The 70447-nt window shown below is 46.1% G+C and overlaps 3 protein-coding genes and 2 non-coding genes across 7 annotated transcripts; 4 read left to right on the forward strand and 1 right to left on the reverse strand.

Moving 5' to 3' along the window:
- The first annotated feature begins 5870 nt into the window (after positions 1 to 5870).
- LOC147360130 (eppin-like) lies at positions 5871 to 13040 on the forward strand. Its single transcript, XM_086330850.1, has 4 exons — positions 5871 to 6043; positions 7536 to 7663; positions 12039 to 12206; positions 12727 to 13040. The coding sequence occupies exons 1-4, from the start codon at positions 5949 to 5951 to the stop codon at positions 12738 to 12740; spliced, it is 405 nt and encodes a 134-aa protein (XP_086186976.1). The 5' UTR covers positions 5871 to 5948; the 3' UTR covers positions 12741 to 13040.
- Positions 13041 to 18932: 5892 nt separating this feature from the next.
- LOC147360131 (WAP four-disulfide core domain protein 6A-like) lies at positions 18933 to 22433 on the forward strand. The gene is made up of 3 exons (XM_086330851.1): positions 18933 to 19023; positions 20255 to 20386; positions 21709 to 22433. The coding sequence occupies exons 1-3, from the start codon at positions 18933 to 18935 to the stop codon at positions 21897 to 21899; spliced, it is 414 nt and encodes a 137-aa protein (XP_086186977.1). The 3' UTR covers positions 21900 to 22433.
- A 778-nt stretch (positions 22434 to 23211) lies between these two features.
- LOC147360132 (small Cajal body-specific RNA 17) lies at positions 23212 to 23354 on the forward strand. Its single transcript, XR_015140080.1, has one exon.
- Positions 23355 to 23421: 67 nt separating this feature from the next.
- LOC147360133 (small Cajal body-specific RNA 18) lies at positions 23422 to 23504 on the forward strand. The gene has a single exon (XR_015140069.1).
- A 27466-nt stretch (positions 23505 to 50970) lies between these two features.
- On the reverse strand, positions 50971 to 58089 carry WFDC2 (WAP four-disulfide core domain 2). Of its 3 annotated transcripts, XR_015138625.1 has the most exons (5): positions 57992 to 58089; positions 57240 to 57383; positions 54360 to 54639; positions 54127 to 54235; positions 50971 to 51121 (listed from the first exon to the last, which is right to left on the reverse strand). XR_015138625.1 is itself a non-coding variant. In XM_086330853.1 (4 exons), exons 1-3 carry the CDS (start codon positions 58065 to 58067, stop codon positions 54128 to 54130), a joined length of 372 nt encoding a protein of 123 aa, XP_086186979.1. In that variant the 5' UTR covers positions 58068 to 58089; the 3' UTR covers positions 50971 to 51121; position 54127. The 3 variants fall into 3 exon arrangements, 1 of the variants encoding a protein (XP_086186979.1); XR_015138624.1 differs by lacking the exon at positions 54360 to 54639; XM_086330853.1 differs by lacking the exon at positions 54360 to 54639 and having other exon boundaries at positions 54127 to 54279.
- Between the last annotated feature and the right edge of the window lie 12358 nt (positions 58090 to 70447).

Here is a 70447-nt window from a genome sequence, read left to right on the forward strand (position 1 = left end):
ATTGATTCACAATTTTAGTTTCAGTGATTCAGTTATATGTACATACACATGTAAATATCATAATGGTATATTTTTACTTATTTTTTGATACTTCATCTTAGGGTTTGTATAGGCTTTCTACTTCATCTGTAAATTTTGGCCTATTTTGCTAAAATTGATAAATTTTCTCCCTATTTATAAATGTATGACTTTATAGTAATATAAATTATTCTGTATACAGTCCCTTTCTTTTCTTCAACTTTAGTTAATATTTTCATTCATGTTTCCACCCCCACCTACCTATCCATCAACCATTCAGTCCATTTATTCACCCATCCATCCACTCACTTTGCCCTCCGTTGACACACGTTTCGACTAATTTATCTTTGCACCCATTCTTTCACCCATACATCCATCCAACTTACCCTTCTCACTCATCTTCCTTCTGCCTGTTCAGCTGCCCAATTTATATCCAATCTTTCATCCATCTACCTAGTTATCTACCTACTTATCTTTCACACTCACACACTTCTCTCATATCCATCAATGTACTTCTCCATCATTTCTACATCCGTCTTTCTTCCTTACACCCACCAATAACTCATATGCTTTCCATTCAAACAGCTTTCATCAATAGACCCATTCATTGCATCACTAACCTATCCATACTTTTATCCAAAGCAATTTACTTCTTGGCCCAGCCATTCATCCACCCATCCATATCCATGCATTCATGCACTTAAATATTCATGCTACCCTCACTCTTTCTTCTTCCTACTAATCCAACCACCTTCCCACTTATCACACCTTGGTCCATCTATCCATCCACATGTCCACTTACCAATCCTGCACCTCCATAGCTCATTCAACAGAATGTACTGAATATTTATTCTGGGCTTATTCATGTTCTAAATTTGAGGTTCTACAACAAGGACATACTGAATAGCACAGAGAACTCTACTCAATACACTCTAATGACCTAAATGGGAAAAAAATGTGAAAAAGAATAGATACATGCATATGTACTAGGAATCACTTTGCTATACACCTGAAATTGATACAACATTGTTAATCAACTATACTCTGATATAAAATAAAATTTAAAAAAATGTAAATCTCAGACTTCCCTGGAGGCACAGTGCATAAGACTGCCTACCAATGCAGGGGACATGGTTTAATCCCTGGTCTGGGAAGATTCCGCATGTTGTGGAGCAGGTAAGCCTGTGACCACAACTACTGAGCCCTCGGAGCTGCAACTACTGAAGCCCATGTGTCCAGACCCTGCACTCCCCAACAAGAGAAACCACCACAGTGAGAAGCCTGCATGCCACAGTGAAGAGTAGCCCCCACTCACCACAACCAGAGAAAAGCCCATGAGCAGCAATGAAGACCCAGTGCAACCAGAAATAAGATAAATAAATAAGATTGAAAAATGTCAACACCAGGATCTAGACACAGACCTGCTCAGGGGAGCTCAGAGTCTCTTTGGGAAACCAACATGGCACTCAGTGGTTAAGTCAGAGGCACAGGAAACAATGCAGAAAGCCAGGGACTGGAAGTCAGCATGTGATACGTCCTGGTCTAGTGAAGAAGCCGAAGTTTCCAGGTAGAGGCCATCTACCTTGGTGTCCTTTGGAGTCCCTCATTCTGAGCCCAAGATTGGCCCTAGGACAGAAGTGTGGCTAAGGCAGAGGTAGGGCACACTGACCGTTGGGGAGATGCCAGAGGGAAGGAGGGACAAAAATCCAGGTGGATCCTTACTCAGCCTTCTCCGAGAAATTAGATGAAGGAATGGTCCCCAAGCAACATTAATCCAAGGCCCCCAAAATGTAAATTTCATTTCACCTGCTTCTAAAGTGGCTGAAAATTTAACAAGATAGAATGGGATAGAGCAACCAGAAATTCTGAGATTTCATTTAAGAAAATTTACAGAAAAATTCAGTCTTATTTGGGAACCCTGGGAACCACTTGGACACTTACAGACTCTGTTGGCCTTTAGTTTCTCTGTGTGTTTGCTCAGCCGCTCAGTCATGTCCGACTCTTTGCAGCCCTGTGACTGTAGTCCGCCAAGCTCGTCTGTCCATGGGATTCTCCAGGCAAGAATACTGGAGTGGGTTGCCATTCACTTTTGCAGGGGATCTTCCTGAACCTGCATCTCTTGCACCTCCCGAGTTGGCAGCAGATTCTTTACCGTTGCACTATTTGGGAAGCCCTGGTCTTTAGCCTGTGTTGCCTAAAATATCATTTTCTTCCTCTTTGAACTCACCATTCCTCTCTACCTTCAACTCTCTACTAAAATAGTATATCCACACCAATGCAGAAGATTCTCTCATGACCTCTGGCAAGGGCTTAGGAACCCAACTCCCTCCTAACTTTATTTCTGACACTCACTTGCTAGGTGAAGTTGGGTCAGCATCTTCACTTCTCTGGACCATATGATCTCTAGCTGTAATTTGAGGAAATGGGACTAGATGGGCCCCCAGAGTTTTTCCACTTAAGTATTTCAGCTTTCTATTCCCCACGGGCTGAGTTTGGGAGAATGCAAGTAGTAGAATAAGAAGGACGCTACTGCTTAAGACATCTTGGCAGTTCATTAAAAATTCTGTTCCCTAGTTTCTTTGTGGGATCTGGTGAGATCATGTAGTTGGTGGGAAAGTATTCTGTAGTGCCTGATGTTAAGCTTTTGATTGTCGGGACATCCATTTTGACGACATCCCTCTTGAGTAAGCATATTGCCAGTTATTTGACACAGCGAAACAACTTGGCAAGGAACCAGGCTGCCCCCATCTGTGAAGTTTCCCTCTTAGAAAGCCCAAGTACTGAAACTGTGTTCAAGCCCCTGTGTCCTTGTCTTTTGAAGTAAAATATTGACTCAAGAGTTAATAGTTGGGAAATGTGAAGATGCAGAAACAAAGAATAGCTGTTGACTGGGGAGCTGGTAACATTATCGACTATAATTCTGTCACATAGCAGAACTCCCGAATTCCTAGTTCCCTGAAAGATACAGATGAAGGCCTGGCACAAGTTCCTAAGTTGTTTTTACAGGAAGAAGACTCCCTTCAGATGAAAACTGCTCACTGCAAGAATATAGACCCTGCTGCTACTGCTAAGTCACTTCAGTCGTGTCCGACTCTGTGACCCCACAGATGTCAGCCCACCAGGCTCCCCTGCCCCTGGGATTCTCCAGACAAGAACACTGGAGTGGGTTACCATTTCCTTCTCCAATGCAGGAAATTGAAAAGTGAAAGTGAAGTCGCTCAGTTGTGTCCGACTGTTAGCCACCCCCTGGACTGCAGCCTGCCAGGCTCCTCCGTCCATGGGATTTTCCAGGCAAGAGTACTGGAGTGGGGTGCCACTGCCTCTCCGAATATAGACCCTAAACTGGTTGAAATCAGGACATTGAAGATGCTTGAAACTTCACTTGGATGCCAGTCAATCTGAGAATTGTCCACAAGCTGATGAGGCCCTGCTCCTTGAACACTAGAGAGCTCCTGTCTAGCTCGCCCAGGGTGGGTTACACAATCTTGAGGGCATTAGCCCCCTGTGGACTCCTTCCCCTGGCAAAGCACTAAAAGCTACTTTTTCCTATTTTACCCCAAACTCTTGTCTCTGCCTTTTTATTTGGCACTGGTGAACAGAGGCTGAGTTTTGGCAACATAACCTAGATGACTAACCACTGGGTGACCCGGTTTCTCCCTTCCATGCCCTCATTCCTGCTTTCATGCTTTAAACTCATCAATAAAGAGTGAAGTCTTAGGATTTTCCTGTGGTCCAGTGGTTAAGAATCCACCTTCCAATGTAGGGGATGTGGGTTCAATCCCTGGCTGGGGAGCTAAGATTCCACATGCCATGGGGCAACTAAGCCCAATGCCACAACTAGAGAGCCCACTCGCTCTAGAATCCATGCTCCACAAGAGATTCCCAGCTACTGAGCCCGTGCAACGCAGAAAAGACCCAGCGTAGCAAAAAAAAAAAAAAAAGGGTGGAGGGGAGAGGGGCAGAAATTGTTTCAAAAAAAAAAAAGAGTGAAACCTTAGACACTCCATCTTGAACCCTAATAAAGGCAGAGCTCCAGGTCTACACTTTCTTCATCTTTCTCTGCTTGTGATCTTAACTATGTGGCCCTCGGGCCTGTCATGTACCCTCCAGAACTTGTGAGTAATAAAAACCTTGTTCTGCAAAGTTCCACTAAAAAAATACAATTCAACTGAGTAAATTTGAAGGTCAAACTGGCTTTCTTAGGTGACTGATGAATTGAGTAGCATCCATCGAACTGCTAGAAGGTGCTCCAATGGGTTGTACAAAACGGAGGGTTTTTATAGGAAGAGCTATGAGACAAGGGAGCTATAAGCAAAAGAAAAGAAAGGATTACTTTTAGACTGGGCTATGCTTTTGGAGGGAAGAGAATCACGGGTCCTTATCACACAGATTGCCTGTTCTTGGGGAGTGGGACGCATGGAGATGGCCCACACGACAGATTGCCTCATTGGTGCTGACCCAGGAATTCCAGACTGAGTAATGCTACATTTCTGGTGAAGGTCAAAACTGCAGTTAGGTTAGGTATTAAATCTAGGCTTGGTATCATAGACTTGAGCATAAATGATGCCATTTGTGGCCTGTGGTTTTTCCCTTTAACAGTTCCTTGAGGATTTTGCAGAGATGTGTCCTGCAACCACCCGAAGAACCACAAAGGTTAGTCCAGACCCAACCTCGGTCCTGGTGATGATGGAAGGAATGTCTGTGGGGCTCTACAAGAGTAAATACAGGCTGTCTGAGTGCCTCAGGCAGTCTTGGCCAAGAACATCACCATCAGTAGGCTCAGACCCACATGATAGATTCCATAGGGACTTTGTCATGATCCTAGATTTTGTGACCATAGAGTCAGTCATGGATAATAAGGTTGGTTTTTGTCTGGCTTCTCCAGCAGATAAGACAGTTGGAAAATAAAGCTATGCCCAAATGTGCAACATCTATTTAGGGAAGAAAACAGGGACCCTACTGATGACATTTGTGTCTTCCTCTACCAGGACTGATTGACGGGCTGGGGTTCTGGGTTCCGTAGCTGAAGGAAAGCTGACAAGTCCTACAGCACCACCCCCCACTCTCTCCCACAGCCTGTCTGTTAGTTAGAAGTCCGTTAATTAGTTAGAAACCAGAAACTCTGCTGTGTTATTGACATTTACTGAATTGTGGTCTCAGGCACGTCTCTTCCCTTCACAGTTCCCCATCAGACAACAGGGAGTTTGCACCAGATGGTAGATGGTCTGTACAAGCTCCAACCTTCCTGACCCTCCCTCCTGCTCTCAGGACAATGCAATCTGGACAAACGTTATCTGCAAACTCTGCTATCAGCCTGCTTCCTCCTCCCCACATCACTCTGGGGTAACATCTTTACTCTTTGGTCTTAGTCAGAGTTTGAGTGGAGTGAGCCAAAGAGAAAAAGGACGATGGGAGGCCAGTGTGGGAGAGGGAGCAAAGAAACATAGGGACCATGGGAGACTTACAGAAACAAAGAGATACTAAGAGCTTAATAGATGCACATGGATCAAACAAAACAAGAAGGGGTGTGCCAGTTGAAATGGAAAGTGAAAAGAGAATGAGGTCCTCCTACAACTCTCAAAGTTATCAAGATGAAGACCTCCGATGGTGGCATTCACTCCTAATCTAGCCTGGAAAATGAGAGCAGCTTTGCCCACTTTCTCTGGTTGACCAGAAGACCCACTGCAGTTGAGGGGGCTAACAATCAAGAGCCACCCGTAAGAGACCCTTGCCCAGGGCTGTGGGATGTGGATGCCAGCTAGTCACGTTGATGACCTCAGGAACCCAGTGTTCCCACCAGGAAAGGAGGTGGTTGGCTTGACTCCAGCTCTCAAGTATCCAAGACACTGACCACTGAAAGATTAGGCTGGACAAAGGCAGCCAGACATTTTTATGGTCTGGAACAACCAGCAGGACAGCTTTCCTTCAGAATGGAGTCTTCTGTTCTTCTGAGCCTCTTGGTGCTATCCCTCCTTCTGGTGAATGTCCAGGGACCTGCTCTGACTGATTGGTTCTTTCCCCGTAAGTACTGGGGCCTCAGCCCTTGCCCTGGAGAGAAAGAATATGGCTGGGAGGAAGAAACAAGCTTTCCACCACCTTAGCCCTGGGCCTGGGCTAGAGATGAGGGAGATACTTGGGTTATTTCTTCCCTTTTTCTTTTCTATGGAAGATCTCTTCAGTGAATGCAAGAATCCAGACCTGGGCAATTCGTATTTTCAGCCCCTTTGAAAGGGAAGGTCTTTTTGAGTTGAGGTGGGGTGGTGGGGTGTGTATCACAAAATCTAGCATTTAGGGGAGGGGCTGTAAAGATCTGGGATGCGTAAGGGACTTTTCCCTCACCCCATGACAAAAATAGCCCCCTTTCTTGAAACGCCACCTCTATTAACTCCTGAGTCTTTCAAATGTAGTTCTAGAAAGTGTTCCCACCTCCCCAGGGGTTCCTTGACTTTTTGAAATTCCTTTGAATTTAAGACAGTAATACTCCATGCCTGGCATGCTGCAGTCCATGGGGTCGCAAAGAGTCGGACACGACTGAGCGACTGAATAACGACAAATAGAGTAATATTGATAATTGCTACCATTTACTGAAAAATCTGAAAGTAGGGATTTAAAGAGAGGGAGTCAGACTTGGTGGGTACAAATTCTGCTTAAATTCCCTGTGCTTCAGTTTCCTCATCTGAAAAGTGGGGAATATTAATAGAATTAGCTTCATATAACAATTATGGCGATTATGTGAGATAACCTCTTTACAATGGTTGGAAGAGTGCTAGGCTTATGGTTAACTTAACCAGTGTTAGTTAATATTACTGGGCATCTGTGACGATGATTATAGCTTTACAGGCTTTGTCTTAATTCTTCGTCACCTCTCTGTAAGGCTAAAAGGATTTTATAAATGAAGAAACCAAAGTTCAGAGACAGTAAGTGGTAAACCAAGGATGAGAATTAAAAAACCCAGCTGTCTGACTACCAGGGTGAACAATATTGCTGCACAATAGCGCCCCCCAGAGGAACTCCCAAACACTGTTTTCTCAACCAGCCCAAAGCGACTAGATTGGCTTAGTTACACCAGGGGCTTTCAATGGGCTATTTTGCCTTCCAGGGAACACTGACAATGTCTAGAGGCTTTTTTGGTTGTCACAACCCGGGAGTGCTACCGGCAGTCTAGTGGGTAGGGGCCAGGGGTGCTGCCAAACGTCCTACAGTGGACGCTCTACAAAAGGACAACCCTCCTCTACCCATCAAATAATTATCTGGCCCAAATGCCTCCAGTGCCTAGGTTGAGAAATCTTGCCTTAGCGGGCGGGGCTAGGGGAAAGGAGGCAGAGAGTGAGGGGTGGTCAGGAGAAAGGTCGCTGCAGGCAGCCCTGGGAAATAAATGAAAGTCCCCCAGGAAAAGGACCCCTGGGGATGAGCAAAGTGAAAGCAAACTCCCCTGACTCCCCAGAATTGCCTTGGGTCTGGACAAGTGTGGACACTGTGACTGTAAGACTCATGGTTGTCGGTCCTTCCCTAGAGAGATGCCCCAGAATCCAGGGTAATTGTGAATTCAAAGAAAGGGATGAATGTTCAAAGAACAAAAAGTGCCCGAAGCATGAGAAGTGTTGCTTCTTCAGCTGCGGAAGAAAATGCTTAAACCTCCAACAAGGTAAACACATATTGAGAGCCTCAATAACCAACCCCTCTACCTGTATCCTCCCCTTCTGCTCCTCTGGGCTGGCCCTGTCCCTTGTTCACTAAGGGCTGGTCTCTGAGCAAGACTGCTGGACTTGGGAAACCTGAAATTTAGATATATCACCGCCCCTATTTTGATGTTTGACATTAGGGGGTATCTTTATCCTGTTGGGCTTCAGGTTCCGCAAGCAAAATCTAGGTATAAGGTTGGGATTGAACCACAAAGTCTCTTGGCTCCTTTCCACTCTTATTATTTTCTTACTATTTTTTTTTTTAACCCTTATGATTTTCTTAGTCCCCAGGGGGTCTGGCAGCCCACTCCAGTGTTCTTGCCTGGAGAATCCCATGGGCGGAGAAGCCTGGTAGGCTGCAGTCCATGGGGTCGCACAGAGTCGGACACGACTGAAGCGATGCGGCAACAGCAGCAAGGGGGCCGCTATCGGTTCACCATATATCAACATTGTTGCTGCAAATGATAATTAAGATGTTTGTATTTCTTAAAAATACAAAAAAATAGCTTTTTGCTCCAGATTCACTGCTTGCCTATACAAATCCACTTTAGCATTAGGAAATCTTTGCTGACCACTCCAGACCAGAGGGCCTATCCTTGCTGATGCAGTCTTAACTCCATGCCCATCTACCTCAGCTCCAGAAAGACTATCAACAAATTTTTTTTAATTAAAGTGTAATGTATATGTATTACATTATACGTAGGGTCCCTTCGCTGTTCACCTGAAATTACCATAACATTGTTAATCGACTGTACTCCAATACAAAATAAAAAGTTTAAATTTTGAAAAAAAAATAAAGACAAAAGTTAAAGTATAGTTCCTTACAATGTTTCAGGTGTACAACAAAGTGATTCATATATATATATATTCTTTTCAGTTTCCTTTCCATTGTTAATCATTACAAGATGCTGAATGTAGTTCTATATGTGCTATACAGTAGGTTTTTGTTGTTTATCTATTTTATATATAGTAGGATGTATCTATTAGTCCCAAACTCCTAATTTATCCCTTCTCCTTCCTTTCCCTTTTGGTGACCATAAGTTTGTTTTCTATGTCTGTTGAATCTATTAAGACTATCAGAGATTCTTTATTCACTCATTTAAGAAATGTTTGTTGAGTGTCTCTGAGACGTATAATAGGATTTGACCTATTATAAAGAGGTTGAGGAAGCCTTCCCTGAGAAAGTAAAACTAGAGTTGAGTTCAGAAGGATGGGCAGCAAATTTCGGGGAAAAGTGGGTGGAAGGGCTTTCCAGGCACAGGCAATGTACACGTACAAAGTCTTGATGGATTCTGGTGCCCCACCATCAAGACTTTGTACATGAGTGTGAACATGGTGAAAGGGAGAAAGGGTCTCGGTAGGTAGGTTCTTGTCGGACGAGGGTCTCACCTTGATCTTAAGACCAATGGAAATTCACTGAGGTGGGTGGGCACATGGTGTGGCTTTTACTATGCCTACGAGACAGGAATGGAGTGACTTAAAGAACTTCAAGATGAAAAAAATATGGTTTCTTGGAGTAAGTAGCTGAGAGGGTGGGGAAGAGTCGGATGTGTCTGAAAGGCAAGTAGGAAGTGAAGTCAACAGGGCTCGACAGTGGAGTAGACTGGACAGGCAGGGGGACAGTGGGTTGTTCGTCTGCCTATAGTTGAGGAATTCTGGACGCAGACTTCCTGAGTTCAAATCTTAGCTCCAGTTCTCACCAGCCTATTTATCTTGGGCAAATGAACCACTTTCCCTTTTGACGCCTCAGTTTCTAGATAGCAAAAAGACTAATGTTAAAGGTTATTTGAAAGATCAAATATGTTTATGCAGGTGAAATGCTTAGGGCAATGCCTGGCATCTAATAGTCACGTGACACATGTTAGCTCACATTATTCAGTCATTCATGACTGGGAGCTCCTATATAACAGAGGCCATACTTTTGTCTCTTTAAGCACTGAGCACGTAGTAGGTGCTCAAGGAATGACTTATTCAGTTCCAGGCAGGATACATTTTGTTTTACCCTCAGCATTTGCAAAATCCTACACTGTGCATGACCACCTGCTAAGAATGGGGTTCCAAGATGAAATCAGACATGGTCTCTGCTCACTACCTCACAGAAGCTCACCACCTCATAGATGAGACTGAAGATGAAAAAAATGGCAAACGCACTCACATGACTCAGAAGCACAGTAGAAAAATGCAGGATCGAGTGAGGCACCTGTGGGGGTGCGGTGTGGAGAATGGAGTTCAAGATGCCATAGTGGAGTTGATGTCTGGGAAGGGTTTTGAAGGGAGAATAAGAGTGTGATTAATGAACAATGGAAGGCTGGCAGAGGGAATATGGAGTGAAAGGTGTGTGTGGGGGGGGGGCGGGTGTTGAAGATTGTGGAAGCCTGAAGCTCAAAAGGGGACTGTGGTAGGGGAGGAGGCCAGAGCGCCAAACAGGAGCCAGACGAAGTGTCTCTAGGCCACGGAAGACCTGCTCATGAAGTCAAGTCTTAGCTGTGGAATGACACAATTAGCTTGGTCTCGGATCCGTCAGGTCCTTCTCTCTGGTGGGCAGCAGGAAGGACTGATTGTAGGAGCCAAGGATAGAGGCTGGAAGATCAATATGAGGCTCTCTCAACAGCCTGAGACTTAAGGAGAGGGGCAGACAGGTGAGCTTTGAGAAGGTAAAAATCAACAGAACTCAACTGTTTAGCTGTGGGAATTGACTCTTGGGGAACTTACAGTTTAGCCTGGACCTGTGTTAGTTTGCTAGGACTGTTGTAACAAAGCAGCACCGACAAGATGGCTTAAACCGCAGAAGTGTATTGTCTCACCATTCTGCAGGCTAGAAGTTCAGGGTCACGTGTTGGCAAGTTGGTTGATTCTTTGTCAGGTGGGGAGGGAGGATCTGTTTCACACCTCTTCCTCTAACTTCTGGTGGTTTGCTGGCAATCTCCGGTGTTCTGTGCCATGAAGATCCTCGATCTTCATGTTCACATGCTGTCCTCCCTGTGTTTGTGTCCGTGTCAGAATTTACCCTTTTATTATTAATTTTTTTATTGGAGTATAATTAATTTACAATGCTATCTTACTTTCAGGTATACAGTACAGTGAATCGGTAATACGTTTATCCACTCTTTTTAAGATTCTTTTCCCATATAGGCCATTAGAAAATATAGAGTAGAGTTCCCTGCACTATACAGTGGGTCTTTGCTGCTGCTGCTAAGTCGCCTCAGTCGTGTCCAACTCTGTGCGACCCCACAGACGGCAGCCCACCAGGCTCTCCCGTCCCTGGGATTCTCCAGGCAAGAACACTGGAGTGGGTTGCCATTTCCTTCTCCAATGCATGAAAGTGAAAAGTGAAAGTGAAGTTGATCAGTCGTGTCTGATTCTTAGCGACCTCACGGACTGCAGCCTACCAGGCTCCTCCGTCCATAGGATTTTCCAGGCAAGAGTACTGGAGTGGGGTGCCATACTAGTTATCTATTAGAACTTGTCCTTTTTAAGGGACACCAGTCATTTTGGATTAGGGGCCCATCCCATCCCAGTATGGCCTCATCTTAACTAATGATATAGGCCCCAATTTTATTTCCAAACAGGGTCCTTCTGAGGTGCTGAGGGCTAGGTTTTCAGTGTATGAACTGGAATTGGAGGGGGACTCAATCCATAACAGGACAGAAGCTAACTGCAGAGAAAAAAGGGGCTTGACAATCTGAAAAACTACCCCTTCCATTCCCTGCATGGACTTGTCCTTGACTCTGACCCCATATTCTCTTTCTTTGGCATGGATTGGAGGGCAGAGTAAGTGGCTTATAATTTGGCAGTTTTGAGGCACTCCTGTATCCATTCAGAACGAATTTATTGAGCACCTAGTCTTGCCAGGCACTGTGCTGGAAGCTGCACATTTAGATACAATCAAGGAGCTCAAAACGTAGCGGGCCTTGAGGGCGGTCTTATTTGCACCTCAGGACAGCCCGAGTGACGAGCAGGGTGGGATTTTGCATCCTCATTTAACTGAAGTCAAGGACAAGACTGGTAATGTGGGAGGTCAATGTGCGTGCCCCGAATTAAGTGCACAGCCCTGAAAACAGAGGCTCCTCACTCTCAGGGGAGACACTGAGTCCAGTGACCTGAAGGGAAAGTGGGGACCTGACCTGATGTTCCCTGGGGATGCAGATAGCCAAACAGCTCTGTTCTGGTCTACAAATAGGCAAATATATCAATGGAACTGGGCTCCCAAGGTGTGAAAAGGTAAAAGGAGCTTGTTTGGTTTCGTCTGTGCTAGTTACTAGGGGGACAATAACAGCTGCTTTTTTTTTTTTTTTGGTGTGGGCACTTTAAAATCTCAACTCTGGCATCTCCCTGCAGACATATGCAGCATGCCCAAAGAAGCTGGCCCCTGCATGGCTCTTTTCCATCGTTGGTGGTATGATAAGACAAATAATTCTTGCTCCAGCTTCATCTATGGTGGTTGTAGAGGAAACAATAACAATTTCCAATCCCAAGCCGTGTGCCAGAGCGCCTGCTCTGCAAAGGGTGAGTCCCAGGGGCCCCAGTCTCTCATCCTTGCCAGGGGGGGAGTGTGGGTGTTGCTTGGCCCATACCAGAATAGTTGCATCCTTGACAGACCAAGTGAAGATCAGGAACTGACCAGCCACGATCAGCAGGTAAGAATGAACCTTGCAGAGGGTGGGACCATGGCTTGCTGGGAAACTGAGGTTGGGAGGGGGTGTGGTTGTGGATCAAAGCTGGCAAGTATTAGGAGTGGGAGAGGATGCAGACATGGTGAGATCTCAGAGACCAACTTCAGAGAGATCACAGGACATCCAGCCTAGTGCTGGAGAGGTGGACCAATCACCCCTTCCAGGCCATCAATTTCCCCTCATGAGTCTTCGCCAGCAACCCACTCCCAGCCACATCCCATTCAGAGTTTTCCAGAAAAACCCACTTCCTTTTAGTCTTCTGTGAAAAGATGTACAAACATAACTTCAAGATTAGTTTGGAAAATAAGCTGAGTCCTAGAAGCTCAGTTGGTCCTATCCTCCGTTCTCAACAGGCTCTAATTCCTGAATGTGAAAGGATACACTGCAGCTGCCACCGGGATTCAGTTTATGACCAAGCGCTGTCCACGTGGCTGCAGATGATCCAGGCTGGCCTCCACTGTTCCACTTCCAGTGTTCCAAGGCCTTAGAGCTCCCCTAAACTGAATCCTGGTGCCTGTCTCCCCTTTCTCCATCTCAGCCTCTTTTTAGACATAATCTTTCTCTTTTGATCCCATCTCTATGCTTCTTATCTTTATGTACAACTTCTAGAGCTGCTTGTTTATATCTGTGAAGCTCTCATTTTCCCCAATAAAGCACTTTATTTAGTCTTGTGCCTCTGAGGCTGAATAATTTACGTCTATTGGCATATTACACTTTGCAGGGAGTAAAGGGTCATTGAGGTTTCTGGTGACAGCATTAAAGGGAATGAAGATACTCAGAACCTTGAGAGTTGAGGATTCCAAGGGCATTACTATACTATTCCTCTGTTTTTTCAAAGCATCATATGGCCCTTTTAAGGCAAGAGCTCTTGGGTGCTACTCCTTTCTAGGAGAAGGGCATGGGTGAAAGTAAGTTTATTTGGGATCTTTCAAGAAATACAAGTTGAGGAGTGGGATAAGTGATACAAAGAAGAGAGGAGTTGATTATGTGTTCGTTACTGTGGTGGGAAAATGCAGCTTAATCCCATTAGGGACCTTCCAAAGAACTTTGTAAAACCTGCCTTTGAATTTCTTCATTCATGAGAAAGCTGAGGTGTTTAGTCATTGATTTTCATCCTCTACTGGATGCAATGTTGGTTGTTAAATCCCTCACTCTTCCAGACTCTTCTGCATGCAAGCTGACCAAGTTCCTAGGAAGTCAGAGAGAACTCCGAGCAGAGAAGCAGAGCTCTGATACTTGAAGTGGGAAGCTATTGGTGTGCATCGGATATAATTCAGCCACTGGAGCTTCCGCGGTCGCCCAGTAGTTGGGACTCCGCACTTCCACTGCAGGGGGTGTGCATTCAATTGCTTGTCAGGGAACAGAGATCCTGTGTGCTGTGGCCAAAAACAAAACAAAATTTAGCCATAAAAAGGAATGAAGCACTAATGCATGCTACACTGTGGATGAACCTCAAAAACATTCCACTAAGAAGTCACACAGGGGCGGTAGCTGAGAGGAGCTACCCCAGGTCCGAGGTAAGGAGCAGCGGCTGTGCTTTGTTAGAGCAGCGGTGAAGAGATACCCCACGTCCAAGGTAAGAGAAACCCAAGTAAGATGGTAGGCGCTGAGAGAGGGCATCAGAGGGCAGACAGACTGAAACCACAATCACAGACAACAGGCCAGTCTGATCACACGGACCACAGCCTTGTCTAACTCAATGAAACTAAGCCATGCCGTATGGGGCCACCCAAGATGGGCGGGTCATGGTGGAGAGGTCTGACAGAATGTGGTCCACTGGAGAAGGGAATGGCAAACCACTTCAGTATTCTTGTCTTGAGAACCCCATGAACAGTGTGAAAAGGTAAAAATATAGGACACTGAAAGATGAACCCCCTGGGTCGGTAGGCGCCCAGTATGCTACTGGAGATCAGTGGAGAAATAACTTCAGAAAGAATGAAGGGATGGAGCCAAAGCAAAAACAACACCTAGTTGTGGATGAGACTGGTGATAGAAGCGAGGTTCAATGCTGTAAAGAGCCATAAATGTAGCATTTTGAAGTAGCTGGGAAAAGTATTCATTTTTGCTTGCATATTTGTTAATATCTTTACTCCATAAATTGCTGTTACTAAAATCAATACTAAAAGAATGAAAATAAAGTGTTCATTTGCTTTTTTGCTAAAAAAAAAAAAAAGAGCAATATTGCATAGGGACCTGGAATGTCAGGTCCATGAATCAAGGCAAATTGGAAGTGGTCAAACAGGAGATGGCAAGAGTGAACATCTACATTTTGGGAATCACTGAACTAAAATGGACTGGAATGGGTGAATTTAGCTCAGATGACCTTTATATCTACTACTGTGGGCAGGAATCCCTTAGAAGAAATGGAGTAGCCATCATAGTCAACAAAAGAGTCCAAAATGCAGTATGTGGATGCAATCTCAAAAACAACACAATGATCTCTGTTCATTTCCAAGGCAAACCATTCAATATCATGGTAATCCAAGTCTATGCCCTGACCAGTAATGCTGAAGAAGCTGAAGTTGAACAGTTCTATGAAGACCTACAAGACCTTCTAGAACTAACACCCAAAAAAGATGTCCTTTTCGTTATAGGGGACTGGAATGTAAAAGTAGGAAGTCAAGAAACACCTGGAGTAACAGGCAAATTTGGCCTTGGAGTACAGAATGAAGCAGGGCAAAGGCTAATAGAGTTCTGCCAAGAGAAAGCACTAGTCATAGCAAACACCCTCTTCCAACAACACAAGAGAAGACTCTACACGTGGACATCACCAGATGGTCAACACTGAAATTAGATTGATTATATTCTTTGCAGCCAAATATAGAGAAGCTCTATACAGTCAGCAAAAACAAGACCAGGAGCTGACTGTAGCTCAGATCATGAACTCCTTGTTGCCAAATTCAGACTGAAATTGAAGAAAGTGGGAAAAACCACTAGACCATTCAGGTATGACCTAAATCAAATCCCTTATGACTATATAGTGGAAGTGAGAAATAGATTTAAGGGACTAAATCTGATAGACAGAGTGCCTGATGAACTATGGATGGAGGTTCGTGACATTGTACAGGAGACAGGGATCAAGACCATCCCCAAGAAAAAGAAATGCATAAAAGCAAAATGGCTGTCTGAGGAGGCCTTACAAATAGCTGTGAAAAGAAGGGAAGCTAAAAGCAAAGGAGAAAAGGAAAGACCTACCATTTGAATGCAGAGTTCCAAAGAATAGCAAGGAGAGATAAAAAAGCCTTCCTCAGCAATCAATGCAAAGAAATAGAGGAAAACAACAGAATGGGAAAGACTAGAGATCTCTTTAAGAAAATTAGAGATACCAAGGGAACATTCATGCCAAGATGGGCTCGATAAAGGACAGAAATGGTAGGGACCTAACAAAAGCAGAAGACATTAGAAGAGGTGGCAAGAATACACAGAAGAACTGTACAAAAAAGATCTTCACGACCCAGATAATCACGATGGTGTGATCACTCACCTAGAGCCAGACATCCTGGAATGTGAAGTCAAGTGGGCCTTAGAAAGCATCACTATGAACAAAGCTAGTGGAGATGATGGAATTCCAGTTGAGCTATTTCAAATCCTGAAAGATGATGCTGTGAAAGTGCTGCACTCAATATGCCAGCAAATTTGGAAAACTCAGCAGTGGCCACAGGACTAGAAAAGGTCAGTTTTCATTCCAATCCCAAAGAAAGGCAATGCCAAAGAAAGCTCAAACTACCGCAGAATTGCACTCATCTCACATGCTAGTAAAGTAATGCTTAAAATTCTCTAAGCCAGGCTTCAGCAATACGTGAACCGTGAACTTCCAGATGTTCAAGCTGGTTTTAGAAAAGGCAGAGGAACCAGAGATCAAATTGCCAACATCCGCTGGGTCATCAAAAAAGCAAAAGAGAGTTCCAGAAAAACATCTATTTCTGCTTTATTGACTATGCCAAAGCCTTTGACTGTGTGGCTCACAATAAACTGTGGAAAATTCTGAAAAAGATGGGAATACCAGACCACCTGATCTGCCTCTTGAGAAATTTGTATGCAGGTCAGGAAGCAACAGTTAGAACTGGACATGGAACAAGAGACTGGTTCCAAATAGGAAAAGGAGTACATCAAGGCTGTATATTGTCACCCTGTTTATTTAACTTACATACAGAGTACATCATGAGAGACGCTGGGCTGGAAGAAGCACAAGCTGGAATCAAGACTGCAGGGAGAGATATCAATAACCTCAGATATGCAGATGACACCACCCTTATGGCAGAAAGTGAAGAAGTACTAAAGAGCCTCTTGATGAAAGTGAAAGTGGAGAGTGAAAAAGTTGGCTTAAAGCTCAACATTCAGAAAACGAAGATCATGGCATCCAGTCCCATCTCTTCATGGCAAATAGATGGGGAAACAGTGGCTGACTTTATTTTTCTGGGCTTCAAAATCACTGCAGATAGTGATTGCAGCCATGAAATTAAAAGACGCTTACTCCTTGGAAGGAAAGTTACGACCAACCTAGACAGCATATTAAAAAGCAGGGACATGACTTTGCCAACAAAGGTCCATCTAGTCAAGTCAAGACAAGTCTAGTCAAGGCTATGGTTTTTCCAGTGGTCATGTATGGATGTGAGAGTTGGACTGTGAAGAAAGCTGAGTGCCGAAGAATAGATGCTTTTAAACTGTGGTGTTGGAGAAGACTCTTGAGAGTCCCTTGGACTGCAATGAGATCCAATCAGTCCATCCTAAAGGAGATCAGTCCTGGGTGTTCATTGGAAGGACTGATGTTGAAGCTGAAACTCCAATACTTTGGCCACCTGATGCTGAGAGCTGACTCATTGGAAAAGACCCTGATGCTGGAAAAGATTGAGGGCAGGAGAAGAAGGGGATGACAGAGGATGAGATGGCTGGATGGCATCACTGACTCAATGGACATGGGCTTGGGTGGACTCTGGGAGTTGGTGATGGACAGGGAGGCCTGGTGTGCTGCAGTTCGTGGGGTCTCAAAGAGTAGGACACGACTGAGTGACTGAACTGAACTGAATAAATCACACACAAAAAGTCATATACTATGAGATTCTATTTACATGAACTATCCAGAACAGGTAAATCCATAAAGATAAAAAGAGAATAGTGGCTGCTAGGGGCTGGAATAGGCTGGAGAGGGTGTAGAGTGACTGCTAATGGTATGAGGTTTTCTTTAGGAGTGATGAAAATGTTTTGGAATTAATAAAGGTGAAAGGTGCAATATTATGAAGGTACTGAAAAGCTACTGCACTGTTACTTTAAAATTCTTGATGTTATGTAATATGAATTTCACCTCAGTTTACAAAATGGATTAGGAAAAAAAATAACGAACTAGAACTGTCTCCTACAGCTGCAAGTAAAATCAGAGACAAGCCAAGAATATGACCTACGGATGCTGCAAGCCTTAGATTGGAAAGTTCAACAGAACATTCTTCAGGCCCCACTGCTGCAGCTAGCTATGAGGTCATAACTGACATTTATTCCCCCCTCCTCCACTCCCTGCATCACTGATTCCAAAGTACACTCAGAGGTGATAGAAGCTCTCCGTTAGCTATAACCTCCTCTCCTGCTTTCAAAGCACCACAACTTTAACAGGCACTCTGAATATTTGGTTCATTCTGAAATCAGCCTGTTTCTTCCCCCACATGCTACTCATGACAATACCTTTACTCTTTGACAATGATTAAAGAACAGTGGTGCCTATCCAGTTAGGTGGTGCTGTGGTAAAGAATCCACCCATCAATGCAGGAGATGCAGGGATCTTTGATCCCTGAGTCAGGAAGATCCCCTGGAAAAGGAAATGGCAACCCACTCCAGGATTCTTGCCTGGAAAATCCCACTGACAGAGGAACCTGGCAGGTTACAGTCTGTAAGGTCATAAAGAATTGGACACAACTGAATGACTGAGCACGCACACACAATGAAAAGGGGTGGCCCAAAAAGAAGGAAGAGAAAGACAGAAGAGAGATGAATGGCAGGGAGAAAGAGAAACAGACAGAGGGAAATGCAAAGAAAAAGAGAGAAATAATAGGCAGTATAACAGAAAGGTGTCAAGAGAAGGAAAAACAAACAAAAAACAAAAGCAGTGTGAGAAAAATAAGCAGACCAAAATAGATATGTCAGGAGAAGAGTAAGATTAGAAAGAGACAAGAGAACTGGGATCTTCGTGATCTCCAAACTCCCCCTGGAAAACAGAAGATCCTGAAATCAAATATACCCTTCTGCTTAGGGGGTCTAGAAGCCCCTGACAAGCTTTGTTCTCCTCCCTGGTTGACCAGAAAGCCAGACAGCCTCAATGAGATGAGAAGAGGGAGCTGTCCATCAAAGAGCTCTTCCCCACAAGGGTTGATGTTGTGGGAGTCAGCTAGTCCCACTGACGGCCTCCGGGGCTTGTCGTTCTCCAGAAGAGGGAGTGTGGCTGGCTTGGCTCCAGTGATGTGTGGTTTCCTGGAGTGTCAAGGTAGGCCGGGGCAGCCAAAGTTCAGAAGCAGAAGCTGCAGAGCAGGAGTTCCTGGTTTTGGTGCTGCCAGCCAGGCGAGTCCCTCCTATAATGGGGTTCCTCAGAGTTTTGCCAATCCTGATACTATTCATTCTCTTGGGGGGTGTCCAGGAACCTGGGCTGGTGGAGGCATTCTTTCTAAGTAAGTATCAAAGTAAGTATCAAGGCAAGAATTGAAGACTCAGTCTTCCTAGTGGAGAAACTGAACTTGGCTGGGAGGAAGGAACAAAAATTTTTGCTGATGAGAAATGTGTTCCCCCACCTCTGTCTGGGATCCTGGGGGAGAAAGAACTGTATCCGGAGACTTCCTTTTAGCCCCTTTCCTCCTGGTTAAGATGTCCTTGGTGAATGCAGGAACCCGAGCCTGTGGCAACTGACTTCCCACCATAATTATGAAAGGGCTTCTTCCTGGAAGGGTTTGGATGAAACAGACTAAGGGAAGTTGGGAAAATTCCCCATAAGAAAGGCCACTCCCTGCCCCCAGCACCAGCTACATCAACTTCTAAGTCTTCTCACTGTAGCCTTCCAAAGTCTCCCCACCCCCACACCCGCACCTACAGGGGATCTTTGTCTTTGGGGTAAAGAAGGGTCTTTGAAGGTCCCCGGAAATGCTGACATAATGAAGACCCCTGCCATTAGCAGCAGAGAGAAAACTGAGCCCTCAGATAGCAGCGGAGCCACGCATGGCAGGGCCAAATCTTGTTCCACTCCCTGGTAGCCGTGTGAACTTGGCAAGTTTACAGCACCTCCTTTTTTACACAATGTGAATGGTGACAAAGCTTACCCAGAAGAGCTGTAAGGAGGGCTGAAGGGAAAAGAACAGGGACACAGCAAACACTCAGTCAGTACTGGTTATAATGATGAGCAGGAGGAGGATGGGGATGGCGGGTGGGGATGCTGCTGATGTCCCGGGCAGCTTGACAATGGCTTTACAAGGTTTGTCACATGAATCCTCAAAACAGCCCTCTCGGCAAAGGAAGAAAATCAAGGTTCAGGGACAGTTTCTGCCACACCGAGGGATGCACAGAATTCAAAAGCCCTGATTCCAGAAAGGGAGTTCGCAACCACTGAGAGCTGCAACCCCCCCTGCCCCCAGCCAGGGAACATCCAAATACGGAAAGGCCAAGTGACCAGAATAGTCCTGGGACGAGCATCTCTGTCCCTGGAACCTTATGGATGATGGGTTTAGAGATCAGATGTTGAGCGGTTATGTGGTTGGGAGTGGGGATATCGTTGGGGAAATTCTGAGCTCCCTGAAGGTGAGAGGTGAAGTGAAAACAGCTTCCCTCCTTTGGTGATGGTGTCCTGGCCCTGGGAAGGGAGGGCTCCAACCCCTTCAAGGTTCCAGATGAGTATATCCTTCTGTCCCTCAGGGCATTGTCCCCGAAACAGGGTAAGATGTGAAATACAAGAAAGAGACCTATGTACGAACAGCAGAGATTGCCCAAAGAAGATGAAATGTTGCCAGTTTAGCTGTGGAAAGAAATGTTTAGATATCGACAAAGGTAACTCACCAATCCCCTGGGTTACCTGACACCCTCACCCCTACGGCTACTTTCTGCCACCTGTGCTGGTATTGTCATACTCTTCCCCTAGCTTGTTGATGACTGGTCTCTGACCAAGAGACCAGATGCATCTTCAACTTGGCACAAATCCTGTCAATGCTGGGCTGGGGAGGGTGTTGACAGACGTGGGTTTCATCTCATTTCTGCCTCTATTTGGGTGTGTGATGTGAGTAATGTAATTTTTCCTCTAAGGGTCTTAGTTTTCCTGTTTCTAAGAAAGGTGTGAGTATTTTGTGATCCTCTGAGGTGCTAAGTAGCTATGGAAGTCTCATCAAATGCCAGCACGGTGGCAGGTGACATGATAGCTATAAAAAACGGGTATATGATCTGTATTTCCTAGCTTCTTTTCTGGTCTCTCTGTCTGTAGAAATTCTGGATGCCTCTCCTAGACATCTTTGATCTCTTACACTCTTTTCTCTCTGCCCTTATCATTGAGCTCTAAAGAAGACCTTGTTCATCAAGCATTATTCATTCATTAAACAAACATTTACTGTGGCCTTGACACCCGTGATGGGCTCCACTTGCTCAATGTAGCCTGGGGGACAGGAAAGGAATCCGTGATTTAAGATCTGAAAGATGGATAGAAGGTAGGAAAAATGGAAGGGAAGACGTTTCTGGCACAGGGAACAGCATGTGCAAAGGCCCTGTGTGAGAAGACACCATCCTCAAGCTAGGAAGCCCAGAGAGCAGAGAAGAGCATGAGTATGGTAAGAGATGAGCACGATAAAGCTAGAGTAGGTAGAGAAAGCTCTGACAAGGCAGGGCCTTGCCAGTCAGAGTAAAGGATCTTGTCTCAATGTTAAAAGCAACAGACTATCTACATTCAAATCCCTTACCATCTATATGTGACCTTAGGGAAGTGACTTAGCCTCTCTGAGTCTCAGTTTGTTCATCTGAAAAATGAAGATGATAAGAGGACCTACCTCATAAGACTATGTGTTAATATATATCAAGTACTGAGAACAATGCCTGACCCTTTAATAACTGTGTGCTCATCGTGCTTCAGACTCTGAGGTTCTAAAGAACTCTATTTGTACCTCCTAGGGCTGTGCACAAAACAGCTGCTCAGTAAATGCTTCCGTTCAGGATTTTTTTACTGTAAACATTCCTGAAATATCCATGCAGGATGAGTTCTGTGCCGTGTGCTAAAATTTTCATGCCTTTGCATCCCACTGTCCTTCCATCCCATGCCTTTGCACATGCTTGGAATGTTCCTTAGGAGGCAGACATCCAAACAGCTCTGCCCCTCAATCTCCCTGCAGATGTGTGCACTTTGCCAAAGGTTCCTGGCCCCTGCAACGCCTACTTTGTGCGCTGGTGGTATGATCAGCAAAAAGAAATCTGCTCCTCATTTATCTATGGAGGTTGCCAAGGGAACAATAACAACTTCCAATCTGAAAGTGTCTGCCATGCTATCTGCCCCCAGAGAAGTAAGTCCCAGTCTCCATGCTAACCTGGGCCACCCTGGGAGGCCTGGTGTTGACTAGTCCATTCCAGAAGCCTGGCAGTCTTGGGGCTTATGATCCAGAGGTAAGAATGCAGCTCACAGAAGGGTAAGTAGAGGATGTTTTGGGAAAGAGAGGGTGGGAAAGGGAGCAGTGGTCCAAGGGATGTGGGTGAATATGAAATGAATGGTGGGTACAGACAGAGTAAGCAGAGGTGGTACAGTAGCTGAGATCAAGTCAGAAGAAGGCCCAGTGAACCGACCCAGAGCTGGGCGCCATGCACCAGCCAGTCGCTCCAGGCCTTAACTTCTATCAAACCTCGTCACTGATTCTTTTTATTTTCTTAAAGTGATTATAGCCAGGGCAACTACATGCTTTATTGACCAAATCAAGATACTTTTAAGAGCGAAGGGAGATGCCATTAATTATTACACTGGGAACAACAGGCATAAACTGGGACTATTGGAAAAACCAGAACACACGATCACTGTATGAGCCCCTGAAGACACTCCACTTCTGTTTTCTCTCCCTGTAAAATGATATAAAAATGACTCCATCTCCTTTCTTCCATTAATTGCAAGCTATGGTCCTGAAGGTGAGAAGGGCCCCAGCATCTCACCAGGACATCATTTTTCATCCTGTTGTCTTGCAGGGTCAGTCAGCTGGCTGGGATAAAGAAAGCTGGAACAACCTCCAGGATTTGGCTCTTATTCCAGGGATCTCTCCAGGTGTGTCTGACAGATGTTCCACAGGCTTCCACTGGTTGCATCTCAGCTGCGAAGACCTTGGCGGTTCCCTTGAGGAGCCCCATGATTTGCTTACATCCTTTACTCCAGCTCAGCTACTCTTCAAACACAATGACCTTTGCTCTTTGATCCCTTCTCAGTGTGTGACCCTATTTCTTCAACTTTCAGGGCCCCCATTTATCATTTGGAAACCTCCAGTTCACCCCAATAAAGCGCTCTGTGAGGTCTGAGTTCTCTGCGGCTGAATAATTCACATCTGTTCCCTCTGCAGAGAACACATCATTGGATCTCCCAGTGACACCAACGGAGTATGAAAGAAGAGTATGAAAATCCTGTAGAGGGCTGATGATATTTTTGTCCTGGTGCAATTGCCATAAATTTGCTTAAGAATGGAAACAGAGCAGGTCCAGGTTTTGTCTGGACTAAAGCTTGGAAGTTCCTTTAAAAAGGAATGCACACACAGCCCAGGGGGAGGCCGAGTCGGCTGGACCTGCCGGGGAGGCGGGGGCGCGAGAAGCAGGACAGGGAGGTTGGCAGGTGTGGGGTGTAGCGAGTGGCGTAGGGGACAGAGTTGCTCCCGGGTCCACGATGCAGCCCCCTGATGAGGCCGCAGTATTTACTTTATATGATCGGGCCCCATGGCTGGCGGCGCTGCTGGCCCGGAGCCTGAGACGATTATGAAAACGTGTCAGGCGAAATGAGGCCAGGGACCCAGGGGCTGGGAGGTTAGGGGGAGGCAGTTAGGCTAAGATTTGGGTGACGTTAGGGTGGCCCCTGCAAGCCCTGGTCGATGATGACGTGACCACTGCGCAGTCTGAGTTCTGGGAACTAGGTGATGGAGCGTGTGCTGAGAACGGACTGAGACCGAGAAAAAAGAAAAAAAAGGAATGCACATTAAATTTAAAAGTGAATATTATTTCAAGTGAGAAAGGAAATTGCACCAATTGCAAAGTTTAAAAAGCTAGCTAGTACTACCAATTGCACAAAATCCATTTAGATGAATTATCCATTTTTTAAAATGTAGGACATTATTTCTGTAAAAGTCAATGTCTATGGAAAGATAATTCAGTCTTTGATTTACTGTGGCTGATCAAAAGATGACTATCTTTCTATTTTGATTATGGTGGGGGTGCATAAATAACAGCCATATGTGATAGTTGTGGTTCTCCCGCAGGTTTGTGCCCTAAAGATACAGGAATTTTAGTAAATTCTCCTTGTATAATTCCATCAAAAAAGAAGAAAATGTATGGTACATTTAAAATTGTACATAATGAATTATCAAGTATATTCTTGCTAGTAAAGAGCATCTGTTCTTGGGATGGGATGGGGGAGGGAGGTTCAAGAGAGAAGGAACATATGTACACCTGTGACTGATTTATGTTGATATATGACAGAAACTGAAGAGGAAAAGTTAAAATTTAACATAACCTCTTTCTCCCTCTGCCTCTGTAACTCAGCTTGCCCCTTGCAAATTGTAGATCATGTAGGTCACATAGTTTCAGAAAGTGGGGACTTGCAATACTAGGAACTGGAGTTTATTTCACTCACTCTTATCCTGCTCTTTGTAATTGCCCAACCCCTGCAAACCTGCTTAATCATGCCTGTCCAGGTCAGGCATCCCCCTACCCATCTTGACTGCTGTTCCCGCACACGCGAAACCCCTTTTTAGTTTAAACCAGCCTATTAACAGCTAGTGTTGCCCACTACAGTCTGTCTATAAAAATCTGTAATCCCTTTGTTCAGGGCTCAGAGCTTGGAGTGTTAACTCTTCTGGGCCCACCGGCGTAATAAACCTGAGTTTTCCGACTCTCTGAGTGTGGTGCTTGGTTTCTCGAATACTGGTTTCTGCAACAAACTAATGCAATATTGTAAAGTAATTATCCTCCAATTAAAAAAAAAAAGAACACCTGCTCTGAACAGGCTTCTGTAAGAACTAATTTTTTTCTCTTTATAGATTTATTTTTCTGATATTTGGAAGAATTGTTTGCAGAATGATTTTTCTTGCTCCATACATTTTAAACCTTATTTTCCCTCCACTATCCCATCCTTCTAGGTGCATTTTGTACATTTTATTACAACACAACCTCTAGCCCCATTCCTTAGTGTCATGTGGGTGGTAGGAATGTTGCTTAGCACCCTTTTTGCACCAAGACAGATGGCAGCAACTTATGATACATAGAAATGTCATGGGAGTGTGTAATTTCCTTGGTCCTGTCTCCTCACAACAAAAATTTGAAGCAATGGATGTTAAAGCTCTCGGACAGACCGTGTCACAGCATCTTGTTACAGCTCAGTTTTATTTAGAAAATTAAAGGAAAATACATCCTCGGGGTGTGAAGGCATGCTGACCCAAAAGACGTGAAGAGAAGAGAGCGAGAGAGCCGGGGAGAGAGAGAGCGAGCGAGCTAGAGAGAGACCCCTGGCCCTTTGGCTCCCCTTTATTTGTTTTTTCTCCTCCCCCTGGGCCTGCCCTGTGTAGATTGGGCTAGCAGGAGTGTTGTTTGTTCTACCTGAGGACCTCACTCCGGTCCTCGGACATTCCTTTGTTCTATTTTCATGGACTTTTCCCTTCCTTGTCTTTTAGCCACTGCCATTCTGGACTCCTTTTTCCTATTCTAACTACCTAACAGAAATAACTGATGCACAGTACATAGATGTATCATACATACATGAATGACTACTTAAACACAGGGGCTTCCCAGGTGGCCCTAGTAGTAAAGAACCAGCCTGCCAATGCAAGAGACATAAGAGATGGGGATTCGATCCCTAGGTTGGGAAGATCCCCTGGAGGAAGGCATGGCAACCCACTCCAGGATTCATGTCTAGAGAATCCCATGGACAGAGGAGCCTGGAGAGCTACAGCCCAGAGTGTCTCAAAGAGTCAGACATGACTGAAGCGACTTAGCATGCACACATCTAAATATATCCCACTAATTCCAAACTCAGGTGCTTCCCCAACTCAACTTCCTTTTAGCTGGATGCCATAAATATCACGGCACAGGAGAGGGAAAGATGGAGGGGAAAGATGGAGTGGAAAGAGAAAGCAGGCTGGCTGGTTAAAAGATCTTGCTTTCAGAGATGATATGGAGCATACTACCTGGGCCACTCTCAGAGTCTTACAAGGGGTCTGTTTGAGTGAGGAGCCCTAAGGCTTGAGGCTTAATAGAGGGCAGCTCCATCTTGGTAAGGACTCATGCATCTGCCACAGAGAGGGAGGGGACCAACTACACTGAGATGATCACGCTAAAGAGGCTCCTGTAGGTGATCTAGTCCACAGCCCCAGAGAAGCTCTGCCTAAGGAGCAGCATCAGTCTCCAGCCACATGAATGAGCTCGCAAGCCATCAGAGCCTCCAGCAAGCATCAACCCTATGAAGACCCCAAGAGAGGACCACCTGGCTGATTCCTTCCCATTTCCTCACCCACAAAAAATAAAATGTTTGTTTTAAACTACCAAGTTTGGGGAATTAAAAAAGTGCTTTATTTGGCTGCACCGGGTCTTAGTTGCATCATGCGGGATCTTGGTTGTGGCCCCTGGACTCTCTAGTTGTGACTGGTACACTGTGGAGCCCATGGGCTTTAGCCATTGTAATGTGTGGGCTTAGCTGCTACGTGGCTTGCGGGGTCTTAGTTCCCTGACTAGGGATGGAATCTGCGTCCCCTGCATTGCAAGGCAGAATCTTAACTATTGGACCACCAGGGAAGTCCCTGGGGAAAGTTTATTTGCAGCAATTGGTAGATAATTGAAACAGATGAAATAAGGAAGTGAATAGAATGGAAGCAGGAAGCGGGGAGGGGAGAGGAAGAGGAAAGACATGGAGAAGCCCGGGTGAACAAAAAAAGGGGTCCCCAAAAGACAGGGCAAGGTAAGAGAAGGCAAGGCTTGAGAAGGGAGCCCCACAGCACACATCTTGCATGTCATTTTTGAATAAACGCCTTGTTTGCTTTGACTTGCACCAAGAGCTTCTAAAGAGAGTCTGGGGTACACTTACTGGTCAAGTAAGACCTATCATCTTCTCAACTCTCAGTTTCTCCCTCTTTAAAAAGGGCTGCTTAAATTTATGACTATTTCTGAAAATGATGTTAGCAAACACTTACATTAGGGTCACTTAGGGTCACTTACGGGGCTTCCCTGGTAGCTCAGTGTTAAAGAATTTGTTTGCCAATGCAGGAGCCACAGGACATGCAGGTTCAATTGCTGGGTCTGGAAGATCTGGAGGAGGGCATGGCAACACACTCCAGTATTCTTGCCCGGAGGCTCCCCATGGACAGAAGAGCCTGGCTCGTCACTTAGTGTAGGAAGGACTTGTCTAAAGTGTGGGTCCTCCAGAAATTGTCTTCTAAAAAATTGTCATCTCAAGAAGGAGAGTCCAGGAATCTTCAAGATCTAAGTGATTTTATCAGAACCTGTGGATGGAATGATACTTAAGGGGCAATCCATCAGTGAGAAAAAAAAAAAATAGAGGTTTAACATGTTTATTGGTGTCTGCTCCTGGTACAGAAGGACATTAGGAGAAAATACTAGAATCTTTGAAAGTTGGGGAGGATCAGGCAGGGTTGTGCTGCAGACCTCCAAAACACTGCTCATTTGGCGGTTTTGCAGAGTGACCACCTGGCCAAGTGGTCTTTGTGTGTGGTGTCTCCTACATTTACATTACTCTTGCCTTCACACCTCTGTTCTCCTGGGAAGCCTGTTCCAGTCCTGTGCATCTTTGTAATGCAGGCCAAATTACCAAAAAGTCATCATTAATCTGCATCCTATGGGGAGAGCACTTCTCTGGGAATAAAGACGTGGAAATGAGTCTCAACTTTGCCCCTCATTGAATGTATGGCCCGGTTGGGATAGGGTAGGGTGGAGAGGTACTCCTCTCAGAATCTCAGTTTCCAATCTGTTAGATGAAAGTGGTGGACTAATATTCAGAGTATTTCTAAAGTTGAGAAAATATGGAAGCTCAGGAACCCTGCCAAATCTGAGAGGCAACTGATGTTTGTCCATCCCATAGGTAACTCTCAGTTCTTGATTGAAATTTACATGCATGAGCAATTGGAACAGAATCGTTCTGCCCTCATGGACCACAGAGGTCCTTGTAAATGGCCCAGTGTGCTTTGCGGATGACAGTGTCTGTACTCTGTGCTCAGACACTCCTGTGCAGAGCCCTCAGGGTTGAGCATAGGTCCTTATATGGAAGGTGCTGTGTCTCCTTGTTGTCAACTGTTTGCTCATTACTCTGCCCCTTAGAGCCCTACTCAAGAGGATACCTTGAGTAGGATTTTTAGGTGTTACTTGTGGTGGCAGGCAGACCCAGGACTCCTTATTTCCCTTCTCCTTCTCATTCTCTTTTCAAAACTACCTCCAGAGCCAGAAATGCCCAGAGGAAGCTGTGGATGGCTTGGAACCTCTGGGAATGAGCCGATAAAGGAGACTAGAGAGTTCTCACAGCCCAATAACTTTCCCCTCTTTTTTTTTTTTTTTAACACATGTACAAATAGAAGCTTCTAGCAGGAAGCAGACTTGTCCAAAGTCATATAGCAAATCAATAACACATCTGGATCTAAAGTCCAGGTTTGAAGGGTAGCAAGGTGTTGCTCGGTGGCTCAGACTGTAGAGTCTGCATGCAACACAGGAGATTCAGGTTCGATTCCTGGGTCAGGAAGATCCTCTAGACAAGGGAATGGCTACCCACTCCAGTATTCTTGCCTGGAGAACTCCATCAACAGAGGAGCCTGGCAAGCCATAGTCCACAGGGTCACGAAGAGTTGAGTACAACTGAATGACTAACACGAGGTGTTGCCAGCTCCCACAGCCTAATGGGAAATCAAGGTGGACATAATGGCTATTTGTCATTTTTTTTTAATATTCAGCATCTTAATCTCATCCCTACAGATGAATCCTACAGATGAAGAATTCCCTATCCAGGGGAGTCTTGGAATGAGGTAAAACCAGCATTCCAATGTAAAGCTGAGAGGGTCAGACACTATCAGTCAGGGTTCATTAAAGGACACTGAAACCACCATATTTTGTATTTCAAACAGAGAGAATTAAAAAATATGAATTGGTTACATGAGTATTGGGAGGATGAAAGGCCAAAAGGAGGCGGGGCTGAGGCATCCATCACTCCTAGATTTGGGAGAATAAAAGATTTGGGGTTATCAGATCTAAAAGTTCATAGAAGGGGCCCAGGCATAGCTGGGGCTCACACTTTTGGAAGGACAGAGCTGGGGGCTGTGTGGTGGGCACTCAATCTTCTAAAATGCCCTGCGGCTGGTATTCGGCCCTCTGAAATGAGGGGAAGTTGGCTCCAGTGGTACTTGATCTACTGTGTCAGCAGGCAGAGCCAGCTGGTGCTGGATTTCCAAGGAGGTGCAAATGTGTCTGGCTTGAAAAGTGATCTAGAGAGTGGAGCTCTAACTCTTTTCTGCTGCTGGAAAGATGCCGACGGGAGACAGAAAAAATCTTCTCCCTTCATCTCATCTGTCAGTTTTCTTTCAGAGTCTCCCATTCACAGAGTCTAACTGAAGGCAAACTTGCAAAAGAATAAGGGAGAACTTTGTTTGTAGAGAGCCCGTCCCCTGCAGAGCGAGGATGGACTTGGGGCTAGAAGGGAGGAGGTTATTGCTAGCATACTCTCTCTCCCAGCCTGTCTTGCAGCTTGTAAACAGGCACTAGTCTTGGGTTCAATCAGACGCCTCACTTAAAACACTGAGTTGGGAGCTAGGAAGCAAGAAGCAAGGATAAGAGGGAATCCATTCTGAGGGCAGCAGCAAGAGCAGAGAGCCTCATCCTGTTTCTGGGGGGCAGTGGGCATGATGGTAAAGGTGTTGGTACAAGATGGGTCTCTTCAGGGCTCTGATGATGTGACCCTGGCTTTGTCGCCTTCCTTGTTCCCATCCATTCCCCTAATCTTATTTTCCTGTCCAGTTGGGCATCCTGCGAACCACCCAGAATTTGAAAAATAGATTTCCATCATGTTTAAAATAACCTGGATTGCATTTGTGTCTGGAGACCCTGACTGATATATGAGGATGGCACCTGGAAGAGTCTAGAAGTCCCAACGATCGTAAAGCTCAGTCACTCAGTTGTGTCCAACTCTTTGTGACTCCATGGACTGAAGCCCGCCAGGCTCCTCTGTCTATGGAATTTTATAGGCGAGAACACTCGAGTGGGTTCTCCAGGGGATGGAATGTAACTTGAGTCTCTTTCATTTCCTGCATTGGCAGGCAGATTCTTTACCACTAGCACCACCTGGAAATCTCAGTTAGCACAGAGGACTTTTTTTCTCGTGACAGGTTGTCGGCCTAACGTGATGTGGTCCAATGAAGTCCTTCCACAACCGGTTCCTGAAGTTTGTCGTTGTGCTATGGGGCCCATATTCCTCTGGGTTAGGTTTTTCTTTGGAATGGGTGTCCTTTAGAGCATGAATACCCAGAAGTGAGTAACACTGAGGTCATTTACCCTCTTACTCTCTCGTTGCAAGGATATGGATATGATGAAAGAACTGGGGCTTGAGTGGAAATCAGAAAGAATATTCTCTTCAAAATAGCAGGGTAAAGCGAGACCACTTCCATGAATGGTAGAAAGAGCTGTGGGCTTAGGGAACTGGTCTCTAATGCTGGCCCCAGCCCTTGAACTATGTGACAGTGAATAAGTTGCTCTTCTCTCTGGGCGCTGGTATTACCACACCTGCACCGCTGGGAAAAGACAAAGGACCTTCCTCTGTAGACTCACCTGGGGCACTGCCTTGGCTCGAATCCTTCCCACCCCTAGTGAGGTTCAAAGCGATATCAATAGAGGTAGTGATGGGGGAAGAGTGGGCCTGGCAGAGCAACAGGAGGTCCAGAAAAACCCTGTAGACCACACACCTTCCAGGGAGGCCTGGGGCTCCAAACCCTTGTTCTACCTCTGCCTCTTGTCAGGTGAGCTGCACCCCAATGCAGTGTCATATTGGGAGGGGAGAATTGAGCCCTTATAACTGTCATCAAGACCTGGGTTTTGCGTTTGGAGGGCAGTTTTCACTCTCGATCAACAGGATGTATACTTCAGTATCCACAAGTACTGACATCTGAGCTGCTCTAAGACATCGCAGACACAACTTCAGCAGGCTCTGTCAAGAAGATGAACAAACATTTTTAATGCCTTTTAAATACCTTATCTGCTTTTGAGTAGGTAAAGGGTTTTTTTTTTTCCTTCCTTTTTTAAGCCACATACCTAAGGCAGTGGCTCACCAACACTAGTACATTGAGAACTCAGAGATTCTAGACTTTTCCAAACAAAACAAACAAACAAACAAAAAACAAGCTTAAAAGAAAGGTCCCAAGGTAATTCTGATATGTTACAAGTTTGGAACTACTGGCCTAACACCTTCTCCATTTAATATCACAATTCCTGATAAATATCATAAAATGCAGAGCGTATCATTTCTAATTCATCATATTTATACTACTGTACTTCTTCTGCTATTAATTTTGAGACTAAAGATTCTTCCTTCTTGATCTGCCATTCCTGATAAGTATTGTCCAGTGGAGAACATCTCATACCTGTTTCATCATATTTATCTATTGCACTACTTTCCCTCCCTTTTCTCTTTACCACCTACTTTTGGCATATTAATTCATCAAGCAAAATGAAGACGGACTTACTCAGTGTTCTTTCAAGATCACTGAGCAAGTGAAAAGAGGACATCAGAAGAAGGCTAAGCTTCAGTGAACTTTATTTTTCATGGCTGGAGAAGCTCCCTATCTTCCTCTCAACCCCCTGCTGCTGCTGCTAAGTCACTTCAGTCGTGTCTGACTCTGTGTGACCCCATAGACGGCAGCCACCAGGCTCCCCTATCCCTGGGATTCTCCAGGCAAGAACACTGGAGTGGGTCTCAACCCCCTACCCAAAGCTAATACATTGGTGAACCTGGTTGAGTCAGGCTCCTCTCTCCCTCATTTCCTGAGCTATAGCCTTATTGGTCTTATTTCAGTTTCTCAAATGTGCAGAGCTCCTTTCCATCCCAACGCATCCATGTAAGCTGGTCCACATTATGTGGATTCCTCTCTCTCTGAGTCTTCAGGCATCCTATACTTCTCTGTGATGGCCCTTACCATGGTATGAAGCTAAATATTTTTAAAAATTGAACCATAGTTTATTTGGGTTTCCTTGGTGGCTCAGATGGTAAAGAATCTGCCTGCAATGCAGGAGACCTGGGTTTGAACCCTGGGTCAGGAAGATCCCCTGGAGAAGGGAACGGCCACCCACTTCAGTGTTCTTGCCTGGAGAATTCCATGAATGGAGGAGCCTGGCTGGGTATACAGTCCATGGGGCTCAAAGAGTTGGACACGACTGAGTGACTGACACTTCGGGATTTCCCAAGCGGCACTAGTGGTAAAGAACCCATCTGCCAATGCAGGAGATAGAAGAAACTCAGCTTTGATCCCTGGGTTGGGAAAATCCCTTGGAGGAGGGCATGCCAACCTACTCCAGTATTCTTGCCTGGAGAACCCCCACAGACAGAGGAGCCTGGCGGGCAATAGGCATAGGGTTGGAAAGAGCTGGACACGACTGAAGTGACTCAGCATGCACTTAGGTTTGATTTACAATGTTGTGTTACTTTCAGGTGTACAGCAAAATGATTAATATATACAAATATTATTATATATTACATATATATTATACATGTATATAATACATATATTCTTTTTAAGATTCTTTTCCCTTACAGGTTATTACAACATATTGAGTATAGTTACATGTGCTATACAATAGGTCCTTGTTGGTTATCTATTTCGTGTATTGTAGTGAACGTATGTTGATCCCAACCTCTTAATTCATCCCTCCCTGCCCTTTCCGCTTTGGTAACCATACATTTATTTTCTACATCTGTTGGCCTATTTATGTTTTGCAGATAAATTCATTTGTATGGTTTTCTCAGATTCCACACACAAGCCAGGTCATGGTATTTGTCTTTCTCTGTCTGACTTACATCACTAAGTGTGACAATCTCTAGGTCCACCCATGTTGTGGCAAAAGGCATCATTTCATTCTTTTTATGGCTGAGTAATATTCCGCTGTTACTGAGCTATTAAATCAGCCATATAACTATGACTGATTTGCACAGTTGTGCCTCCCTCTTGAGTCTCCCTCTCCTCCCCGCGGCCCCCGATCCCACCCCTCCAGGTCATCACAGAGCACCAGGCTGGGCTCTTATTGTTATATGGCAACTCCTTATTAGCTATCTGTTTCACGCACGATAGTGTATGTATGTCAATGCGACTTTCTCCATTCGTCCCACTCTTTCCTTCCCTTACTGTATCCACAATCTGTTCTCTATATCTGCGTCTCCATTCCTTCCCTGCAAAGAGGTCATCAATACCATTTTCCAGATCCTGTATTTATGAATTAATATACTATACTTGTTTTTCTCTTTCTGACTTACTTCACTCAAATAACACACTCTAGGTTCATCCTCCTCACTATAACTGACTCAAATTTTATCAGCATTAGGTCAATAGATGTACACGCAATCCTATGTACATCCTAAACTCAGGATCTCTTAAATCTCTCTGCCATCCCAAACATGACTCTATGAGTTCCTCTACTCCATGACTTCATTTCCCCAAGAATAAAGCCCTGAAGTGGATAGACATTGAGTTCATGGAGAAGTGATGGTCTCTCTGGGGTATGAAAATGATGGAGGGGAATGTCCTTTCTGCAGGACAGAGGTCCTTGGCAGGGTAGTGGTAGAATGACACAGTATAATGGTTTAACAAAGGCTTGGGTCATAGAAACATAAGTTACCCCCCAGACGGATCAATTATGAACTAAATAAACTTGGGCATGTCTCACAATGTCTGTGGGTCATGGTTTCCTCATCTGTGAAAAACGCAAAATGATAAAACCTGAGCCACAGAGTTTTTGTGAAGGTCACACAAGATGATTTATGTGAGGTGCATAGCATACTCCCTGGTATGCTGGAGATATTTCATGACCGAAAAAGGACTAGTATGAGAACAAACAGTGCAAAATGCAGGCATTGCTTCATGGGGTCAACCACTCAGATGCAAACTGTATAGAGTCACAACTCCCAGGAAAATGGCCAGGCTGGAGCTGTGGGAACTCACTGTGTCTCAGGGAGAATTTCAACCTCCTGAGTTTTAGGGACATTTTCTTCCCTCCAATGAAGACCCTAGTCATATGCAAGCCATTTGGCATGGAATGCTAAAAATTATCCCCTGCTAAAATTCTCACTTGTCTTTCTGAAGACATAAATTGATTTCCCTGGTGGCACAGTGGATGGGAATCCACCTGCTCATGCAGGGGACACAAGTTTGGCTTGGTCCTGAAGGATCCCACATGCCACAGAGCAACTAAGCTTGTGACCACAACTGCTCAGCCTGTGTGCCAGAGAGCCAGTGCTCTGCAACAAGAGACACCCCCACACCACAACTAGAGAAAAGCCTGCACAGCAATGAAGACCCAACACTATCAAATAAATAAATAAATAAATAAATTGACTCTGCTTTTAAAGTAATCAAGCTTATTTCCCCCTTCTGGACATTTATTTTGAACATAAATAAGGTTGAAACAAAAATAAAATCTCCTGGTATGTGTGCGTGTGTGGTAAACGTATTTGTTATATGTACAAGCAAGTCGTCTCTCTAAGTCTTCATTTCTCTGTTGTGTTCATTATCTTGGGATGATAATAGTATCTGTCCCAAGGTCTTTTCGTGAGAATGAGAAGAGTCAAGGCAGAAAATTCCCTGACATGTAGCTGGTACTCAGATGATGTTGGTCTCCTTCCCCCTTCTAGAAAAGATAAAGATAAACTTTACATGGAGGTTTTAGTCTGAATGGGAAGATTTTACTTTTCCAATATTCCACCCTTATTTACTTCCCCTGTCCCTACACTGGACTTCCCTGGTGGCTCAGGGGTATAAAGAATCTGTCTGCCAATGCAGGAGATGTAGGTTTGATCCCTGGGTCAGGAAGATCCATACCCTGGGAGAAAGATATAACAATCCCTTTCTTTCTTGGGAAATCCCAAGGACAGAGGAGCCTGGCAGGCTACAGTCCATGGGTTCACAAAAGAGTCAGACATCACTTAGTAATTAAACAACAGCAAAAGTCCCTACACTACCCAAAAGCATCAGGTCTCAATTAATTGTAATTTAATTAATTCTTTATATATGTGTACACACACACACAAACCATGTATACATGGTTGACATGGGGTTAGTAAAGGTCACTTTTTTTTTTTAAAGATAGACAGTACCAAATATTTATTCAAAATAGTTGTAGAAATCATTGAAACTATATAGGTAACCCTGAAATGATAGGAAATTAATATAAAGATTTATTATGTCATCAGAAATAATCAATTTTCTTATTTTATTGAAGTATAGTTGATTAGTAAGACTCCTTTGATGAGTATAAGTACTAGTAACTAGAAAGAACTTCCTGCTAGCTTCTCCAATGAGCTTTTAATAAATCTTGCACTAGCCCTCCAGCTTCTGGAATTATAGTCATCAGTTACCTGAAGAAAGGCCGAGTCACTGAGTCATCGCCAGAGATCGCCCAGGGCAACTGGGTATAGAGTGCCTGGTTTGAAAAGGTCAGTCCCTCCCACACCCACCTACAAAGCTTGTTCAGTTGGTAAGTACAAACACAGCTCATCAAGCACTGCATTTACTTTGTGGAATCCATATCACGCTGCCAATGTAAGGTCCAGTGGTTAGGACTCTGCACCTTTATTGTCAAGGGGGCCCCGGGTTAGATCTCTGGTCAGGAAGTGTTTATATCCATAACTTTTATGCAGGTTGCTTAACCTGAGCAATATTTGACATTTGAGGGCAGATAATTCTTTATGCTGAGGCTGTCCTATGTCTTGTAGAGTGTTTAGCAGCATCCTTGGCCTTAACCAGGTGCCCCTCGCCCCTAAGTTGTGTCACTCAAAAACATCTCTAGATATTGTCCCTGGGAGGCCAGAATTATCCCCTCCCCAGATGAAAACTGCTTTTCTGGGAAAGCAGAAACTTTTCTGAAAAACATTTTTCTTTTGTAGCTTGTGGGACCTGACCCGAGATGGAAACTGGGCCCATGGCAGAGAAGACCCGGAGTCCTAACCACTGGACTAGCGGGGAATTCCTGAAAACTGCTTTTCTGAATTTAGAGGCCAATTCTCACTCTAGAAGAGGGAACATTGTGGTAAAGCTCTCAGCCGAGGGAACCTGTAGGCAATCCTGCCTTTCCTTTGTTTGAATGGAATGTCGTTTAGTTCCTGGGAGCCTCCTTCTGCCCTTATTTTGGTTTCTAATGAACTGATTTGACCACCTAAGAGAGCTAAGAAAAGAGATACCAGCAATAATACTGCTAGAGCCACCAAGGTGCAAAAGAGGATGCACGCTTGGATATGCGGAAATGCAGGCTTTCGAGAAGCCTTCAAGGGAATACAGTGAAGCTCTGAAGGTGATGAGACGGTTGACCAGTCACTGTGTGAACTATAGTTGCGAGAAGCAATGCCAGTGAATGAGGATCATGGCTTCAGGGAATTTAAAGAGAAGGAAGGAAGAGTTACCACTACTGTGTAAAGATGGTAACAAGTTTCTATAGAGACCAAGTGTGACGCTGATCCAGCTGGCACTCTCATTTCCAGTTTGGGGCAATTATGAATAAACCCCTTACAAACATTTGCATATAGGATTTTGCAAGAACATAAGGTATCCTTTGTCTTCCTGATGGCTCAGTGGTAAAGAATCCGCCTGCCAATGCAGGAGAAAGTGAAAGTGAAAGTCTCTCAGTCATGTCCGACTCTGTGACCCCATGGACTATACAGTCCATGAAATTCTCCAGGCAAGAATACTGGAGTGGGTAGCTGTTCCCTTCTCCATGGGATCTTCCCAACCCAGGAATCCAACCAGGGTCTCCTGCATTGCAGGCACATTCTTTACCAGCTGAGCCACAAGAGAAGCCCAAGTATACTGCAGTGGGTAGCCTAACCCTTCTGCAGGGGATCTTCCTGACCCAGGAATCCACCTGGGGTTTCCTGCACTGCAGACAGATTCTTTACCAGCTGAGCTACCAGGGAAGCAAGGGTTCAGTCTCTGGGTCAGGGAGATCTCTTGGAGAAGGAAATGGCAATACATTCTAGTATTCTTGCCTGGGAATCCTATGAACAGAAGGTGCTTGGTAGGCTATAGTCTATGGAGTCCCAAAAAGAGTTGGACATGACTTAGTGACTAAACAACAACAAGCCTTGCCGGGATCTTGTGTGGATTCAAGGGAGCTAATGAATGAAGAGTATTTTATTGGGTGCTTGGAAAGTTAAAGGCACTCAACAAATGGTAGCTGTTGATTTATTAATTGTTTAAGGGGCTTGCACCATGAAGTGTAGTAAAGCAGCCTTTGATAAATTCAGATCAGGTAAAGTCAAAGGAGAAAGGCAGAACTGTGCTTTGGATGGACACTCTGTTCCAAGAGTGGACCAGCCTTCTGAACTGCAGAAGTTAGGGATGAATGATTTGGATGTAGGATCAGACTCCTCCTTGGTCACCCTTCTCTCTAAAATACCAACCCCAAGCTGGGCTGCTGACTAGGAGGCAACCATGCAGGTTGCAATCATGCAATTGCAATCATTGCAATCTGCAATCATGCAGATCTGGGTCTCTCTCTTACTTCTCCAGCTCTTCGACTCCTGCCAAGGGCAAAGTTAGTACAGAACATGGGAACTCCAAGAATAACCTGGGAATAGGATGGGTGTGTATGTGTGTGTGTGTTGGGGGGCGGGGAGTGGCGAGCAGCAACACAAAGTCTCGGACCAACACTTTCTAGCATGACATCAGGAAAGACACTTCATCTCTTTGACTTTTAGCTTTTTTCATGTAAAGTTGAAAGTCCCAATATCTACCTTGAAGAGTAATTGCAAGGATAAAGTTGTTCACTTACAAGGAACATAAAAGGAAATTTATGCTTTTTTAACATAAAAGGAGTTTTATATTTTCTTGTTTTTTTTTTTTACAAGAAACTTGTAACACTGCCTTAGATTCATGGTTGTCCCCCGCCGACCACAACCCCATTAACAAATATTTCCTGACAACTCAGAGCCAGGTGTGTGTTAGGTGTGTAGCTGCAGAAGGAGTATTATGAGGTCCCTGCTTTCAGAGGCTTCTTGGTCAAGGAAGGAAAAGAGTGATTGAGAGCATCTTCCCTGATAGCTCAGTTGGTAAAGAATCCGCCTGCAATGTGGGAGACCTGGGTTCGATCCCTGGGTTGGGAAGATCCCCTGGAGAATGGGAAGGCTACCCGCTCCAGTACTGTGGCCTAGAGAATTCCAAGGACTGTATAGTCCATGGGGTTACAAAGAGTCAGACACGAGTGAACGATTTTCATTCTTCAGGGTTTACTGATGCTTTTCTATTTATCAAGCTTCCCATTGGTCATCTGTCACCCTACAGATCAGATCAGATCAGATCAGTCGCTCAGTCGTGTCCGACTCTTTGCGACCCCATGAATCACAGCACGCCAGGCCTCCCTGTCCATCACCAACTCCCAGAGTTCACTCAGACTCATGCCCATCGAGTCAGTGATGCCATCCAGCCATCTCATCCTCTGTCGTCCCCTTCTCCTCCTGCCCCCAAATCCCTCCCAGCATCAGGGTCTTTTCCAATGAGTCAACTCTTCGCATGAGGTGGCCAAAGTATTGGAGTTTCAACTTTAGCATCATTCTTTCCAAAGAAATCCCAGGGCTGATCTCCTTTAGAATGGACTGGTTGGATCTCCTTGCAGTCCAAGGGACTCTCAAGAGTCTTCTCCAACACCACAGTTCAAAAGCATCAATTCTTCGGTGCTCAGCTTTCTTCACAGTCCAACTCTCACAGCCATACATGACCACAGGAAAAACCATAGCCTTGACTAGACGCACCTTTGTTGGCAAAGTAATGTCTCTGCTTTTGAATGTGCTATCTAGGTTGGTCATAACTTTCCTTCCAAGGAGTAAGCATCTTTTAATTTCATGGCTGCAGTCACCATCTGCAGTGATTTTGGAGCCCAGAAAAATAAAGTCTGACACTGTTTCCACTGTTTCCCCATCTATTTCCCATGAAGTGATGGGACCAGATGCCATGATCTTAGTTTTCTGAATGTTGAGCTTTAAGCCAACTTTTTCACTCTCCTCTTTCACTTTCATCAGGAGGCTTTTGAGTTCCTCTTCACTTTCTGCCATAAGGGTGGTGTCATCTGCATATCTGAGGTTATTGATATTTCTCCCGGCAATCTTGATTCCAGCTTGTGTTTCTTCCAGCCCAGCGTTTCTCATGATGTACTCTGCATATAAGTTAAATAAGCAGGGTGACAATATACAGCCTTGACGAACTCCTTTTCCTATTTGGAACCAGTCTGTCACCCTTCAGTAAGTATAAAATGTGCCTATTTTGTTATTTTAGTTGCTAAGTTGTGTCTGATTCTTTGGCTAGTCTAGGTAGCCCACCAGGCTCCTCTGTCCATGGGATTTCTCAGGCAAGAATACAGGAGTGGGTTGCCATTTTCTTCTCTAGGGGATCTTCCCGACCCAAGGATTGAACCCACGTCTCTTGTGTCTCCTGCATTGGCAGGCGGGTTCTTTACTGCTGAGTCACCAGGGAAGCCCAAAATGTGCATATACACCCATTTTACAGTATATATTTGCATATTTGAGTGTCAAAAAGATAGGTGATTTATCCAAGCTAGGAAATGATTGAGTCAAGTTCAATCCTGCTCTCAGATTCAAGTTGGTCCTTGTCTCATGATCAGATATCTTTTCTAGAAAGACAGTGAGATGGGGGTGGATACCTGAGAGATCTTTCTCATCAAATCCTAGAAAATCAGATCTGGAAGGATGCTCAGAGATGGTGGAGTTCAGCTCTTTAATTTTACAAATGAAGAGATGGCAATTTGAAGACACTGCTGCTGCTGCTGCTAAGTTGCTTCAGTCGTGTCCAACTCTGTGTGACCCCAGAGACGCAGCCCACCCCAGGCAAGAACACTGGAGTGGGTTGCCATTTCCTTCTCCAGTGTATGAAGGTGAAAGGTGAAAGTGAAGTCTCTCAGTCGTGTCTGACTCTTGGCGACCCCATGGACTGCAGCCTACTAGGCTCCTCCGCCCATGGGATTTTCCAGGCAAGAGTACTGGAGTGGGGTGCCATTGCCTTACTACGTTGATATAATATCACATGGTATTAACAGCAAGTGGCAGGGCTAGGACTTGCAGCCGCTTGAGTGGAAGTCTCAAGTCTTGGGTTTTCACCACATCAGGCTACTCCCAGAAGTGAAAATCTCGACTAGGCGGACTAGGTGGGTTGAGTGGGAAGAAACAGAACTCAGCTATTACAGACAGCCAGGGGCTTGTGGCCAGGGTCATTCCCTGCCCCCACCCGCCTCTGCATATGGAAATAAGAAGTGAGCCTCTCTCAATCACTTTCTCTCTTTAGTCAGAATGGGCATCGCAAATGTTTGCAAATATCCTATAAACACTGGCCCCTGTGCAGAATGGACCCAGCACTGGTTTTACAACTGGAAAACTTCTGAATGTGAGTCTTTAAATTTTGGAGGTTGTTATGGCAATGGCAACAACTTTGAGAAGAAAACAGAATGTGAAGAAACCTGCAAGAAACCTGATTTTCTAACAAGTCAGCCCTCCCTGGAGCCAGGCTTGCTCTAGGGCAGTAGAAGTTATTTTTGTGAATAAGAAGTGCATTCCTTCACCTCCTTCTCTCTGCCATGCTCTTTTTTTTAAAAAAAAAAGTAATTAATTAGGCTTCACCAAGTTTTAGTTTTGGCATGTGGGACTTAGTTCTCTAACTAAGGATAGAAATCAGGCCCCTTGGGAGCCACAGTCTTAGCCACTGGACCTCCAGGGAAGTCCCCCTAGTGTGTTCTTAATTTTCAAAAAATTTATTTATTTTTAATTAGAGGATAGTTGCTTTACAATATTGCATTGGTTTCTGCTGTGAATCAAAATGAATCAGCCATAGGTATACATATGTCTCCTCCCTCTTGAACCTTCCGCCCACTTCCCACCCCTTCCCCCTCTTCTAGGTTGTTACAGAGCCCCGGTTTGAGTTTCCTGGTCATACAGCAAATTCCCATAGGCTATCTAGTTTACCTCTGGTATCATGTTTCCATGCTACTCTCTCCATCCATCCCCCTCTCTCCCTCTTCCCCCGTACCCCTGTCCATAAGGCTGTTTTCTGTCTGTGTCTCCATTGCTGCTCTGCATACAGATTCATCAGTACCATATTTTTAGATTCCATCAGTCAGTTCAGTTCAGTTCAATCGCTCAGTCGTGTCCGACTCTTTGCGACCCCATGAGTCGCAGCACGCCAGGCCTCCCTGTCCGTCACCAACTCCCAGAGTTCACTCAGACTCACGTCCATTGAGTCAGTGATGCCATCCAGCCATCTCATCCTCTGTCGTCCCCTTCTCCTCCTGCCCCCAATCCCTCCCAGCATCAGAGTCTTTTCCAGTGAATCAACTCTTTGCATGAGGTGGCCAAAGTACTGGAGTTTCAGCTTTACCATCATTCCTTCCAAAGAAATCCCAGGACTGATCTCCTTCAGAATGGACTGGTTGGATCTCCTTGTAGTCCAAGGGACTCTCAAGAGTCTTCTCCAACACCACAGTTCAAAAGCATTAATTCTTCAGCGCTCAGCCTTCTTCACAGTCCAACTCTCACATCCATACATGACCACAGGAAAAACCATAGCCTTGACTAGATGGACCTTTGTTGGCAAAGTAATGTCTCTGCTTTTGAATGTGCTATCTAGGTTGGTCATAACTTTCCTTCCAAGGAGTAATATATACATGTTAATATACAATATTCGTCTTCCTCTTTCTGAATTATTTCACCGTGTATAATAGACTCTAGGTTCATCCGCCTCATTAGAACGGACTCAAATGCTTTCCTTTTTATGACTGAGTAACATTCCACAGATGTGTGTGCCACAGCTTCTTCTCCATTCATCTGCTGATGCGTGTCTAGGTTGCTTCCGTGTCCTAGCTGTTGTAAATAGTGCTGCACTGAACACTAGGGTACACGTGCCTTTTTCAACTTTGGTTTCCTCAGGGTGTATGCTGCCAAGTGGGATTGCTAGGTTGTATGGTAGTTAGTTTTATTCCTAGTTTTTAAAGGACTTTCCATACTGTCTCCCATAATGACTGTATCAATTTACATTTCCATCAACAGTGCAAGAGAGTTTGGTGTGTCTTTAAACTACCCACCTCTGTGCCTGAAATTCTACAAATATTGCCAAAATGTTTAAAATCGAAAGACTTTATTTAAAAAATATATACATATAAATATTAATATACTGTGGGGATTAAGAGTCATTCACACTTAGTACTGGAGAAGGAAATGGCAACCCACTCCAGTATTTTTCCCTGGAGAATCCCATGGACAGAGGAGCCTGGTGGGCTATGGTCCATGGGGTTGCAAAGAGTCGGACATGACTGAGCAACTAATACACACGCACACACACACACACACACACGTAGTATTAGTTATTGCTTAGTGATTTGGAGGATAAAGGTTTTGGGGGATGGAAAGTGAATTTGAAAACTTGGGGCATACACAGGAAGTATATTTTTGGGGTAAAGATTAAATTAAATTAAATTTTATGCACAGGGACAACATTCAATTATCATCTTAAAATAACATTCCTCTGTGTATGCCTTTACTTTCTCTCTTTCTCTCCTCCCCATTTCTCTCTCTCTCTGTGCATGAATTACGTAGTATTTTCTACCGGGATTTTTATGTAGCATTTTACTATAAACATTTAAATATTTTTTCAGACCAGTGAATATTCTTCAGTATCACTGTTAATGGCTACATAATATTCTAACCTACAAAGCACTGTAATTTACTTAGCTAATCATCTGTGGTTAAATGTGTGCTTCCAATTTTCCATTATTGCAAAATAACACAAGGTTAAACATTAAGAATGATTTTTAATACCTTTGAAAAGTAACATCCTGAGTGACACCAGAAAGATGGCTGAACAAGAGGTCCCCCTCTCATATTCCTTCTGAATAATTATTTGGCATCCATCCATAGACAAAAATGCCTTTGTGGAAGCTTTTAGATCCTGGAAGGAGACTGTGAAGCCCAGGGCAGCCCTAGACCTGGGAGAACCACTTGAGAAGGCAGGCCCACAGCCAGGTGGCTGAAACAGCTATCACAGTTCCAACTAGGACCCAGAAACAGCTCCATATCCACGAGGACTTGGTTACAGTCCCATTTAGCTTGGTCCTGTCACCAGCACCATATGCCGAGGGACCCAGGCAGAGTCAACCTCCCCCACGCATCAGATAATAGGCATAGAGAACTAGTGAGCCCTGAACTAGCCTGTGAACTGCCTACAGCCCCTGCCTAGAAGCCCCTGGAGGAAAACCCACCAAACTTACTCAGGGTGTAGATTCTGAAAGGGCCCTAAAATAGGATCTGTCTTGTCCTGTGCATGGTCTGCAGACCGGCCCACTGGCTCAGGGACCCAAGAGAAGACACTCCCATCTGCGACTCTGGAGATCCTGAAAGGCCCTAGGCTGGGTTCCAGCCTTTTCCAGCCACAGACTGTGAGCAGTCTTGCCAGAACAGAGACTTGGCAGGAGCCACATCTGTACCTTGGGAGATACAGAAAGGGCCCTAGAATTGGCTCCGGTCCTTCCAGTCACAGTCAGGGAATAGTCCAGCCCAGCCAAAGACCCAGCAGGCAACACTGTGCCTCTGGAACCAGGAATAGAACCTTCAATCTTGGCTGTTGAACTAGACAAAGTCCTGCCGCTCCATTTCAGTCCCTGGCAGCCATGGTCCAGGACCAGTGTCACCCACCCAGGGACTCATCCGGTGACTACACAGCAGCGCTCCCAGGGACCTGGTGGGAGCCACACCTACCTTGTACCTGGTAATAGGCTCGCTGAATGAGGGCCTGACCTTGGACCCTAAAGCAGACCCCTCTCCCAGAACCTCCCTACAGAACCAGGTTCTAGATAGTCTCATCCACCCAAGGACTGGGCAGAATCCATGCCTACCTGAGCCTCTGAAATCAAACATGCAAATCACAAACCCACCGCAGACGACCCAGTGACAGTCTCAAAACCAGTTCTAATCCAGCACAACTCTGATTCTAGTGGTAATCCTGGCAGCCTGGGGAGCTGACTGAAAGTTCTCACATGCCAAAACCAGTATGTCAAGACTGGAAGAGGTGTTTGTTCCTTCAAAGGCAGAGATACCATGTCAAGGCCACACTAATCATGAAGAATCAAACATGGCACAACCAAAAGAACTAGTAAAGCTCTGGTAACTGGCTCCCAAGAAACACAGATCTACAACCTGCCTGTCAAAGATTGCAAAATAATCATCTTAAGGAAACTCACTGAGGACTTCCCTGGAACAGTGGATAAGAATCCACCTGCCAATGCAGGAGACATAGGTTCCATCCCTGTTTGGGGAAGATTCCGTATGCCTGGGAACAAGGCATGCACCACAACGACTGAGAATGGAAAATTTTCTGCCATATCAGTAAACAAGGTTGTCACAATCCTCAGCAATCCCAGCCCTCCAGATGCGAAATCCTGAGCCCTAAGGGCACCCAAGAAGGAGAGGAACACTTGCAATTCAGCAGCCATTAGGCTGTAGCCACTTCCTACGGTAAACCCTGAGGAATTCAAGATGTAAAAAATACATGATGCTGGTCCCACATAGCTGAGATGCAAATGAATGAATGATTCTGTGAGTTCAGACTCTTGCATCTTCCCATACATACAGTTGTGCTGAATTCTTTAACTTGGGATATCTGATTTTCTTTACTTCACAAAAGTACTTTTGATGTTCAGACTACCTGCCCTTTGCTGCAAACTTCTATATAACCTGACTCATCCCCCTCCTCCTCGGAGCAGTTCTCTCAGGGTTACTTGAAATACTGTCTCCTGAGCTTAAGTTTTTTTTACAAGCATGCAGTCTAGGTGTCAATGACTGACTGAGGCTGCTCTGCCATCTGAAGTTCAACTGGGGAAGGATCCACTTCCAAGCTCACTCACCTGGCCATTGGAAGGACTCAGTTCTTCAAAGGCTGTTGGCCAGGGGCCACCTTCAGCCCTTGACAATTGGGCCTCTCCAGGGGCCAGCTCACAAACATGACAATGGGCTTCATCAGAGCAAGCAGTGGGAAGTGACACTGCACTGCTCCTTAGAAACAGGTCACTAAGTCCTGCCCACATCAAGGCAGTGATTACACAAGAGCGTGAATCCTAGGAAGTGAGGATCACTGGACCACCTGAGCAGTCTGACTGCCACGAGGAGGAGGAGCTTGGCCAGAGTCACACAGCTGCTGCTAAGTCGCTTCAGTCGTGTCCAACTCTGTGCGACCCCATAGACGGAAGCCCACCAGGCTCCCCTGTCCCTGGGATTCTCCAGGCAAGAACACCGGAGAACCTTCTTTCCACACAGCAGTGACGGCTTAAAGACTCAGTTCTTGGGAATTTTCTGGTGGTCCAGAGATTAGGACTTCACGCTTCCACTGTAGGGGACACAGGTGCCATCCCTGGCTCAGGAACTAAGATCCCGCAATCCATGTGGCCAAAAATAAATGTATAATAAAATAAAATTAAAAAAGACTCAGTTCTTGAGTCTTCTTCCTCTCCCTCGTTCTTCTCTGATATTTGTTCACAGGTGAAAAGTTGAAGACTCCCAGTGCCTGGTTCCTATGAGTACAAATATCCAAGAGGCCTTATATCACCAAGTCTGGGTGATGAGAACTGTTGTGATTTAAAAGTTGTTTAGATGAAAAGATACACAGAAACTGTCAAAAAGAAGAAACTACCAGAAGACCAGTGAGTGCCAGATGACCTACAGAGGCACTGGAAACAGCACTCTTGGTGCAGTGTTGAGATCTTGCTAAATTTCTTAATCCACATATGCTGGAGGAAAATCTTTCAAATGAACAAGCTCCACAAGCCTTAAAAAAACTTCCTGGGAAGAATGAAAGAGAACAATTCAGGAGCATACATTAATACAGATTTATAACCTGCTTTTATCAGTTAACAATATCAGGTGAAAATTTTCCTATATCGTTAAATATTCTTCAGCAGAACCATTCAAAGGGGTAGAGCTTTCTTGGTATGGCTGGATGATAATTTATTTAAGCAAACTTCTTTGATTAAATATTAAGAGAGTTTACAATTTCTCAATATAGTAAGTAATGCTGTATGGACTTCGCTGGTGGTCCAGTGGTTAAGAATTCACTGGTCAGGAAACTAAGACCACACGTCTCCGAGCAACTGAGAGCACGTGCCACAGCCAGAGAGTCCACGCACCGCCATGAAAGATTCTGCATGATGCAACGAAGATCCGATGCAGCCAAATACATAAATAAATATTAAGAAAATTAAGTAATGCTACACTTCACTTCGCAAGGATAATAAATCACTGTGAGCATTTCTGACTATTTAGTTAGGATAGATTATAAGAAGGGGACCCTCTGGGTCAGAGAACATGCATTTTAAAAGCTTTCAATACATAATACCGTCTATTAAAATTTTCATAATTGCCACTTATGAAACACTTATGATATGCCAGGAACCAAGTTAAGTGCTTTACATATACGCTCTCCTTTAATATTCCCAACAGCCCAAAGAGGAAGATTCTATTAATATCTATATCTTACAAATAAGGAAGCTGAAAGTCAGAAATATAAATGACTTGATCCAAACAGCAAACTGACAAGGAGTAAAGCTGGTGTTTGAATTGAAGTGGGACTCTAGGGCCCATATTCTTTTTTTTTTTTTTTTACTACAACCATGCAGCATGTCAGATCGTAGTTCCTCAACCAGGGATTGAACCTGCACCCCCTGCATTGGAAGCATGGAGTCTTAACCACGGGACCACCAGCGAAGTCCCTGGAACCCATATTCTTAACCTGTTCGCTTTCATTAAAGTTGAGCTCTACTGTGTGAGCAACCCAGTCCTTGCTTACCTCTCCATCCCATAAAATTCCCTGACCTCTCCATACGGACTATACAAGGATATTCTGGGCCTGCCTGCTTCTACCTTCTGATGTTTATATTTTGTGGGCTCTTGAAAGCTGGGATGTTGCGTTACACATTTCTGCACCCAGCCAAGAGAGGTGACGTGTGTACAGAGTAAATACTCTACAAGTACCTATTGATTCGTTTTGTAAAAATTACACTGTGGAGGAAAGGAGGGGCCTGGGATTTATTTTTCAGAGGTAAAGTTTTAAGCTCGCAGTCAGTCCTACGATTCTTGTCATCTTTGAATTATGGAAGAAAGGAAAGAAGGAAGGAAATGAAGGAGGGAGGGAGAAGCAACGCTGATCAAAGAAGAGGCAACCCATAGCTGGGAATTCTCATTTTTCAAACTCTTTTCAAACTGCAGACAATAGAATCAAGAGCTGTGAGGAGGGAGCCCAGAAAAAATCATGAAAAAACCTCAAGCGTGAAAGCCTCCACCCACTATCAAAGGACCTCCAGAGAAATGACAGAAACCCACTAGGGATGACTTTTATCCTCTGAACTAGGATAAAAGTGGAAAGGAAATGCAGAATGTGATGTCTGGGTGCTAGTTGTCTCAAGCAATAAACCCAAACTAGAGAATAAAGCCGTAATACATAAGATCAAGAGATTAGAGAATTCCCTGGTGGTCCACGGGTTAGGATTCTGAGCTTTCACTGCTGAGGGCCTGGGTTCAACCCCTGGTCTGGGAATGCATGGCATGGCCAAAACAAACAAACAAAAAGCAGCGTAGAAATAACAAGGTGACCTTACAAGTATACCACAGCTGAACCAGACGAGACCAATGGAGAACTAACCCTGAGATAAGCATGAACATGCCTAACTTGTACATTAATATGTTGAGAGGTTTATCTATTTCAAACTAGAGTCTCCAACCCACCAACAGAGATCATGAGTGAACCAATGTAGAAAATTCAACCCAGCATGTCTGTGTATATTGCTACCTGGAGGTTGGTTAAAGGAGGGTCCTGTGGGCACCATCCAGGCCACTTGGAGCTCGGCCTGCAGAGTGAACCAGCCTTCCATCAGTGAGGGGTTGTTGTTTTCAGACTGACTGAAAAGGGCAGCTGCCTTCCATAGTCTGTTCCCCTGGTGGTGCCAAGATTCTTACCATAACCCTAAACCTAATCGTAGCCCATAATAAACCACAGGCTTTGTTTGGATCGTTCATCTGGTGAAAAATCTCCAGAGGGCTGTTCAAGATGTGAAGCTTGCAAATGATGAGGGGGGTGATACAGTAGCTCTAGGGGGTTCCATCTTTTATATAATAAGCTCACCCCAGTAGGCTTGGTTTGGCTGGGCGCTGGGCTTCTGGGCGGTTGATATCCCATCTGTAGGGGATACAGAGACCTCTAGGTCCAGAAGGCAGGACCTTCAAATGCTATGCTTTTCTGTGACTGAAGGGGGCACTGCAGCTCCCCCCAAGTACCATCTTTAATAGCTAAAGAAACCAGATACCCACCAGATTGCAGCTGTGAATGGAAGACTAACAATGTCCTCAGCTGTCTATTTTTGTTTTCCTCACCCCCTCACTTTTGATCAACGGGGTAAACGTGGTCATGGGGCAGGAAGGGGAATATTTGTTGTGTTTGCAACGTGATTATTTCGTGACCTAATTTCCCAAAGCTCCAACAGACAGGACACACGGAACCACACAGGAGTCATAGGAGCCACCGTGGCTGGTACAGCCCTAGCTCCCAGGCATTAGGGCTGACAGTTTGGAGGTCTCATACATATTAGTAGATGAAGAGGCAAAAAAAATAGTCATTTCTTCCATGTCCTGTTGGGTCGCCTAACTGCTCTCTCTGCTTCCACATCGCCCCAGAGTCGATTCTTAAATTTAATTTTGGCTGTGCTGGGCCTCTCATTGAAGGGGGCTTTTCTTCAAGGTTCCTGGACTCTAGCGTGGGGGCTCTGTAGTTGTGGCATGTGGGCTCACTTGCTCCATGACAGGTACAATCTTCCCAGACTAGGGATGGAACATGTGTCCCTTGCATGGCAGGAGGATTCTTAACCACTGGACCACCAGGAAAGTCCCACAGTCTAGCCAGAAGGATCTTTTTCAAATGTAAGATGAAGTCGTCCTTCTGCTCAAACCCCCAGCAGGGCTCCTAAATTCCTCAGAATAAGAGGCAAAGTCCTTGTAGTGACCACAGGGCCCTCTGTAATCTGTGCCCACAAACCTCTCTGACTATCTCCCCTGGTACTCCTGACCCCTCACCACTCCAGCCATGATCCTCAAGCACCCAGAGCACACTCTGACCTCAGGTTCTCAGCACTAGAAATGTCCTCGGTCTGGACAGCTCTTTCCATGGATTTCACATGGCTCCTGTCCTTCACTCAGCCCATGGCTTGAATGACATCTTAGGAAAGACCTTCCCTGAATACGCTCTGCAAAGCAACTGCCCCCTTCTCTCCCCCATCCCCTGGACCCACTAGTCATCTTACTCATCTTTATAGTTTGCTAACATCTTGCCACCACCTAACATGTTATATATGCCTTGTTTCATTCATTTATTGACTGTTCTTCCCCCCTACACACATACATGCACACATGCATACACCACACACCTCCTTGATCTCAAATCCGCCCCACCTAGAACAGAACATATAGTAAGAGCTCAAAAAGTATTCCCCACATGAGCAATACCTCTGCTTACGCTGTTCCTCAGGCAGGGCTGTGGTCTGGCTTCAGAACTTCACTTTTAAGCTCTGGCTCCCTCAAATATAGCTATTATCCCACCAACCCCAAGCTGCACTTTACTGAAGAGCAGACATTTGTTTTTGCATCAGTTTTACTGTACAGAGCCTCTAGACTGGAGGTGGGGTTTAGAGACAGCAGCAAGGCAGCCTGTTGTTGGAGATGGGAGGTCAGTGCAAGAAGAGCCCCTGCCCTGCACTCTGGAAGGGTGGCAGTTTACCAAGATTCTGGCCCTGGGAGCCAGGAGATGGAGAGAATAAATAAATACATATAGAAAGAAGGAATAGAGAGGAGGGAACAAAGAGAAGGGTACGGGATAGAGGGAGTGAGCTTGAGCTGTAGCTTGGAAAGAAGATACAAGAAACTGATAGCATTCACAGTCTCCACAGAAAACACAGAGCAGGGACTTATCTGCTGTTCCGCTGGCTAAGATTTTGCTTTCCAATGCAGAAGGTGTGGGTTCTGTCCCTGGTTGGGGAACGAAGATCCCACATGTTGATGCCAGAAAACCAAATCATAAAACAGAAGCAATACTGTAACAAATAAAGATTTTTTTCAAAAAGGAATTCTCAAAGAAAAATACAACAAAGTGGCTGGGGGTGGAGGAAAAGTGTCAAGGGTGAACGATGTTTCATTGTGTATTCTGTTCTTTTTTTGGAGCATAATTGCTTTTAGAATGTTGAGTTCGTTTCTCCTGTACAACGGAGTAAATCAGCTCTACTTATGTTTATATCTTTTTATATATCACCTCCCTCTCCTCCCATCCCAGCCATCTAGGCCATAGTTGGGCTATGTTATTTGCTCTGAGGCATGTGGAATCCAACCCTGGTCTCCTGCACTGGCAGGCAGATTCTTTGCCACCAGGGAAGCCTGGCTATTTATTTTAAAGAAGATGTGGTACATACATTGTATATCCTGTTTTTTACCTTTTGAATTGTGATCCATGTAAGTGTTATTTCTACAAAATAACAGCTTGATTAAAACAAAAACCAAAACCTACAACAAAGCACCCTGACTTTGTTACCTTCTTTCTGTGTGGCCTCAAGCAAGTAACTTGGCTGAGACCCGTCTGTAACACCAGCTCAATAGTTGAGACCCAGGAGCTTAGTTGCTCCATGGCATGTGGGATCTTCCCAGATGAGGGATCTAACGCAGGTCTCCTGCATTGCAGCAAGATTCTTTACCATTGAGCCACCAAGGAAGACCTTATCACAATCTGAGGGCTATTGAGGGGATTCAGGAGATCTTACAAGTGAATCTCCCAGCCCTGTGTCAGGCACACAGTACCTGCTGCTGTTGTCAGAACTCCCAGCAGCTCTGGAAGGATTCCAGCATCTCTCTGAGCCCCAGTTCTCTTCTCCATCACCCTGGGAGAATAACCTGCAACTGCACAGGGCTGGTGGGACGATTAACTGGGGAAGGGCCTCGGCACACAGAGCCCTGAGTTACCTTCACTGTGTCACCGTGTCACAGCTCATCTCTTCTCGGACTCTGCCTGGATGATCTGGTGGCCACGCCCACTCCCACCTCCCCAGCCCAAGGTTGCAGGCAGGAATGGAATGTGCCTGAATTATAAGAACAGAGGCCACAGGCCCACCAGTGCTGGAAGCAGTCACTTTATTGGTTGGGAAAAAAAGCAGCTGTGGTCAGCTCAGGAGGGAGGGAAGAGGCCAGAAAGGGAGGAGGGCAGCTGAGCTGGAGCGAGACAGGGCCGGGCAGACACTGCTGCTCCCTCAGTCCACAGGCTGGAGCTGGAGGAAGAAAATCATAATAATACCATCAACAACAATACCCGGGACACTAGACAAGAGTGCTTGCAGCTTAAATTCTGATCCAAAGCTCCTCCCACTCCATCACAGCTCCCCCCCCTCTTCCTACCCCCCGCCCCCCAGCAAAGCCTCACTTTCTCGAGGCCCTGGGGCTCTGCAGGCATTTTTCTGAAGGTCCTAGACTCACTTCTTTTGCTCCGACCATCCCAGGAAACACCTGGGTATACCATGGTCCCCACTGACCACTGTGATCATTCATGAGGGGTCACTGTCATTTATCTCCCTAAGAATCCTTCCACCACTAGGAAGTTGCACTATGCCCCCATTCCTTCGGTTAAGCTAAGCTAACTGATCAAAAAGATCTTATTTATCCCATTTTATAAGCAAAATATTTGCAGTTCAGGGAGGTGAAAAAGGCTAGTTAATTGTCAGAGCTGAAATCTGAACCTAGGTCTTCCTGACTGCAATGCCAGCCCATGCTGTTGGCACACATGGAGGCAAGAGGCAGCTGGCATCACTGGAGAGCTCGGGGCCCTGGCGAGACCGTGCTTCCCTTTCAGGCACTGAATTAGCAACCATGAGTCCTTGGGCATGTCCTCCCCTCTGTCTGGGTCTCAGTCGTCACATCTGGGCAATAGGTTACATCACTGACCTGCCAGTCTGTTGACTGAGAGCTTATCAACAGCAGTGCACGATTAGCAATTAAATTACAACCAGGGGGTCCTTCCAGGGGCTTGCTTGGTCCCATTCCCTCCATCCGGAACAGCTTCCCTACCACTGTACTTTACCAGACTACTGACCTTTCACTCATCCTTCAGGACTGGCTCAGAACCCTGCTCCCTCCTTCCCCCACCGTCACCTGGGTGAGATTTCCTCCTGTGTTCTTACCACACCCAGCCCTGCCCTCCACTGCCGCACTGATTATAGGCATTGGGAGTGTCTGTCCAACTGTCTGCCTCGGCCACCTGGCTGCAAACTCAGTGAGGAAGGGCAGCCGTCACCTTCTGTCCCCACACATGGCACAGTGCTGGATCCCTCAATGGGCTGAAGATGCATGTGCTTTGGGTTTTCTCTTTCTTTTCTTTTCTTTTTTTTTTTAAATCTTTACGTATTTATTCATTTGGCTGCACTGGGTCTGAGTTGCAGCGTGTGGGATCTATTTCATTGACCAGGATCAAACCCAGGCCTCCTGCGTTGGGAGCTCAGACTCTTAGCCATGGGACCACCAGGGAAGTCCCTCTCTTTACTTTCTTATGCTTGCTTTAAGACTTAACATTGTTTTATTTTTAATTATCTGTGGGGAAAAAGAGGCTCCACGATCTTGTCTTTAGGCATGAGAACCACTCAAAGCAGGTGAATGTAGCCCTGTCGGCCACAGAGTAAGTGCACAAGTGAAGGGGAAAAGGAGTAAATCTCACAGCCCAAACAATCAGCAAATATTGTCCCATCCACCTTCATGTATGTCGCAAACCCAGCCTCTTAGGTCACCTGGTCCATCACCTCCCACCTGGCCTCTTGCAGGAGCCTCCTAGCTGGTCTCCCTGCTTCTGCTACTGCTGCCTCTAGGGTCTCCACACAGCAGCCGGAGCAATCCTTTTAAATTCAAGAGCATGTCCATTTCCAAGGGCCCAACATCTATGGGTCAAGACCAAAGTCCTGGACTTGCCTGGTGGTCCAGTGGTTAAGAATCTGCCTGCCAATACAGGGGACCTGGGTCCGATCCCTGGTCCAGGAAGATCCCACATGCTGCAGAGCAACTAAGACCATGTGCTACACCTACTGAGCCTGCGTGCTGCAGTTACGGAAGCCCGCTTGCCTAGAGCCTGGGCTCTGCAGCAACGGAAGCTGCCACAACGAGAAACCCGTGCAATGCAGAGTAGCCCCAGCTTGCTGCAACCAGAGAAAGCCTGTGCAGAGCAGTGAAGACCCAGTGCAGCCATAAATAAATAAAATGCCTCTCTGACCCTCTCCTCTATTGCCCTCTTTTTGATCATAGGCTCCAGACTTCAGGCTTTTCCTGAAACACACCAGGGGTTCTACTGCTTTATATCTGCTGCCCCCACTGGTCATAACAGGCTCTCTGAAAGCTCCCAGTTCCCTCCATCATCTCCAACAAGTTTGTTCAAATGCTGCCTTTTGGAAGGTCCTGTGATAAAACTGCAACACAACTCCCTGCTGCTCCCCATCCCTACTCCGAATTCTCCTTCTGTTTTCTTTTTCTCCAGGTCACTTATTTCCTGCTAACATTTTACAGGGAATGAAGGTGTTGAATGAAGGTGTTAGTCGCTTAGTTGTGCCCGACTCTTTGCGACCCCATGAACTGCAAACCACCAGGCTCCTCTGTCCATGGGATTTTTCCAGGCAAGTATACTTGAGTGGTTTGCCATTTCCTTCTCAAGAGGATCTTCCCAACCAGGGATTGAACCCCGGTCTCCTGCAGGTTCTATACCAACTGAGCAACCAGGGAAGCCTTTTTACAGGGTATACTTGCTTTTTTATTTGATTTACATTCACTAGCATCTACAGGTGGCATTAGTGGTAAAGAACTCCCCTGCCATCACAGGAGACATAAGAGATGCAGGTTCAATCCCTGGGTTGGGAAGATCCTCTGGAGGAGGGCACAGCTACCCACTCCAGTATGTGTGTCTGGAGAATCCCATGGACAGAGGAGCCTGGTGGGCTCAGGTCCATAGAGTCGCAGAGTCGGACATGACTGAAACGACTTAGGACGCATGAATGCACAGTATATAAAACCCATCAGAGAGAAATTTTTGTTGGGTTTGTTTACTCATGGAGCATCCCAGCACCTAGAGCAGTGAACCGCCTGTGATAGATGCTCAGTGACTATCTGTTGAGCAGATGAGAACAAATCAAAGGATGGATAAGCGAATAGCACTGTGTTAGCTCAGGGGCTCCTTTTCAGCCTCCTGCAGAGGTTGTCATATCTGGGTATCAATGTATCCCTCCCCCCAGCACAGGGCACCTACCTCAGAAGACAGGGGTGACACAGGACACCCTCCCGCAACCATTGATGCAGCATTTCAACGCGTCAGGACACTGGCTGTCCACCTGGCACTGGTCCCGGCAGAGGCCGAGCTGGGGGAAGGCGATATCCACATTAGGGCATGAGCCCGGTTTGTCTGGGTAAAAAAAGGAGTAAGAGGTGGTGAGCAGAGCCGAGGCAGGCGGCTGCACACGTCTCCACAGCATGTCTGCCCACCTGGATTCACAAAGAAGACAGCTGCTTGCCTGAGCGAATCTCAGGGGGCTTGGAAGGTCGTCTGCAAACTCTCTTCCTCCTGTTCTCTCCTCCCAGGGGTTTTGAGATCACTGCACTCCAGTTTGAGTCCCAGCTCTGCCTTCTCCTAACTGTGGCCTCAGGAGAGAAATCCCCCAGAGCCCTGTGTCTTCAGGTGTCAGATGAGATCAGCGTTGACCACACCACAAGGTTGTTATGGAAGCAATGGAGGCAACAGACTTCTCCCTGAGAAGTCAACGTCCTTTGTAGCAATAATAATGATGATGAGTAAAGGCAGCTGTTAACACTTAGTTCCTTCTAAGTAGCAGGCATTATCCGAAGCTTGCGACATTTATTAACTCATCTAATCCTCGGGATAAGCCTCGAACCTGGGACAAGGAGCTGTAACTATTTTCTCATGTTGCAGATGAGGAAATTGAGTGAAGAAGTTAAATAATTTGCTTTAAGTCAAACAGGGTAGAAACAGGATTTGAACCCAGGAAACTGGCTTCAGGTCTGTGCACCATGCATTCTGTTGCTTTGTAAGCAGTAAACCATAGAGCCCACGTCAGGGTGATGCACCCACAGGCCTTCACTCCCATATACTCACTCCTAGTTACAACCAGGTGGAACCAAGGTCCCCTCTACACTCTCACTCTAACACCCAGAGAAGCATTCTTCCACCAGTGCACACACACACACACACACACAAAACCACAGAGATGTGCCAATTAACAAGTCCTTAGTGCAAATCCATTTTGTCCTTTAGTTTTCACATCAAACCTATCTTCTGTAGGGGATATGTCTACTGTATTCTTATTACAGCAGAGGAGAATGAAACCCAGAGAGGTGAAGGCATCACCCAACAAAACACTGCTGATGAGAAGTAAAACCAAGACCTGAGCCAGCCTTTCAATGTCCACAGACACACACACACACACCCTGTGCTCCACTCCAGGCTCAAGGAGGAGGGAGCTGGGCTCAGTGCCCAGAAGCCCAAGGAGCAAGTCCAGCCAAACGTCAAGCACGCACAGAGCTGGGTGATGAGCTGAGAGGACACGGGGGCTGCCTTCCTGCACAGACACCCTTTCCCTGGAGAAGGGCAGGAGCTCTCAATACCGAGCTGCCCCAGGACAGAAGGGCATCAATAGCCAGTAACTCACCAAACAAGCCACTGTGAGTGGAGGATCTACTCTCTCCTGAGACATCTCACGTGTACCATTTCTTTTAGCCTCATGTCAGTCCTACAACATCTGAGATTCTCATCCCATTGTGTCAAGGAGAAAGCAGAGGCTCAGAGAAGTGAAGCCACTTGCTCAGGACACAAACCTGCAGATGGTACAACGAGGATTCTAATCCACGAGACCCTCTGTCCCTGCCCCTCTTCCTGCCTCAGTCTATCCGAGACCAGGGAGCAGCAGAGACTTCCCCAAGCAGAAACTCCTCTTTTCTCCCCACTCTCCTCTCATCTGTGTCTTTCTCTCCCAATGTCCTCCTCTCCTGGTTTTCCTCACTTTGGTCCAGGTTAGAGTACTCTTGCCTGGAAAATCCCATGGGTGGAGGAGCCTGGTAGGCTGCAGTCCATGGGGTCGCTAAGAGTTGGATATGACTGAGTGACTTCACTTTCACTTTTCACTTTCATGCATTGGAGAAGGAAATGGCAACCCACTCCAGTGTTCTTGCCTGGAGAATCCCAGGGACGGGGGAGCCTGGTGGGCTGCCGTCTATGGGGTGGCACAGAGTCAGACACGACTGAAGTGACTTAGCAGTAGCAGTAGCAGTAGAGATCCCCAGATCCACAAGCCCCCTTGACAGGCTGTTCCTCCCTCCGGCTCCCACCACCTGCTCTGACTGAGGTCTCTGATTACAGGCCTTCCTGGCCCTGCAGGCATCTTCAGAGAAATCACAGGGAGGGAGCATCACAGGGACTTTTTCTCTGGGTAAAGACAAGCGATCCCAATACAGTGGGATCAGGTCATATCCTGGCTTCTAGTCCTCAGTTTTTCCTTCTGAAAAACAAGATGCTCAGAGTCCAAGCTGTTTAAGACCCCTTCCTGCTCAGGTAGGAGTCCCTAGGACCTGCTGGACAGTCTTGAGCTCCAGCAAGTGCTTTCTATGAAGGGCAAGCTTCACACACTCTCTCTCACTCAGTCTTCAGAGCAGAAGAGAGGGTGATCAGAGGAGGAAGGGGGAGGGCTGCTCAGGATGGGGTCCTGACTTTCTTCAAGCCACTCAGACAAAAAAGGGACCCCTTGTGTTATGAATCCTGTCCAGCCAGGGATGGCAGTGTGACCTTGGACAAGAACCTTTCTCTCTTTTGTATCACATCTTTAAGATGGGCGGAGTGCTCTCCTAAACCTGGAAAGCCTCCATCTGGACAGTGGAATTTGGGGAGTGCGGGCAAGTAGGCATCCCAAAGCCTTCCCCCAGGGCCGGGGAAGCCACAGGAAAGGGGTTCTGGCACGGGAGCGAGTCCAAGACCTCCGGACCCAGCCCATTGGACAGCCCAGGGCTGCCCCGCGGCTAAACCCCCCGCCAGGAGGAAGCTTCGACCCTGGCGCCCAGATCTCAGGGAACAATGGTCCGGAACCACGTCCCCGCGGTGCGTCCCGGAAGTCCGTCATGCACCAGAGCGATGAATCCGGCTGGGAGTGGGGGACCTCGCTTCCCCTCGGCGGCATGTCAGCGACGCCTCGGTCTCCCCGGGGTCGCGGGAGGGAGAGCACGGGCTGATCCGGTTCCAGCCACCTCGACCTGGTCCTGGACCCCCGGGTCGGTAGCGCTGGTGTGCCCGGAACGGGGCGCTCCCTTCTCCCGCACCCCCGCTGCCACGCCCCGGCCCTCGAGGGTCCCCCAAGTTACCATTAGGCATCTGGCAGACGGTGGCGCAGCCAGCCTGGCAGCACTTGAGGTTGTCATCACAGTCCTCATCCAAGACGCAGGCCTTCGTGCAGTTCGCGTCACCCTCCAGCTCGGGACACTCACCCGGCTTCACTGCGATTGAGCCTGGGAGGTGGACGGGTCGTGGGGAACCCGGGCCCGCTCTCAGAGGATGCCCACCTCCTGTCCGATGGCCCCCAATCTCGATCCCCACCCCGCTACGAAATTCTGAGTCTCAGTTCCTAGGCCCCCCCCTAACAGTCTTCAGAGAGCCCCACTTCCAGGGACGGGGTCCTCCAATACCTAGGAGGACAGGAGGGACCAAACCCTTGGCCTCTGAGCCTTCAATTTTTAGGAGACCCCAGCTCGACTGAGCGTCTAGGAGCTTCCAATATCCCGGCAGAGGGTCCCCGCCACTGGCCATTGCATCTCCAAGATCAGCAAAGAACCTCCCCACCCCCGCTGCCCCCCCCCCCACCCCCGCCCCATCCCAGGCATAAGGGTCAGTCTTCAGTGGTCTCTGCGCACCTCCAGCACACTGGACCACACATCTGAAGCTCAAGGGCTACCTCCTTCAGAGCACCAGGGATCCCCACATTTTAGTCTGCAGGGGACTCCCCACTTCCGCCCTGGGGAATCCTCACTGCTCAGAGAGGCTAAGCTCCTGCCCGGCTCCGTTCCTTCGTTCCTGGTTCGGCCCCTCTGGGCACCCAGCCTTTCCCCGCCCCACTCACCTGTGACCGGGGGGAGGCTCAGGAGCAGGCCAAGGAGGAGGGCAGCGAGGAGCGGACCGAGGCGGCAGGCAGGCATGGTGCTCGCCAGGGCGGGGTGCGGGAATGAGGCGCCGCCAGGAAGATTTAACTGGGTTCCTGGGGGGCGTGGGGTAGGGGCGGGGCTGAACCCTTGCTGGTAGAGGCCTCAGCACACAAGGCAGGCGGGCCGACTGCCACCTCCTGTCATTTCACAATCTCCCAGGATCAGGTGTCACTCTGGCCCCAGTGGGAACCAGGAACCTAAGCGGCTTCCTGGCCGGGTGCAGCTGGTCGCACCCGGACCCTTGTCCCCTCCCCCTCCCCACCTCCCTCTGGGCCCTGGGGGCAGGGCAGCAGGAGGCCAAGGGCTAGATCTAGGACTCCCGGGATCCCATTCCGAGACCCAGGGGTCTCCCTGTGATGCCCACTGTGGTAGGAGAGAGGAGGGCAGGACCCACTGGGAGAGACTGCAGACGAAGTGGCTGGACTCGGGGTCAGCAGGTCAGAGCCCGGATCTTGCTTTAGGGATCCCTGGTGGGGGTGTTGTGTAGTGATACACAGCACACAGAAGGAGCCATAGGAAAGCGTATTTACCCATGAACCCACTGGACACGAGACACCGAGGCCAGAGAAGGTGGAACACCTGCTAAGGTCTGGAGCCATCAGGACGTGTGTTTCTCCCTCCCTCTCTTCCCTGTGCAGACACGCAGGCTCACTCACTCTGACTGTGCTCAGTGTCTCATGATGCCACGGATGGTCCCAGACACATGTGAACAGAGGGATATTATCATCGCCAGTAGTGCGTGCTAGATGAACGGTGCAGGAGGCCCTCCCAGCTCCCCAAGTCCCAAGCGAAGTTGCAGAGACAAGGTTTGATCCCAGGTCTCCATCTCTCCAAGTCTGTTTTTTTCCCGTCCATCGTAAATGTATGTTTTTGTGACACATCTAGGGCACACAGTTGCTGTAGAGAAAGTAATTAAAGGAGCTCTCAACAATGGCCTTCGGGTGACAGAGTCTGGTTTGATTCCCGTCTCTCCCACTTCCTAGCTGCGGGACCTTGAATGAATCTCTTCTCTGTTCTGAGCTGCCAAGTTGTCATCTCCAGAGATCTGTAAATGGGCCAAGATGGTGTCTCCTGTTAGTAAGGAGACTGATGAGTAGACATCGAGGTTTAACATGCAGGCTGGTAAATGCCAAAGCACGGTTACCCAGCAAGAAGTATCTTCAAACATCCCTCCTGATTCAAATCTGAGGTCAGTAAACCCCAGGAGGTCTTTGCTGCTGGAGGGTGGAAGAGGTGGAGAGCAGTGGCCATGGGGATGACAGAGGAGCAGGACTTGATGACAGAAGTATGTCCAGCCACTGTCCCCACAGTTGGCCGGGGGAAAAGAGGCTTCGAATATCTCCCCCACTTCCCTTGTCCAGCCTGGGGACTGGAGACAGGTCCTCGCTGGGAGGGGCCAGGGCTGTTTACTCTGAGCACAGAACAGTTAGCAGCCATGAGGCCGGAGCCAGGTAGGGGCTCAGCCCAGGGCGGCTCCTGGAACTCAGTCTAGGACATGCAGAGGACACGTTGATGGGCAGCTGGTTTTAGCCTGTGAATCCAGCTGCCTGCTGGACATTCAGCCTCGGGCACTGCTTCCCACAGCTTTCTTCTGGCACCTTGTCAGCTTGTCCTCTCCAGGAAACTGCCCGGCCTCACCCTTCTCCAGCCCTCTTGGGTTCTCCTGGGGACTGACTCTCTTGACAGGAATGGGGATTAGCCTGAGGCGAGCGGGATGGGGTGGGGCACACAAATAGAGGAGAAAGCTCCATGGGTCCGTGGCCCATGGCATGCCAAAGATGTTTAGCTTTTGTGATGCCAGCTTGTGCTCTAGGTGCGTTCGTACAGTTTGCTTCTACATACAATATAAAAAGGGCAGAGGCTTTAAAACCAAATACACTCAGATCCAAATCAGGGGTTGGCTACTTCCTATGTGACTTATAACAGCACCTCACTTTTCGGACCTATGTCTTCTTATTCCTTGAAACGGGTATCCTTGAAGGAATACCCTGGCTGTCCAGTGGTTAGGACTCCATGCTTTCACTGCTGAGGGCCCAGGTTCAATCCCCGGTTGAGGAACTAAGATCCTACAAACTGCAGAGTGAGGGCAAAAGAAGGAAGGTGGAACACATCACAAGAAGTGTTTTGTAGGATTATATTAAGAGTCAAAGGGAAAACTAAGGTCCAAAATTCAGCTTCTTTGTATACTGGTGCCGAATTGATTCTTGGAAACAGAGTTTTGGGCAAAGTAGAAAAGAACAGCTTTGTTACTTTGCCAGGCAAACGGCGCCACAGCAATCGAACACCCTCAAAAGCATGTGTCCCAACTTGGAGAAGATAGTGAGAAGTTTTACAGTGATTGTGCAAAGAGGACACGATCAGCTCATTGATAGTCTTCTGATGGGTTGGTGGTGACATAGTAGGAGTCAGCATCATCAACCTGCAGGTAGGTCCAATGGGTCTGGGGTCTACATGCTTGTGGGCAGATTACCATCATTAATCCTTAACTTCTCCCACCTGGAAGGGGTTTCAATACCTGCAAAATAGCACAAAAATATTGTTGTATGTATCTGTTAATGGGGAAGCAGAACCTTGCCCCAAGGCTGTTCTTGACTATTTCTCCCTTGTCTCCTATCTCCTTCCTTCCCTAACTAACAATTGCTTGAATCTGCTGATTGGACCTTAGGGAAGGTCATGGAGGCTGAATGAAGGCTGTTTTCTATAATCAAAGAAATGCAAGACACAGAAAGGCCTTGTGCCCAGGAGCCCCATAGGGCCCTGCTCTGTATCAACAGCATAAACCAGAGGTTGCAAATCTGGATAGAATATTATATTGTGAGCCCACACAGTACCTTTTAAGAGTTTGAATTAGTCGTCAAATTTAAGAGTGAGGAATTTCACATAAAAGTAAAATTCTAGTATCTTTCAGTAAAAGGAAATGATCTGGGAACACAGTGGCAACCGGCGACTAGAACACTGGGCCTCAAATCTGAGCAAGCATCAGGATCACATAGACCACTTGTTCAAACACAGATTTAACATCTCTGCCTCCAGGGTTTTGAATCAGTAGGACTGGGGAGAAGTCTGAGAATCTGCATCTAAGGCTTTCCAGGGATGCTGGTGGTGCTGTTCAAGGGACCACACTGAAAGCCGTGGACTAAGCTAAGGGGGGCTGCTCTCTTCTCGGGAGGGGAGTGTTCTCTCCAGTTTCCATAATCCCCAGCATTCATTACTGTCCTCTTGCCTCCACCCCAACTCCAAATACTTCTGTCCTCATTACTCACCTGGCCTGGAGGGCATTTAAAAGTGTGGCTTGTTGGGTGAGCTCAACGTAAGTGTTCGGGGAAAAGGTAGCTTGTTTTTATTTAATAAGGTTGAAATGGGTGGTGATATGAGTCAGCTGCAGACTTGCCCACTCTAAGATGACTATAAACAAATGAACGTTAGATATCTGAGAAATTCCCAGGAAGGAACAGGGTACCTTTAACCATACAATGGCTCCTTGTCCTCTTGGACCCATTCAAACTTCCTAACTCAGGAAACCTCTCTTTCTGAGTGCATTGGCTATTTTGCTGTTTTGTCACCTAGCATCCCTTTGTCCTTTTACTGATAACACTAGCCTGATTTTGGACTTGCCTGGTGGTACAGTGGATAAGAATCTGCCTGCAAATGCAGGGGTCATGGGTTCCATCCCTGGTCCGGGAAGATTCCACATGCCATGGGGCTACTGAAGCCCTCCTGTACTAGGGCCTGTGAACCACAATTACTGAGCCTGTGCCTCACAACAAGAGAGGCCCTGCGATGGGAAGCCTGTGCAATGCAACGAAGAGTAACCCCATCTCACCGCAACTAGAGAAAGACTGAGAGCAGCAACCAAGACCTAGAGCAACCAAAAATAAACAAAGAAATAAATAATTTAAAAAAAGGTAGCCTGATTTTTGTTTGAGGGAACGATCCTTCTTCCACCCCAGGTGGGCCAGGCAGGTTGAGGGGCTTACCAATCAGAGTTCTTGATTTTACCCCCAGACCAAGAGCGGCCAAACAGATGCTCTCCTTGGAATTTTAATGTTGACCAATGAATGCTTCCCTGGTGGTTAAGAGGGTAAAGAATCTGCCTGCAATGCTGGAGACATTTGCTCTATCCCTGAGTCAGGAAGATCCCCTGCAGAAGGGACTGGCTACCCACTCCAGTATTCTTGCCTGGAAAATTCTTTTTTTTTTTTTAATTTTGTTTTATTTTTTAACTTCACAATATTGTATTGGTTTTGCCATATATCAACGTGAATCCGCCACAGGTATACACGTGTTCCCCATCCTGAACCCTCCTCCCTCCTCCCTCCCTGTACCATCCCTCTGGGTCGTCCCAGTGCACCAGCCCCAAGCATCCACTATTGTGCATCGAACCTGGACTGGCGACTCATTTCATATATGATATTATACATGTTTCAATGCCATTCTCCCAAATCATCCCACCCTCTCCCTCTCCCACAGAGTCCAAAAGACTGTTCTATACATCAGTGTCTCTTTTGCTGTCTTGTATACAGGGTTATTGTTACCATCTTTCTAAATTCCATATATATGCATTAGTATACTGTATTGGTGTTTTTCTTCCTGGCTTACTTCACTCTGTATGATAGACTCCGTTTCATCCACCTCATTAGAACTGATTCAAATGTATTCTTTTTAATGGCTGAGTAATACTCCATTGTGTATATATACCACAGCTTTCTTATCCATCCATCTAGGTTGCTTCCATGTCCTGGCTATTATAAACATTTCTAAATAGACATTTCTCCAAAGAAGACATACAGATGGCTAACAAACACATGAAAAGATGCTCAACATCACTCATTATCAGAGAAATGCAAATCAAAACCACTATGAGGTACCATTTCACGCCAGTCAGAATGGCTGCGATCCAAAAGTCTACAAGCAATAAATGCTGGAGAGGGTGTGGAAAAAAGGGAACCCTCTTACACTGTTGGTGGGAATGCAAACTAGTACAGCCACTATGGAGAACAGTGTGGAGATAACTTAAAAAACTGGAAATAGAACTGCCTTATGACCCAGCAATCCCACTGCTGGGCATACACACCGAGGAAACCAGAATTGAAAGAGACACGTGTACCCCCATGTTCATTGCCTGGAGAATTCTATGGACAGAGGAGCCTGGTGGCCTACAGTCCCCACCGTCACAAAGAATCAGACATGACTGAGTGACTAACACTTTCACTTCTTAATGAAAGACAAAAATCCTGAAAATGTATGGTATTCACTCAAAAGCAGCCTGAGAAGACCTTGATTCTCTTGTTTCCCATCCTTTCCAAGCAGAATTCTTTTTAGCATTTCCTTCCGTTCCAAGACTGAATTACATCAGCTAGTGCTGTTGGTTGCCAGCCGAAGAATCCAATGGGATGTAACTTAAGGGTACAGTCAGGAAGACAGAATAGATGCCCTCTACATCCCCACACCATTCTCACCAATTCCTTCTCTTCTTCCAGTAGCCAGAGTCAGTTTCTGTTGCTCACAACCAGGGAGATTTTATGCCTTTACTGGTCACCAGCAAGTTCCTCATGTCCAAATCCAATGGCCTTTTCTCAGGCCTCAGTCCAGTTCAGTTGTCGCTCAGTCACGTCCGACTCTTTTGTGACCCCATGGATTGCAGCACACCAGGCCTCCCTGTACATCACCAACTCCCGGAGTTTACTCAAACTCATGTCCTTTAAGTTGGTGATGCCATCCAACCATCTCATCCTCTGTTGTCCCCTTTTCCTCCCACCTTCAATCTTTCCCAGCATCAGGATCTTTTCAAATAAGTCAGTTCTTCACATCAGGTGGTTAAAGTATTGGAGTTTCAACTTCAGCATCAGTCCTTCCAATAAATGTTCAGGACTGATCTCCTTTAGGATGTACTGGTTGGATCTCCTTGCAGTCCAAGGGACTCTCAAGAGTCTTCTCCAACACCACAGTTCAAAAGCATCAATTCTTCAACGCTCAGCTTTCTTTATAGTCCAACTCTCACATCCATACATGACCACTGGAAAAACCATAGCTTTGACTAGATGGGCCTTTATTAGCAAAGTACTGTCTCTGATTTTTAATATGCTGTCTAGGTTGGTCAGCCCTCATCCTCCTCTAACTCACAAGTAAGGTCTTTATGGCATAAATGCAAACCAAATTCTTTATAAAAAAATTTGTTTCTATATCATCTAATTGAAAAAATTATGAACAGCAGAGATTCCTTATTTCAAAACTTTGAGTCCTGTCTTGTGAATCTCCAAGGCTTTAGCCTCACAGCTTTCAAACTTCTTTTAGAGGGCAGTCTTTGAAGTCAGAGAATCTTGAGTTCAAATCGCACTCCTGCCATTAGTGATTATGTGACCTTGGAGAAGAGGTTAATCCCAGCTCCATCATTTCCTAGCTAGGTGACCGTGGCAACATTATTTAATCCTTCCAAGCTTCAGTTTCTTCATTTATAACATGAAATAGTATTTCCAGCCTCATAAAGTCAACTTGGATTAGGATATAATTTTTTTTAAAGCAACCAAGATAGAGCTCACATGTGATTAATGTCAAAATGTGGTTGTCAAACATTTTTTGATTAATGTCAAAATGTTGTCCAAGGGCTGTTGTCAAAATGCCCTGTAGATACTCTGAGCTCTGTCTACCTGGCCCTGCTTCATCCCAGCGACTCCAGGGATGTTGTCTACCTTTGTGCTCTGACAGGTCAGTCCTGCACCAAAGACACTTTGTGCCCACACCCTTGACAGTTCGTGGGGCCTGAAGGTATTTGTCTCTGCCTGGAAAAGTCAGGTGTTATATTTAATTTCTCTGCCTCAGGGAGAGAAGCTGTAACAGACACTCCCAGATACCTGCCCAACAGCCTTTTCCTTTTCTCTTTCTTCCTTCCCAAGAAAGAAACCTGATGTTATGGGTGGCAACAAATTCTTTCCTAAAAATAGCCATTAAATGTATATGTGAGAAATCTGTCAGTGTCAAGCTATCTACATGCTCTTTGGATGGAGACCGTTAATAAATGTTTAGCACTTTAAGAGTAAAACTAAGTAAGAATCCCAGGGATGGAGCCTGGTGGGCTGCTGTCTATGGGGTCGCACAGAGTCGGACACGACTAAAGTGACTTAGCAGTAAGAATCAAACTTGAAATTCTAGAAAACTGACATATAATTTCAATGAAACCTGATAATTAGTCAATAAAGAGCATATATGAAAACGCAGACTTAAAAGAAACATAATCCAGTATGTAAAGTAGTTGAAAGAAAAAAAAGGAAAGAAATATGAAAGAAAGAACCTTCTTCTTTCTCCTTTCAACATCCTTCCCAGGGTTTATCTAATCTCATCCTCTGTACAGTCACGAGAGGGGAGATGTCATCACGCCCACATTATAGAGGAGGAAACTGAGGCTGATTTGCACAACACAGGACAGGCAGGGGCAGAATGCACACACAGCCAGTGTGCACTCCAGGAATTCGTGTGGCTGCTTCGTAGAATTGTGTAAGGGAGGAGAATCCATCTAAAGCAGACTTTTGCAGTGGTTGTTCTTCATCTCCATCATTACATGGTACCAGGCACCACCCTCCCTTGTAAGTGGACCCGCCTCCAGGGTCACGTGGGAAGGCAAGAGCAGAGCCGTATTCTCCCTGTTACTGTGATTGCGCACCCTCCTGGGTCCATATAACCACTCCTCCTAACACCATTTTCCATTAGGTGAATAATCTCAGATCTCCATCTCCAGCATGGACCTCTCTTCACTCTTTTTTTTTTTTTTTTTGCCACATCGTGTGGCTTGTGGGATCTTAGACCCCTGACCAGGGATGGAAGCTGTGCCCCCTGCATTGGAAACATCAAGTCCTACACTGGACTGCCAGGGAATTCCCCCTCTCTTTATTCTTGGTGTGTTACATTTTCTCATTGTTGGCTAGTGACTTTTTAAAAATGAAATTAGACCATGATATTTCCCTGCTTCACGTCTTCTCGAGGCTTCCCACTGCACCTGGAATTACAACCTAGATGCCCTAACATCACCTCTGAGCAAATCCCCGCCTACTTCTCCCATAGTTTCCCTTGCTGCACAGACCTTTCTGTTCCCCACCTCAGGGAACTTGTTCCTGCCCTGGGGCCTTTCCAGTCACCCTTCCTTCCATATTTACAACCATCTGCCTAAAATTGCTGTGATTTGCTTTGCCCTGATTCTGCATGATTTTCTGCCTGACAGTGATCTCTTTGTGAAATGTATCTTGTTCATCATCACTGACTGTATCCACCAGCTACAATGTCAGTTCTGGCAGAGCAGGGAGCTGTGAGCTGTTCTCCGCTGTGATCCAGAGCCTAGGACAGTGCCTGGCACACATAGCAGGCACTGAGATAGGACACGGTTATTCCTTCCTGGGTGCAGGCAATGTTGTAAGGTCTTTACAAAGATTCATCCCCTTGGTGTCACTATTGACCAAAGAAGTAGGTTCTGTTATGGCTTCCATTGTGCAGAGGATCAGATGATGACAGAAGTGAGCTGACTACACAGCTAGAAAGTTGGCAGAGCAAGAGGTTGAAGTCATAGGGTCTGGTCTGAGCTTTTGATCACCCTGTATTCTATCCCTAACCAGCATTTTCTGATCAAGTGGTTGGATGAATCAATGTCTACTCAATATCTTCCCATGAATGTTCTACAGGTGCCATGGACTCAACACTGGCCAAGATGAACTCTTTGTCCTTCCCCCAGACTCGCTCCCCCTCCCTTCTCCCAGGTACCTGACTGCTTTCAATGCTTCTTCCCTTTCCTCACTCCGAGCAGTCTCCTAGAAAAGCCTATTGCTTGTCGCTCCTTGCTGTCTCCTCTGTAGCCACTGCTCTCTGCTGCATCCAGGCCACTCCCATCTCCACTCTGGACAGTTGTCACTGAAACATGAGGGAAGGGGCAGAATGACATAGCCATAGGACATGACAAAAGCCAGTTAGAATCAACTAGGACCAGCATGGCAGAAGATTCTACTTCCAGGAGACCTTGAGCCTCACTATATGCTCGTTGTAACACATTGGCTAAATGACACAGCCCTGAGACAGTTCTGAGGCCAACCATCAAAGGTCAAAAAGTGGATACTGCTAGTGCTACCGCTAAGTCGATTCAGTCGTGTCCGACTCTGTGCGACCCCGTGGACTGCAGCCCACCAGGCTTCTCCGTCCATGGGATTCTCCAGGCAAGAACACTGGAGTGGGTTGTCATTTCCTTCTCCAGTGCATGAAAGTGGAAAGTGAAAGTGAAGTCGCTCAGTCGTGTCTGACTCTTAGTGACCTCATGAACTGCAGCCTGCCAGGCTCCTCCATCCATGGGATTTTCCAGGCAACAGTACTGGAGTGGGGTGCCATTGCCTTCTCCCAGTTTCTGGAAATCTCCACCCCTTCCCCAAAATAGTTGGAATAATCCTCCCACTCGTTAGCCTATGAAATTACCCAGCACATGAAGAGCAACCATCCCATATTTTGGGCCCCTCATCTTCTGGGATGGCCCAGCCTGTGTCAGTGGAGTGTGCTTCTTCCAAGACCATTCTCATCTGCTGATATGGACCACGTTCTGTCTGTGGAATGTATATCTATCTAAATAAATAAATTCATTTCTTAATCATGTTGTCTCTCAGTGAATTCTTTATGCAATGAGACTTAAAGACACTGAGCTTCATTAAGGTCCCAGAACAGGTGTGTGATCTCAGTTAAAAGACCATGGTTCAAGTCCCAGCCTAGGTTGTATGGTTTCATCATGACCCCCCTGCCTTGGTGCCCACCTCCCCTGCCACCCTTCTCTCCATCCTCTGCCAGGTTCTTCTAAGCTGAACAGGTCCTTCTTCTGACCTCAGATAAAGCCCCAAACTCTTAACTCATCTCACAAGTTTCCTCAAGTCTGGCTCCCACTTCTATGCCCAGTGCTACCTCGTCCCATCCTCCCACTCATTCTCACATACCTCCTCCTCCATCTTTTGCTTTTTCATCTGCCAAGAACCCTTTCCCCACCTTCTGCTCAGGGACTCTAGCTCATCTCTCAGGTCTCAACTGAAAGTTCACTTCCTCAGGGCATCCCTCCATCCAACTCCCATCACCTCCATTCCTCTATGAACTCTCCCTTCACACCCTGTGCATTGTATTCCTTAGTAATCACTTGTTCAATATCTCACGGAGTTTTCTGCTAGAAAATGGACTATAACAGAGCAGAGACCATGTCTTTCCTGTGTACATCACAGCTGAGTAAATATTTTTTTAAATAATTATTCATATTAACTGCTGACTTATAAACCCACTTTATGCACACACACACACACACACACACACACACAGAGGTACCCAAAGAGTTGAATTTTCCCTCCTAATAGTAGAGAGGGTTTGTTTGGATCCAGGAGGCAGCCACTGTGGGCAGAGAGTGCCTTCCTTATAGAGCAGTTCCTAATGGCTGGTTCCTTGGGGCTTTAATTGAAAGGAGAACCAGCAGAAAGTCAAAAGTTTCTCCTTATATTTTTGAGAGACCAGAAGGTCAAATAGTTTTGCATGGGATGGGCGTGAGAGTGGATATGGGTAAGACCTATTACAGAAGCCAGAGGGAATTAGATTCAGTGTGAAGAAGAATGGGACAAATTTGGAAGAGGACTTTGACATTCCTTAAACAATGGGGAAATTCCTGATAGTGGACTTCTAGAAGGTGACGCTACCAAAGAAAAATGCTCTTTGTTCCTTTCTTTAATGCAGTTGATAGCACACTTAAAAATCAGTCAGGAGCCAAAAAACCCCTAAAACTAGATATTGTTGTTTAGTGGCTAAGTTGTGTCCGACTCTCTGCGGCCCTGTGGACTGTAGCCCACTGGGCTCCTCGGTCCATGAGATTTCCCAGGCAAGAATACTGCAATGGGTTGCCATCTCCTTCTCCTGGGGATCTTCCTGACCCAGGGATTGAACCTGTGTCTTCTCCATTGGAAGGTGGATTCTTTACCACTGAGCCACCAGGGAAGCCCAAAACTCTATGTGTTTCTAGCCAACTTGTTTTGGTCTGTGGTGTTCAAAGCACTTCAGCATTGTAATCTGTTAGTCCTCAAAAATACCCAAAGAAGAGGATTTCTTTCTTCTTCTATTAAAAAAAAATTTATTTATTTATTTGGCTGCACCAGGTCTTAGTTGCACCGTGTGGGATCTTCAGTCTTTCTTGAGGCATGCAAGATCTTTAATTTTGGCATGTGAACTCTTGGTTGGGCATGTGGGATCTAGTTCCCTGACCAGGGATCGAACTTGGGCCCCCTATACTGGGAGTGTGCAGTCCCAGCCACTAGACTCCCAGGCAAGTCAGAGGAATGGATTTCCTAAGGCAGGTGCAATCACCCTATTTTTCATAGAAAGAAATTGTGGTTCAGAATGGTGAAGGGACTTGTCCAAGGTCATACAGCAATACCCAGAGCTACTGAAGTCAGTCTCTTCTATTTAGAGCCAAGTACTTTTCCATTATACTGCTATGAATTAATATTTATTAATTATAATTAAATAACTTATCTATTGGGCTTCTCAGATGGCTCAGTGGTAAGGAATCCACATGCCAATGCAGGAGCCGTAGGAGACTCAGGTTTGATCTCTGGGTCAGGAAAATTCCCTGCAGGAGGAAGTGGCAACCAACTCCAGTATTCTGGTCTGGAGAATCCCATGGACAGAGGAGCCTGGTGACGTACAGTACATGGTGTCACAAAAAGTCGGACACGACTGAATGAGTATGCACACACACAACTTCTTTATTAATAGTATTGCTTAATATTATTTCTATTACTCTTTTTGGAGCTGCCATTCATTGAGGGGTACTCTGCCAGGCACTTATCCAAGCATTTTACTAATATTGTATCCTTAATTCTCACCTTAATTCTATGAGAAGTTATGAGAAAGAGAAAAGCAGCCCCTGAAGTCTGAAAGCCGACTTGGCACTCACAGTTGGCTTTATGTTCTCTTGCTGAAGATAAGTATTTCACAGAATTTTCACGTCACTCAAGACCATTTTGTTTTCATGATGCATCAACACAATGACAGGACACGCTGTAGTCGAGGTTGAACACAGGCAAAACAAGCTAAATTATCCCATTATCCTGCCTCAAATGAGTGGTGCTGATGCTGCGTTACCAAGTACAGCTCTAAGCTCTATCTAGTCTTCCCTTCTTAAAGATTAAGACAGTCAATCAGAGAACTGCTCGCTTCCCAACAGCATCCAGTTCAGAGCAAAGCCAGCTTCCTCAATCCTGAAGCTAACCATACCACATCCTGTAAAGTTCTTTCTAACATCTTATTGGAAAGCCACATCGTTCCTCAAGGGAGGTGTTGTGTGAGGTGCTGCTGTGAGTAATAAACCCAAGTTGTTCAGCTAGGAA

Source organism: Bos grunniens, chromosome 13, assembly GCF_055505025.1.
Source record: "Bos grunniens cultivar Pamir isolate PY7600 chromosome 13, Bosgru_T2T1.0, whole genome shotgun sequence".
Lineage (NCBI taxonomy): Eukaryota > Metazoa > Chordata > Mammalia > Artiodactyla > Bovidae > Bos > Bos grunniens.

Bases quoted from the DNA above. Each gene is read 5' to 3' on its own strand.
- WFDC2 (XM_086330853.1), bottom strand. From the start codon at position 58,067: ATGCCTGCCTGCCGCCTCGGTCCGCTCCTCGCTGCCCTCCTCCTTGGC. The intron at 57,384-57,991 runs GTGAGTGGGGCG...TCCACCTCCCAG, and splicing joins GAGCCTCCCCCCGGTCACAG to GCTCAATCGCAGTGAAGCCG. The intron at 54,280-57,239 runs GTAACTTGGGGG...TTTTTTACCCAG, and splicing joins CGTCTGCCAGATGCCTAATG to ACAAACCGGGCTCATGCCCT.
- LOC147360131 (XM_086330851.1), top strand. From the start codon at position 18,933: ATGGGGTTCCTCAGAGTTTTGCCAATCCTGATACTATTCATTCTCTTG. The intron at 19,024-20,254 runs GTAAGTATCAAA...TCTGTCCCTCAG, and splicing joins GGTGGAGGCATTCTTTCTAA to GGCATTGTCCCCGAAACAGG. The intron at 20,387-21,708 runs GTAACTCACCAA...ATCTCCCTGCAG, and splicing joins ATGTTTAGATATCGACAAAG to ATGTGTGCACTTTGCCAAAG.
- LOC147360130 (XM_086330850.1), top strand. From the start codon at position 5,949: ATGGAGTCTTCTGTTCTTCTGAGCCTCTTGGTGCTATCCCTCCTTCTG. The intron at 6,044-7,535 runs GTACTGGGGCCT...TTCCCTAGAGAG, and splicing joins GATTGGTTCTTTCCCCGTAA to ATGCCCCAGAATCCAGGGTA. The intron at 7,664-12,038 runs GTAAACACATAT...ATCTCCCTGCAG, and splicing joins ATGCTTAAACCTCCAACAAG to ACATATGCAGCATGCCCAAA.